Consider the following 72,089-nt stretch of genomic DNA (forward strand, 5'->3'; position numbering starts at 1 on the left):
ACCGCGCGGATTAGAATAGCACAAGTGACACGGAGGCGTGGACGACGCGCCCGCGTGGAAAAGCAAAACGCCGAATGACGCGTTCGCATGAATGACGCGATCGCGTGACGTGCACGATCTGCATAATATGTAGAATTCGCTAAGGGCGATTTTGGGCCCTACTTTGACCCAGTTTTCGGCCCGAAAAAACAGACTAGAGCTAGAGAACATGCAGAAACCAACAACAACATTCATTCTACACAGTTTTTAGTTTTTAGATCTAGTTTTACCCCTCCTCTAGGTTTTTTCTCTCTACACATTCATAGTTCTTAGGATTTTAATTTCTATTGTTCTTTGCATTGGGATATTGAGAAGAGTTATTGCCTCATCAAGACTTCGTCATTCTAGTTCGTTTTCTTTACTTGGCTTTACTCTTCCATGTCCTTTAATTTACTCAATTTTACTATTGGATTATTTTAGAATTTATTAATACAAGAATTACTTTTATTTTTAATTGATTCCTTTGAGTTTTATTTATCATGTCTTTCTTTAATTCCCTTTCTTATGTTATGAGTTCTACATTTACAATGAGCGAGTAGTTCCTTAACTTGATGGGGAGTTGATTGAAAGGAACCCTTGAGTTGGGGTGCTTAAAAGAAAAATTGTAATTGGGTTTATTGTTGGAATGCTCTCTAATCACTGACACTAATCCTTTTCAATTGAGCGGATTGGGACTTGTGAATAGAAACAGCATTCCAACTTGTTTGACCTTCCATTACCTAGTAAAGGATAACTAAACAGAACAACCTTCAATTATCAATTAATCTTGAGAGTACTGCAACAAGAATAGGGCTTCCAACTAATCTACTCCCAGTCAAGGCTTCTATTTAAATTATTTAATTTCTCTAATTTAATTTCCTATTTCTTCAACTCAAACCATTTTGAAAACATCTGATTAATAAAATAGCACACCTTTCTGCAACTCGTTGGGAGACGACCTGGGATTCATACTCCCAGTATTTTAATTTTAATTTTTGTGACAACCCTTCTAAATTGATAAGCAGATTTCTGGTTGATTAAGAACTATACTTGCAACGCATATCTCATAACAATTCTTAATTCGCCAATTTCTGCCATGTCAACAACACCGTGGTAGCCACTCATAACTTCTATGACCGCCCCAACAAAGGGCACAATCAATATGGCAATTACAGCCATGGATGGCAGGACAATTCTAACCAGAATTAGAGGGACAACAACAACAGAGGAGGCAGAGACAATCAGGGAAATCAGAGGTGGAATAATAACAACATGCAGCAGAACCAGAACCAGCCTTACGGAGCACCTCACTTGAGGCAATCCCAAGGACCATAGAATACCCAACAGCAAACCTCTCAAATTACTTGTCCTTCTTCATCTTCTAAGGACGACTTACTACAATCTATTGATCGGAGACAACAGACCATGGAAAATAACCTTTATGCTACACTAAATGGTCTGAACTCTACTTTGCAAGCTCTTGTCTCACAGATTGGATCCATGAATAACTCCAATAACCAGCCTTTGAGCTCCAGTGGAATTCCCTCTCAACCATTACCCAATCTAAAAGGTGGCATTAATGCCATCACTCTACGGTCCGAAACCACACTGCAGGAGAGGAATCAGGAGGATCCAAGCCCACCAGAACACGCCTCAGCTGAAGAGGTAGTGGAAATAGAAGATGTTGAAGAGGAAGAGGACATACAGGACATGGCTGAAAAAGAAGAAGTTCAACCACAGGAGGAAGCACCATAGGGTGCAGACACTGCAGAAGACACCACTCCCATTCCATTTCCACAACTTGCAAGGAAGCCCAGGAAGCAGCTAGAACCTGATCCCAAAATGGTAGAGATATTCAAAAAGGTTGAGGTAACTGTTCCTCTTTTTGATGTTATTAAACAAGTACCCAAATATGCAAAGTTTCTAAAATATTTATGTATACATAAAGACAAAATTAATGAATTAGGAACTATTCCTTTAGGAAGTTCCATATCTACTTTAATGGGAGGTTTACCTGAAAAGTGTAGTGACCCAGGTCCATGTATGGTTAATTGTACTATTGGTGGTGTAGTATTTTCTGACTGCATGTGTGATTTAGGAACATGTTTGAGTATAATGCCTTTGTCTATATATGATATTTTGAGGCTCCCTCCCTTAGAAAGGTCGGCAGCTCGTTTTGTGTTAGCAGATAAAAGCATTATTACAGTGGCTGGAGTTGCTGAAGATGTATTAGTGGGCATTAAGGGGCTCACATTTTCCATTGACTTTTATATCCTAGAGATGCCCCAAAATGACTCAGAGAAGCCATCATCAATCCTACTCGAAAAACCATTCCTGAAGACCTCGAAGTCCAAATTAGATGCTTTTCCAGGAACATACTCTTTTGAAATAGATGGCCGAGTAGCAATCTTCAATCTGAATGGAGTTATGAAGCATCCTCCGGAGGATCATTCTATCCTCCAGTGTGACATCATAGATGAAACCGTGGTTGAAGTTCACCAGGAGGAATTTGAAGAGAAGTACATAGGACAAGGTCCAAGTGTGGGGACATTCTCAGAGGACAATAACAGTGCTTTACCATTGTTACCAGCTCCAGATAACCCAGAGCCTGACCATGATCAGAAGTTAGAATTAAAACCCCTTCCTCCACACCTCAAATATGCTTACCTTGAAGACGAGCATAAGTTTCCAGTTATCATTGCAAGGGAACTCACCTCTCAACAAGAAGAGCAGCTACTTAGTGAGGAAACACAAGAAGGCAATTAGTTGGAGGCAGACATAGTAGGCATCAACCCTCAAGTCTGTGAACATAGGATATTTTTAGAAGAGGGAGCAAGACCTGTCCGTCAACCCCAGAGAAGACTGAACCCCACTATCTTAGAGGTTGTCAAAAAGGAAGTGACCAGACTACTGGAGGCAGATATCATCTACCCCATTTCAGACAGTGAATGGGTAAGCCCAGTACAATTGGTGCCCAAGAAGTCTGGAATCACTACTGTGAAGAATGAGCATGGAGACCTCATGGCAACTAGAGTTCAGAACACATGAAGGGTCTGCATTGACTACAGACGCCTCAACCAGGCCACTCGTAAAGATCACTATCCTCTTCCATTGATTGATCAAATGCTGGATCGCCTGTCAGGTAAATCACATTATTGTTTTTTAGATGGTTACACAGGTTATTTCCAGATTCATATAGCTCCTGAAGATCAGGAAAAGACCACTTTCACATGTCCTTTTGGGACTTATGCTTACAAGAGAATGCCCTTTGGCTTATGCAATGCACCAGCTACCTTCCAAAGGTGCATGATGAGTCTTTTCTCTGATCTTATTGAGGACTGTATGAAAGTTTTTATGGATGATTTTAGTGTATATGGCGATTCCTTTAGCCTTTGCTTAGATGGATTATCTAGAGTATTAGATAGATGTGTCAATACAAACCTTGTATTAAATTTTGAAAAATGTCACTTTATGGTAAAACAAGGTATTATACTAGGACATGTTGTGTCTAATACTGGCATTTCTGTAGATCCAGCAAAGGTGGATGTTATTTCTAGTTTATCTTACCCCTCCTCTGTGAGGGAAGTCCGTTCGTTCCTTGGCCATGCAGGTTTTTATAGGAGATTCATTAAGGACTTCAGTAAGGTAGCACTTCCCTTATCCAGACTACTGCAGAAGGATATTGAGTTCGAGTTCAGTGAGGATTGCAAACATGCATTTGATAAGCTGAAGACCGCCCTGACTCAAGCTCCAATTGTGAGAGGACCAGACTGGAGCCAGCCATTTGAGATAATGTGTGATGCTTCCAACCATGCAGTAGGAGCAGCACTGGCTCAGCGTGAAGGTAAGGACCCCTTTGTTATTGCTTATGCTTCTAAAACTTTAGATGCCGCTCAGTCTAATTAAACTACTACTGAGAAAGAGCTTCTTGCTATTGTTTTTGCTCTGGATAAATTCCGAGCCTATTTACTTGGTACGAAGGTAGTAGTGTACTCAGACCACGCAGCTCTAAAGTATCTATTAGCTAAAAAGGAATCCAAACTAAGGCTTATACGTTGGATACTGCTATTACAAGAATTTAATTTAGAAATTAAGGATAGGAGTGGTAACTAGAATTTAATGGCAGACCACTTGAGTCACCTTGAGCACATTACAGATGACCCCACTCCTATAGCTGATAATTTCCCATTTGATAACCTGCAAGCAGTATCTGAGGTAGTCCCTTGGTATGCACCTGTAGCTAATTATCTAGTTAGCCGCACCTTTCCTCCAAACTTTTCTAAGTATCAAAGAGACAAGCTGAAAAGCGAGTCTAAATATTATATATGGGATGACCCATATTTATGGAAATGTGGCGCTGACCAGGTAATTAGACGGTGTGTGCCTCAATCAGAATTCCAGTCCATCTTAGAGGCCTGTCACTCATTTGATAGTGGAGGATATTTTGGCCCTCAAAGAACAGCTAGAAAAATCTTAGACTGTGGATTCTAGTGGCCTACTCTTTTTAGAGACGCTTCTGAATTTTGTAGATCTTGTTTCCCATGCCAAATATTTGGCAATATATCCAAGAAGGATGAGATGCCTCAACAAATTATGCTTTTCTGTGAAATTTTTTATGTTTAGGGCATTGACTTCATGGGTCCATTTCCAAATTCTAATGGTTATTTTTATATATTGTTAGCTGTGGATTACGTTTCCAAATGGGTGGAAGCAATTCCTACCCGCACTGATAATGCTATCACTGTTGTTTCCTTTGTGAGAAACCACATTATTTGTCGCTTTGGATCACCACGAGCAATCGTGAGCGATCAAGGCACCCATTTTTGTAACAGGAGACTAACAGGATTAATGAAGAAGTATGGGATAATTCATAAGGTTGCAACAGCCTACCATCCTCAGACTAATGGGCAAGCCGAGGTGTCAAACAGAGAGATAAAGCGTATCTTACAGAAGATAGTCAAACCTCATAGAAGAGACTGGAGCATCAAGCTACAAGATGCACTCTGGACATACAGAATAGCATACAAAACACCCATTGGGATGAGTCATTTCCGCTTAGTTTTTAGAAAAGCTTGTCATCTCCCTGTTGAAGTAGAGCACAAAGCCTTTTGGGCAGTAAAGGAGTGCAACATGGGAATTGAGAAAGCCGGAGCTGAAAGAAAATTGCAACTGCAAGAACTGGAAAGCCTTCCCCTAGAAGCTTATGAGAACTCAAGACTACAGAAGGAGAAGATGAAGGTTGTACATGATCAGCACATCAAGAGAATAGAGTTCCAACCTTGGGATTTAGTCCTCCTTTACAAATCTCGACTGAGGCTCATGCCAGGCAAGTTGAGATCAAGATGGGAAGGTCCATACAGAGTAGAAAAGGCCGAACCGTACGGAGTTTTTCACCTAAGTCATCCTTCAAGCTCTGAACTTATCAAAGTTAATGGACAACGTTTAAAGCTGTACCATGGAGAGAGGATGAAGAAAAATAAGGAGCTCGAGATCTTCCTCTTGGAAGATCACCACATAGCCGAAGACTGAGCTAGTGGAGCGTCCAACTTACGGACGTTAAAGCAAAGTGCAAGGTGGGAGACAACCCACCATGGTATGATCGTTCTTTTCTTTATTCTTAGTTTTCCTATTCAATAACTCTTCTCTTTATTAGTACATTTCATGCATCCGCATTTACATACTTTTATTTTTAACAAAAAAAAAATTTCACGCGACGCAACCGCATCATTGACGCGTCCGCGTCGCAGGTGATTGGGGAAAATAATAAAACGAACAGAGAATCACGCGAGAGCGTGGCTGGAGGCGTGCCCGTGGCACAAATCACCCCACGCGACCGCGTCACTGACGCGTCCGCGTCGGGTGGGAACTTTGGCCTCCCATGCGACCGTGTCACTCACGCGGCCGTGTGCCCTGGAATTCGACGTGAAAAGGGTGCACGACAGAAAGTTGTGCTAGAGTGGTGCTGGATTGGCGCTGAATGCACAATTCTTCCCACGCGGATGCATGACTCACGCGTCCGTGTCATATCCTTCTAATGGCCACTCACGCGATCGCATGCCCCATGCGATCGCGTCACCCAACATTTGGCGCAATAAGAGTTTGAACAGAGAGTTGTGCAAGTGCGAGGCTGCCCTCGCGCCATTAGCATAAAACGGGTCACGCGACCACGTGACTGACGCGACCACGTCAATTAGTATAAGTGCAAGTCGCGCGACCGCGTGCCCCACGCGACCGCGTCGCTTGCACCGCACAGCTTCCCTGATTTGCCAATTATCTTATCTTTCTTTTCCCCAAATCCTATTTTCTGTTTTCCCTCCTTATTTCTTCCTTCTTCCTTCTTTCTTCTTTCTCACTTTCTACTCTCTCTCTCTCTCTCTCTCTCACCTCCATTAACAAGGTTTTCTGTTCTTCTTCCCGCTTAATTTTCTATTATTCTTCTTATTTTTATATGTTATCTTCTTTTCTTTTCTTTTTTACTTTCATTATCCATATTTTCTTTTTCTTTCTTTTTCCTTTTTACTTGGTGTTAAAAATTTATTTGAGTCATTATTTCTCATTATATGCTTGTGGATTGTTGTAAAATTGTTTGGCAATTATATATTACTTTTTTAAGGGTTGCTTGCATGTTCACTTTAATACTTTCTATACCTTATTTACCATGCATACTTATGTGTTTGTGAAAAAGCCCATATGGCATCATGCATTTTTCTACATTATTCTATTCTACTATTCAATGCTTGCTTTTCACAAATTCCCTTTACTATTGTATTAATTGAATTTAATTGTCAATACAAATGTGATGGCTAGTTTGTTACGAGTGATAACACATTTGACTAATTAAATGCTTGATCTATGCTACTCATGCCTTTGCCTGCATACCAATAAACCCCTTGCATTTAATTATCCTCCAATGCACTTGCTATATTTCTATTGATGAACTTTTCACATGTAGTCATGACCATGTGTTAACAACATCCTCTTTACCGTGCATTGTTTATCACTTATACAACCCTCTTCCTTGCTCTATATTTTTGAATTTACGTTACTTTCTTTTTTTCCTTTTCAGGATGGCCACCAAGAAAGGAAAAGAGAAAGCTACTCCCAAACCACCAGCAAGAAGAGGAACAAAAAGAACATTAGTGGCAGAGCCCTCTTCAACTGCGGTCAAAACCTCAACAAAAAGAACTAAGAAGATTATAAAGGTTGATGATAAAGAAAGAGCCTTCCCAGCAAAGGACACTGCGCGATTTCCCAATAGCTACTGTGAGCAGATATTCCCCATCCTGGCAGAAAGGAGTTACAACAACGAATACCTTCTTCTCCTCCCAAACCATATTGCTACCTATGTTGAGCCGCGAATTGCACAAAGACAATGGGGTTTCCTACAGAGACAGCCGAGGCAGGTCAATCTTTCTTGGGTAGTTAAGTTCTACTCCAACTTCCACCTGCCAACCCTGCAGTCTGTCTTTGTCCGTCAGAAGCAAGTCCCCATTACAGAAGAGGCCATTCAAAAAGCTCTAGGTCTTCCCCCTATTCCAGAAGGATTGGATGCCTTTCAAGAAGCCACACTCAAGCGCCAGATGTACCAATTTGACTGGGACGCCGTTCTCAGAGTTATCGCACTACCTGGCAGCCGTTGGATCTACGGATACCATCGTACCCGCCCTAAGGGAATATCGGCATCAGCACTTACCTTGGAGGCTCGCGTATGGGCACAGATCATGTCCCATTACGTCTTTTCGAGCACTCACGAGTCCTCCTTCCCCGCGGACATGGCCGTTCTACTATGGTGCATCCTTACAGACTAACCTCTGAACCTACCAAGACACATCCGGAATGCCAAGGGACATGTACAAATTGTGGGCAACTTAACTTTTCCTGCCTTGGTCTCAGATCTTGTCTCAGCAGCCAGAATTTCCTACAGAGCTGGGGACACCAAAGCCATGCTCCCATGGGATGATCAGTATGTCCCTAACGGGAATTACATCAGACCTCCACCAGCCGCCACAAGCCATCCTACTGAACCGGTTGAAGATATTCCTTCTTCAACACCACGAGCACCTACAACAGACCAACTGCTCCATCAGATACTCGAAAGGTTGGATCGGCAGGAACACAAAGCTAAGATGAGAGAGCGTCGTAACAAGCGCCGATTCACATACCTCAAGGAGCTGATTATGGGAAAATTCAAAGACTCAGACACCCTGGACTCCACTTTCTTTACCAGCACAGGAAGCCATGATGGTCCCGACTGTGGAGATACTGCTACCAGCCCACCTTTGTTTCTGACAGATGGTACCGAAGACGGTGCAAAGCCTTAAGTGTGGGGAGGTCAGTCAATACCTGACTTCCGGAGGTAATTTCTCTTCCCTAAACACCAATAAATTAGGATATTTAGTTAGTTTTTCTTTTGTAGAATAGGATAAATTGCATAGTAATAGGTTAGTTGCATGCATGTTCTACTTGATTGAAAAGACAATAAGTTTTCCTCTAAGACCCTATTTTTGGAACAAAATTTCACTAACTTTAATTAAAACTTTTATGTTAAATTTGCTTGAAGTTGTATTTGAAAAATGATTTTTAAGCTAGAGAACACACAACCTATGAGATTTGAGCCTTTATGCATGGTTACATTATTTAACCATAATTATTTTATTCTTGTGTGTTTACTTCTCTATGATTGTAATCTATATTTTGTTTCATCCTATATGTCCAGTGTTTATTATATTTGTATGCTTGCATATGATTGAGGCCATTATTTGTTTAAACTCACTTATCCAAATTAAACCTACCCTTTCAATTACCTTTGTTAGCCACTTTGAGCCTTTAAATCCCATTTGTTCTATATTTTACCACATTACTAGCCTTAAGCGGAAAAACAATTATATATCCCAAATTGAATCTTTGGTTAGCTTAAGATAGAATTATGTGTGCTAATTGAGTATGGGAAATTGTGGGAACAAAAGATAATAAGGGAATGTGTCATGATAATATAATGGGAATTTGGATACCCACTCATGTGAAACTATAAGAATTAAAAATCTATGTGCATTGATAAGCTATGTTTATTTTTATGTTTATGTTAAAAAAAAAACCAAAAAAATATTCAATAAATAACGGGACAAAATTACCCCAATGCTAAGTTAAGAATTCAAAAATCAATGCATGTATGATAAAATTAAAATAAAAAGTTGATACACGAGTATGGAATGTGAAAGGAAAATTCTGGGTAGCTAGGTATGAATTCTAAAGTTATATAGAATATATATAGGTTATGTTAAAGCTTGGGTTAATTAAAGATTCAGTTTATAAGCTTACTTAGCCACATATGTATCCTTACCATTACCTTGGCCCCATTACAACCTTGAAAAGACCTCATGATGTTTGCATTGGTATATTAAATATTGTTGATTGGTTAGGAGAAGAACAAAAATTAGAGAGTATGATTAGAGAAGGATAGAGTGATTGCCCTATACACTAGAGAGATTAGAGTGTACATACATCATCAGTGAGGGTTCAATGCTTAAAATTCTATGTTTCCTGCTTTCATGAGCTACCTTCTTGCATTTTTATCTGTTCTTACTGTATAAGAATTGAATTAGTGGAATTTGATTTGTAATTGTTTTGAAGAGCTTATTTACTATTGATCAAGTGGACAAAAATCATATAGTTGCATTCACATATATAGGTTGCATTGCATTGCATGAGTTTTACATGTTCCCACTCATTTATTTTATCTCCTTCAACTAAGCATGAGGACATGCTAATGTTTAAGTATGGGGAGGTTGATAAACCACTATTTTATGGTTTATAATGTGTTTAATTGTGTGGTTTTATCATGATCTTTACCACTTATTCATATGATTAGCATGCATTTATATTTCCTTCCTAAAATTATTACATGATTAAAAACTTGCTTCCTAGAGACTTTTAATTATGTATTTTAATTCTCCTCTATTCCATTCGATACCGTGATCTGTGTGATAAGTGTTTCAGGCTTTATAGGGCATGAATGAGTTGGAGATTGGAAAGGAAGCTTGCAAAAACGGAAGGAACAAAAGAAATTGAGGAGATGACCAGCGAGAAGTAACGCGGCCGCATGGCTCACGCGACTGCGCGGATTGGAATAGCACAAGTGACGCGGAGGTGTGGACGACGCGCTCGCATGGCAGGGTAAAACGCCGAATGACGCGGCCGCATGGATGATGCGATTGCGTGACGTGCGCGATCTGCATAATCTGCAGAATTCGCTGGGGGCGATTTTGGGCCCTGTTTTGACCCAGTTTTCGGCCCAGAAAAGCAGACTAAAGCCAGAGAACATGCAGAAACCAACAACAACATTCATTCTACACAATTTTTAGTTTTTAGATCTAGTTTACTCCTCCTCTAGGTTTCCTCTCTACACATTCATAGTTCTTAGGATTTTTTTATTTTACTGCTTTTGCATTGGGATATTGAGAAGAGTTATTACCTCAGCAAGACTTCGTCATTTTAGTTCGTTTTCTTTACTTGGCTCTTACTCTTCCATGTCCTTAATTTGCTCAATTTTACTATTGGATTATTTTAGAATTTATTAATACAAGAATTACTTTTACTTTTGATTGATTTCTTTGATTATTATTTATTATGACTTTCCTTAATTCCCTTTCCTATGTTATGAATTCTACATTCACAATGAGCGAGTAGTTCCCTAACTTGATGGGGAGTTGATTGAAAGGAACCCTTGAGTTGGAATGCTCGAAAGAAAAATTAAAATTGGGTTTATTGTTGGATTGCCCTCTAGTCACTGACACCAATCCCTTTTAATTGAGAGGGTTGGAACTCGTGAATAGAAGTAGCATTCCAACTTGTTTGACTTTCCCTTACCTAGTAAGGGATAACTAAACAGAACAACCTTCAATTATCAATTAATCTTGAGAGTACTCCAACAAGAATAGGGCTTCCAGCTAATCTACTCCCAGTCAAGGCTTTTATTTAAATTATTTACTTTCTCTAATTTAATTTCCTGTTTATTCAACTCAAACCCCTTTTGAAAACATCTGATTAATAAAATAGCACACCTTTCTGCAACTCGTTGGGAGACGACCTGGGATTCATACTCCCAGTATTTTAATTTTAATTTTTGTGACACCCTTCTAAATTGATAAGCGGATCTCTGGTTGGTTAAGAACTATACTTGCAACACAAATCTTATAACAATTCTTGACTCGCCAATTTCTGCCACGTCAGCGCCGCAATCAACCATGACCTACGCTCTCTCCAGCGCTCTCCAGCAAACTTGCAGGAGAGCGCCACCCACATTCCCTCACACCATAACCTCACAACACTCATGACCAAGGCCCTTCTCTTCACACTCTTGCAGCGCTCTCCAGCAAGGCCACGCTTGTCACAAGCCTCAACCAAGGCCACGCTCCCCATCTGCAAGCTTGCTGGAGAGCGCCAATCATCAACAAGGCGATGATGGTGTCATGCTCTCAAGGGTTGCTTATGAGCAAACTTAGCGCTCTCCTGAAAGGGCCAAAGCTCGCCTCCAGAGCTCACACTCATGCTCACAAGCAAGCATCTTCAATGAACAAATTAAAGAAGAAAATGAAGACTAGTGCCACGCTCTCAAGTAGCACTCTCCAGCAAGCTTGCTGGAGAGCGCCAATCCTCATGCACATAATGCTCGTTTAGTGACGCTCTTGAAAGAGCATAGCGCTCTCCTGGAAGGTGCCAACGCTCGCAACTAGCACTTGCAACCAAGCTCATAGGCGAGCGTCTTCGATGAGTTATTGATGCGTGAGCATCTTTCCTATCTTTTCCTAGTGAATTTGTATCTAATTTGTTGAGTTTAATAAAGAATTAATTATCTTTTAGCCAATATGGATGCTACTTTGAGTCTTTTGTAATTTTGTTTATTTTAGGTAGCATTCTGCTAGATTTGATGGAGTTTTTGTAGCACAAGAACCAAAGGAGATGGCAGCGAGGAGCGACGCGTACGCATGACTGACGCGTGCGCGTGATTTGGAGCTTTCCATGGCAACGCGTGCACGTGACTGACGCGTACGTGTGATTTGAAGATCTGCTCAGCGATGCGTATGCGTGACTGACGCGTGTGCGTGACACGTGAAGAAGACCATCGACGCGTACACGTGACTATTGCGTACGCATGACATACGCCACATGCAAAAAACGCAGAAAAACGCTGGGGGCGATTTCTGTGCTGTTTTGACTCTCTTTTTAGCCCATAAAACATAGATTAGAAGCTGTAGAATGGACAAAACAAGTGGTCCCCAGACATCAACTGAAGACTTGTTAATTAATTCTAATTTAAATTCAAATATTATTTTTAGAAAAAGATATTATTTTTAGTTTTAGGAATTAGATTTTAAATTATTAGGATTAGATATAAAAGGAAGAAACTTTTATTCCAACAGGGGGGTTCCAACTCAACATTATTCCATTCCAATTTACAATCCTAGTTTTCTACTCTGAACCATGAGCAACTAAACCTCCACTGTTAAGGTTAGGAGCTCTATCTATTTGTATGGATTGATTTTATTGCTTTTCCTATTTTAATTCATATTTGGATTTACAATTTAAGAATTGTTTTCATTCTTTATCTTATGAATTTGGGTGGAACGGAAGTATGACCCTCTTTCTAATTGAGTTCTTGTATAACTTGGAAAAGTTCTTTACTTGAACAACAGCTTGAAAACATATTCTCCTAAATTTTAATTATCTGGATTTAACGCGATACGTGACTTATAATCCTTTTATTTTTGGGTAATTAGAGTTTTTATGGCATACAAACTGGAATTTGATCATCACCCTCTAATTGGAATTAATTGACCAGGGAATTGGCAGTTGATGAAAATTAAAGGAGACTAAAAAGGTCTAAGGAATTAGGGTCTAGTCATATATAGTTTACCATAAATTAAATCTTACATGATTAAAATAGTTAGTAAGAAAAGTTAATCCGGAAAAATAGATAACTCTGAAACCTTAACTACCTTCTCCACACTTTACTCCCAACCCATCTACTTTACTATTTTAATTTCTGTACGATTGTTTAATGTTCTTTGAATACTCAAACACTACTTTCTGTTTGCCTGACTAATCTCATCAATCAACCATTGTTGCTTGATCCATCAATCCTTGTGGGATCGACCCTCACTCACATGAGGTATTACTTGGTACGACCCGGTGTACTTGCCGGTTAGTTTGTTGATTATAAATTCCGCACCAAGTTTTTGGCGCCGTTGCCGGGGATTGACTGTGATTGACAACTACTTGTTGTTTGATTGCTTAGATTAGATAATTTTTCTTTTAATTAAATTTTTTTATTATTATTAATATTTATTTTTTATTTTTTTCGTTTCCTTTATATGTTTTTTCCTCCTTTTCGTTCATTTCCCATCCCCGTACCCCCTGTTTTCTTTTTTTTTCTTACTTCCTTTTAATTTTTCTTATTTAAATCTCATCCGTTCTTTCTTTTATTTTTCTTTTTATTTTTATTTTTTATTTTCGTTTTATTTTGTTTTTTCTTTTAATTATTTTTTTTACTTTCTATATTTTATTAGTTTTATTTTATTTTATTTTTTTCTTTAAAAAAATTTATTTGCATCTCGTATTATTTTTCTTTAATTTCTAAAATTAAGTTTGGTGTTACCCACTTGATTTTATTTTAATATTTCTCGGTTTTATTTTTCCTATTAATTTTTGAAATTTTTTTATTTAATTTCAGTTATTATTTTCAAATTTTTTATTTATTTATTTAGTATTTTTATTTTATTTCTTTACACAGGTTACCTCACAGGGACTTCTCTGCACTCTAACGTAGAGAGTCCCATCTTTTCTTGTCTTCTGTTTGTGTATGCGCAGGAACAGAGACAAAGAACATCTCTTAAACTTTTATCCTGAACCTGAAAGAACTTTCAGGCGGCGTTTACAACAAGCAAGACTTTACAAGGTTGCAGAGTCCACTATGGATAATAATAATGTTGTTAATGCTAATGTGGCAAATCCGAATGGGGATGATCAACAAAGGAGAGTGCTTGGCTCTTATTCTGCCCCTACTGCGGATCTTTGTGGAAAAAGTATTGTGGTGCCTCCTATAGCTATAAACAACTTTGAGTTGAAGCCACAATTGGTCATCCTGATGCAACAAGATTGCCAGTATAATAGACTTTCTCATGAAGATCCAAATCAATTTATATCTAATTTTCTGCAGATTTGTGATACTGTGAAGACAAATGGAGTGAATCCTGAGGTGTACAAACTTATGCTTTTCTCATTTGCTCTGAGGGATAAAGCAAAGTTGTGGCTAGGAAAAAGGTTGTTACTGAATTTCTCACTAATTTTTTCCCACCAAAGAAGCTGACTAAGCTTAGGTTGGAGGTTCAGACCTTCAGGCAGAAGGAGGGTGAAACTCTTTATGAAGCTTGGGAGAGATACAAGCTACTGACTAGGTAATGCCCTCCAGACATGTTCTCCAAATAGACCCAACTAGATATCTTTTATGAAGGCTTGGGTGAGATGTCCAAGATAAGCTTAGATACTTCTGTAGGCGATTCATTGCATAAGAAGAAGACACCAGAGGAGACTATTGAGCTTATCGAATTGGTTGCTAGCAACCAATATTTATACTCATCTAACAGGAATCCTGTGAACTCTGAGATCTCTCAGAAGAGAGGCATATTGGAAGTGGAAGCTGTTAATGCTCTTCTTTCTCAGAACAAGCTTATGTCTCAACAAATAAATCTACTTACTCAGCAAATGGGTGGCATGCAAGTCTCAGCTATCAACACCCAAAATCTACCTCAAGAGGCCTACTATGACATGGCAGGTAATTTTGTGCAAAATAATAATTATGATTATACTCAATCCCCTTTTAAACAGGTCAATTACATGGGGAGTGCTCCTAGAAATCCCAATAATGATCCCTATTCTCAAACCTACAATCAAGGGTGGAGAAATCACCCAAATTTTGGGTGGAGAGACCAACCTCAGAGACCTCAGAACTTCAACAATAATTCTCAAGGTGGCTTCCAACAAAACAATTACAATAATCGCCAATTTCAGTCTCAGCAGGCAAACTCTAAATCTCAAGAAGATGCTAATTGGGAGTTGATGAAGAGTTTTGTGCAGGAAACTAGAGCATCAATTAAGAATTTGGAGATTTAGATGGGTCAAATAGCCACAAGAGTTAATGAAATTGATCAGAGGATCACTAATAGCCTTCCTGGTAACACAATTCCAAATCCAAGAGAGGAATGCAAGGCTAACCTTGATAGATGGACAAGTGGCAAGTATGGAAGCACAAGTTAGTGAGGAGCCCGTTGAAAAAGAAGCTCCAGAGGAGAAGAAGGAAGAAGTAGAGCATGTCCCTCCAAAGCGTGCAGACAACCCATTCCCAGACTCTCTTGACACTTATCCTACATTGCCAAAGGCTCCTGAGTACAAGCCTAAAATGCTATATCCTCAGAGACCTCAAAAGGAGACCAAGGACAAGTAGTTTTCAAAGTTCTTGGAAATCTTCAGAAAGTTGCAAATCAATATTCCTTTTGCTGAGGTTTTGGAGCAAATGCCTATTTATGTCAAGTTCATGAAGGAGTTGTTGTCAAAGAAGAAGCCTTTAAAGGGAGATGAGACAGTGGTCTTGACTAAAGAATGCAGTGCCATCATTCAAAATTAGTTACCAAAGAAGATGCCAGATCCAGGGAGCTTTCAAATTCCATGCACCATTGGGAGCACAACCTTTGAGAAAGCGTTATGTGATTTGGGAGCAAGCATCAATTTAATGCCCCTGTCTGTGGTGAAGAAGTTGCAAATCTAAGAGGCACAACCCACGAAGATAGCATTACAGATGGCAGACAAATTTATGAAGCCTGCATACAGATTAGTGGAGAATATCTTAGTCAAAGTGGATAAGTTCTTCCTCCCAGCAGATTTTGTGATTCTTGACACAGGGGAGGATGAGAACGCCTCTATAATTCTAGGAAGACCATTCCTAGCCACTGGAAGAGCTCTGATTGATATAGAAGTGGGTGAATTAGTGCTTAGAGTGCATAATGAGCAACTGGTCTTTCATGTCTTCAAAGATATACATTCAACAGGTGAAGAAGAGAGGTGCATGCAGACTGAGCTTATTGATCCAAACCTTCAACAACCCCCTGATGATGGACAGCAGAATCTGCAGCTCCAACCTCCTTTGGTGACAAACAATAAAATTCCTCCTGACATCAAACCTAAGTTTGGTGTTGGGAATGCATCATCCACCAAGGAGGAGGTTCCCAAAAAGAGGAAAATATATAGGGGATGGAGAAACAAAAAGATCCCACTGAAGGTTTCTCCCTAGGGATGAAGGTGGTGTTGACTAGCAAACTAGTGCGGACTTATACAGTAAACAGAATTCACTCTCTAGAGCATATTGAGCTACTTTATGGAGACACAGGAAAGAAGTTCAAAGTAAGGGGTGAAGAGCTGAGCCCCTATGATCCTCCTCCCTAGAGGAGCTGACTGTCAAGCTAGTGACGGTAAAGAAGCGCTTGTCGGGAGGCAACCCGATAATTTCGTATCCTTAGTTATTTTTCATAGTAGTGATTTTCTTATTTATTTGATTTTTATTGAGTTTTTACTATTTTTCTTTGTTTTACATGTGATTTTGATCATGCAGCTATTTAGAACAGGAACCGGATATTTCCAAAAAAATGGCACATGATGCGCAGCTGACGCGTACGCGTCAGATGGTGTGCGTGAAAAATAAAAGTGAACAGAGAGTTGCGCGGGAGTGGCGCAGGAATGATGCCTTTCGCAAAAACAAGCCCACGCGTACGCGTACCCCACGCGTGCGCGTCATTCATGATTTTTGGCATTCCACGCGTACGCGTCATCGACGCGTACGCGTGACCTTAATAATCGACGTAAATAATTGTTTGGGCAGAGAGTTGTGCTGGCTTGGGGCTGGAAGTGTGCTAGAAGCACAAAACTTGTTCACGTGTACGCGTTCCTGACGCATGCGTGCCATCTGAACAAATGGCCATCCACGCGTGCGCGTGCATGACGCGCACGCATCGCATGAAATTATTGGTTCCCAAGCCACGCGAACAGAGAGTTGTGCGTGCGCGCGGCTGGCTTCACACGAATCGCACAAATCATGGGCACGCGGACGCGTGCCTGACGCTCACGCGTCATTAAGGAAAATTCGCGACCCACCCGTACACGTGCTGTACGCGTACGCGTCGCCTTCGCCGCGCAACTACACTAGTTCGCTGCCTAGTCCTAATTCTCTCTTGTTCTTTTATCCTTTTCTTTTTCTTTATAATATTTGTCTCTTTCTATTTTCAGTTCTTCTTTGCTTGAGGACAAGCAAACCTTTAAGTTTGGTGTTGACACTTCACTTAAGGGTTTTCTGTTTATTTTTATGGTACCAAAAGGGAGGCGAATCATCTTCACGGAGGAGCACAACTTGAAGAATAAAACAACCGCTAGGATAACTAAGGTGGTTGAGTTCCTTTCATTCTATATTCCTGACCGCTTTTACTATATTATGTTATGGTTTTCGGCTATTTTGCTTTGTTTGTTGCATGATCCTTTGTTAGTTAGAATCCTAGCTCTAGTTTAGTTTTCTCTTAATTTCTTTGATTCCAAAAGGATGTCTCATATATTACTCACTGAGCTTGAATTCAAAATCAAAAATACAGAAGCAATGTATTGCATGAGAAAGTGAATTTATATTGAAGAATAGTCTTATTTACTTAGATGTGGTGGTATTTTCTGTGATTCTGAATGCATGACATGAACAGTGCATATTTAAATTTGAATCAAAGAATGTTGATGTACAAAGGAACAGGAATTTAGAGAATTATTATGACTTCTCTGAAATAAATATATATCTAAGCAAGGTCCAAAGCTCTGAACATCAATGACTAGGGAGGTCAGACATGATTAAAAGCTCAAAGAGTTGTTTCCTTAGTTATATGCTTGTGGTGTTCTTGTGTCAAGTAGTCCTTGAGACAAAACATTTAGAGTCGAGATCAATTGAAATTAGTGGAGTATGCCAAAGGCTTTGAGCACCACTGTCTGGGAGTAGCTGAAAGAAAAATCAGAACTTCAAAAGAATTCCCCAATTAAGTGCTTGTGGTGTTTCTGTGTCGAGTAAAACTTGAGATAAAACATTTAAAGTCACTGATGACATGTCATCATGTCATGCTTTTCTATGCTTTTTCATACAAGAAATTGATAATTAGTGCTTAAATATTGCATTCTTTTGTGCTTAAATGGTATATTTCCTTGATCTTTTGATTTTATAAATTTTATTTCCTCTAATTCTCTTTTAGATTTTACAATTGAGCTAAGTTTCTTTCTGTCTTGTTCTTCAAGCAAATTTTCATTTTTGTTTGAATCTGCTGCACTTTCTTCATCTTTTACTTCTTTGCTTGATTTCACTTTACATTTTCTTATTGAAGTTTTAATTCCCAGCACCCAATCCCTTTTACTTTTCATGCAATTTAATTATTCTGCAATTGTTCTAAGTGCTGCTTATTGCTTTCCTTTAAATTTCCTACACCCAATCCCCTTTACATTTGATGCAATTTACATTTCTTGTCATTTAAGTTTCTGCAATTTACATTTCTTGCTCTTTAAGTTTTAATGCAATTTACTTTCTGCACTTTATAATTCCTGCAAATTTACTCTCTGTTACTTCAATTTCACTTCAATTCACATCATTGTTAGCTTGACTAAACTAATCACCCACTAAAGTTGCTTGATCCATCAATCCCTGTGGAATCGACCTCACTCTAAGTGAGTTTTACTACTTGATGCGACCCGGTACACTTACCGGTGAGTTTTGGGTGTTGGAAATTCGTTTCCAACCCATCATGTTTTTGGTGCCGTTGCCAGGGATTGATTTAGATCAACAATGATTAAGTGGGTGAGAAGTCTAGATTAAGCATTTTTTTTGTTTTTGTTCTTGAAACTAAGGTGTTTGTGTTTTTGCCTCACTAAGAAATTCTCATCTCTGATATGAGTAATTTCAATTTTCATTGATGTTGCATTTTACAAAATACAAATGGAGTTCAACTCATCTTATGGTCAAACAAAATTTTATGGGATATTACCCACCATCATCAATCTCTAATGGTGGCAGGGAATATCACCAAGAAAATACAAATTCTAAGCACTCCAATCCATGGAGATTCGCTTCAGAGACACAAGATGAGAAAGAAAATCATATGGGATATTTCCCTCTACCACAAAATGATGCAAGTCATGATTCTAATGGTGGCTTGGAAGGGAATTCTAATGCTCCATATGATATTCATCCAAAGATATCATCACTTGACCATGCTTCAACAGAAAGCCCCCTTCAAAACTTACCACCCACACAAACTTTCAATAGCCAAAGACTCTCAAAGCTTGAGTTCATGCTCAAAAGATTTACGGAGGAGAAAGAGAAATACCAAAAAGAACTAGAAAACTCCCTCAAAAACATGGAAGTGCAGATAGCTCAATTGTTGAGTGCAACGAAGAAGGAGGAAAAACTAAAGGAAGAGGCTACTGAGTCAAGTGAATTTTTAGTGAAGAAGGAAGAGGTGGTGGAAATATTTGAACCTGAAACTGCACTTAAGGTGACAAAAGAACATGAACATTCACAACCCTCACAAACTCCCCTGGACCAAAAAGTCTCAACAACTAAATATGAGATTAAAAGATATGAAGAGGAGATGAAGAAATGTTGGGAAGATCAACAAACTTCCTCCATGAAAAAGCTATTAAGTCAAATGTTGAGTGCAAGGGAGGAAGTGGAAGAGCAAGAAAGTGAGGAAGACAACCAAAGAATTCCAAACTCAAGTGAAGCAAAGAAGTACATAGAGGAAATCATGGAACCACCAATTCAAAAGGCTCTGGATGAATACAAAACTCCAATAATTACACAGCAACCAAGTCTTGATATCCAAGAAGTGAAGGCAATTAACAAGAGCACCAATCATGCCCTTGATCTAGCAAGCAAGCTCAATCAAGCTATGTACAAAAGGAGGCTTGCTGAGAAGAAACCAAGAAAGGGGACAATAGCTGAAACGTATCCCCCCTTGAGGTCATTCCTCTTAACAAACTGGAAGAAGAGGAAGAAAGTGAACAATGTGTCAACCGTAGGTATAATTTCTCTTCTCTGCTTTGTTTTCTTTCTTTGCTTTGTTTAAATTCAATAAATTGGCATATGGTTACATTCTAAGTTTGGTGTTGCCTTGCAACAATTTGTTTTCAATCCCTTTGAATGATTGCATCAATTCTACATGGAAGTGTCACACTAAGATTCTAAGTTTGGTGTGCCACTTAATTTTCTATGCAAGTCATCCAGCAGCACCACTTGTTTGCATAATCACAATGCCTCTGCAGTTTTATTTTTCTCTTTTGATTTAACACTTTTTCATTCTACTTGCTTTAGTCATTTTTCTGTTTTTAAACACTTTCCTCTAGTTTGCTTATTAACTGTCTTTGTTAGTACATCACCAAGAGATCCTTATTCATGACAAATTCTTGGCTTGGTGATTTTTACTTAACAAATAATAGTTTCATTTGCTTAATTTTAATTCAAATAAATTGACATATGATTGCATTCTAAATTTGGTGTTGCTATGCAACAAAATTTAGTTCCAATTCTTACAAGATACTTGCATTAATTCCAAGTGAAAGTGTCACACTAAGTTTGGTGTGCCACTTATATTTTATGCAATGTATTGTGCACACCTTCTTATTTATGCAATCAAAATGTCTTTGTCTCTTGTGCCTTGATTGTTATCTTTAATTTTGCTTGCTTAAAATACATGTGCTACTAATATTTCATTATGAAAGACATTCATGATCCATCTTAGCCCCATAGCCATTGTTCTAATTGTTGCTTGAGGATGAGCAAGCATTCTGAGTATTGGTATAGGAAGAAGGAAGAATAGAAGGAAAAGGACAACAATAGAGAAGATGAATTGCAAGGTTGTAAAGTTCCTTTTCCTCTCATTTGTTTCCAGCACTATAATTTGCATGATTGTCTTTATCTTCTCTGTATGCATGTGTGTATGAATAAGCATAGTATAATTTCTAAATGATAACATGTTGCTGTGGCATTATGACTATCAACTTGAATTCTGTGAGTTCAAAAGCAATAAATTATCATGATCATAAACAAACAAGGCATTAAAGAAGAACTTAGCATGTGCATACAAGTATTGGAAAGCTAGTATGATTAATTATTGCTCAATTGCATTGGATTTTATTTAATTAAAGTTTTCATCTAGGATATTTTGTGAAATCTTTTTAAATCATGGAAACCTTGAAGGAAGTAAATGCAAATATACAAGAAAGAAAAAGGGAAAGAATGAGAAAGCTGAAGGCTCTGAGTACCAATGACAATTTCATTGTTAAGTACTTGTGGTGTTTATGTATCAAGTAAAATGCTTGAAAACAAAACACTTAGAAGTCAAGGCTAGGCTCATGTGCAAAAGCACTCCCTCAAAGCTCAAGGCTCTGAGCATCAATGATTATAGAGCTAAAAAAAAACAAATGAGCTTAATGAAGTCCTCTAATTAAATGCTTGTGGTGCTTATGTATCAAGTGGTAATACTTGAAAACAAAGCATTTAGATTCGTAGCTTTGTTATCAACTCATGGGGCAAAGCACCCAAAAGGAGAAGCTAATAAGAAAATCAAAAGCTTGTTTTAAGGAAGAAATATAAGGAAAAGATTTCATAAAATGAGCTAGATAGAAGCATCAATCATTTACATTTCTTTTGTGATTATAGCATGCATAGAAAACTAGCCTACCATGAACATTGAGTTGCTATTCTTCTTACCTTGGATTGTCAATCTTTATTGCATGATTCTTTTCTTGCTTGGGGACAAGCAAGGTTTAAGTTTGGTGTTGTGATGACATGTCATTATGTCATGTTTTTCTATGCTTTTTCATACAAGAAATTGATAATTAGTGCTTAAATATTGCATTCTTTTGTGCTTAAATGGTATATTTCCTTGATATTTTGATTTTATAAATTTTGTAGGAAATAAGGAGAAAAAAAAGCAAAAAAGCATAAAAAGAGCTAAAAAGAAGAAAAGAGGAATTTTGGGCACGCTTTGAAGATTGAACACGCTTTGGAACCTTAGGCCACGCTTTTAAAAGCGTGGCCCATGACCATGAAGCCATACATTTCTAATTGAGCTCAAGCAAGGATTAGCATTCATGGGCACTAAGTTGGAATTAGCAAGGAAGCTGAGTTGGGTGAGTAAACTGAGCGCTACAAAGAAGCACAAAGACATGCACAGCTCAGTTCACTAAGTGAACTTTATCGTGCCTTCTTTAAAATTAATTCAAGGCACAACTCCAAGAAATGAAGCCACAAGGTTTCGAACCCATGACCCAAAGGACAAAGGTGGAGCGCTACACAAGGAATATAAAGGGAGCTCAGTTAACTTTTCCAACTGAGCTCTACCTTTGTTTTCTTCACAAGGAAAATTGGAGCTGAATTGCTCCCACCAAGGATCGAAGAGAGGACCCTTCTATGCGCACAAGGGCGCTCAGTTCACTTTTTCAACTGAGTGCTGCACTCTTCGAATTGTTGCTAGCAAGGCACGCTAGGAGGCTGCACCAAAGCTTGTCACGCGCACAACTTGGCACACCAAGTGCAAGATGGAGAGCTCAGTTCACTTAATCAACTGAGCTGTTCCCTGGGAGTAGCACCCATGGTCCAAAATTCAATTAAAATCAAATTGGATTCAATTCTTCACCAATTGAACCAAGGCCAATTGGACCCATCTCTTTTCAAATCCAAAGCAAGCAAAGCCCACATCATCACTCAAAGGCACAAGAACAAGTTAGAATAGGAATTTCATTTAAATTGTAATTTGTTTTTAATTTCAATTTCATTTTGATTTTCACTTTGTAAAGCCTATATAAGGCATCATTTTCATCTTTGTAGAGGAGGCTAGCTCTAATAGAGAGCATTAGGAAAGGCTGGCTCCAATAGAGAGTAGTAGTAGAGAGCTCACTTTTACATCTTAACTTGAATTGGAGAATTGAAGGAATTCTGTTTCAATTCTCACCTTGAATTCTCTCTTGTTCTTTTACTGCATAATTCAAATTTCATTTGCTGTTTTAAATCTTCTTCTTCTGCAACTTTAGCTTTTTTGTTTTGGATCTTGAATTGAGGTTGAAGAGCTCCATTGATTCAAATTCTGAGAATCATCTTCCACTCTTCCTCTCAATATATCTAAGGATTGGGTTTTAATCTTCTCTGCTATTTTTAAAACCTCATTTTCTTCTACAATATATTTTCTAACTGAGCAAAGGAGAATTGAGATCCAGATTTGCTTCCTGAGTTCATTGCTCTTCTTAGATCCTCTAACTCTCTTTTAGATTTTACAATTGAGCTAAGTTTCTTTCTGTCTTGTTCTTCAAGCAATTTTTCATTTCTGTTTGAATCTGCTATACTTACTTCATCTTTTTCTTCTTTTCTTGATTGCACTTTACATTTTCTTATTGAAGTTTTAATTCCCAGCACCCAATCCCTTTTACTTTTCATGCAATTTAATTATTCTACAATTGTTCTAAGTGCTGCTTATTGCTTTCCTTTAAATTTCCTGCACCCAATCCCCTTTACATTTGATGCAATTTGTATTTCTTGTCATTTAAGTTTCTGCAATTTACATTTCTTGCTCTTTAAGTTTTAATGCAATTTACTTTCTGCACTTTATAATTCCTGCAAATTTACTCTCTGTTGTTTCAATTTCACTTCAATTCACATCAATGTTAGCTTGACTAAACTAATCACCCACTAAAGTTGCTTGATCCATCAATCCCTGTGGGATCGACCTCACTCTAAGTGAGTTTTACTACTTTATGCGACCCGGTACACTTGCCGGTGAGTTTTGGGTGTTGGAAATTTGTTTCCAACCCATCAGTCACAGCTAGGCTCAAGGTGCAAAGCACTAAAGAAAAAAAATGGTTTTGTTTAAGGGTTAAATTGAGTTACAAAAGATCAGAGAATTCATAATATTATCCGGATTCTAATTCCAAACGATAGTAACATTCTTCTGATTCAAATGAGAGTGAGATGCCAAAACTATTCAGGATTGCAGTTATAAACCCCACTATAAGAAGAGACATAAGCTTAATCGAACTCTCCTTCTCATGCAAATTCACGTTCTAAGCTTATATTAGTTTGGTTGCTTGAGGAAAAGCAACAATTCAAGTTTGGTGTTGTGATGCGTGAGCATTTTTCCTATCTTTTCTTAGTGAATTTGCATCTAATTTGTTGAGTTTAATAAAGAATTAATTATCTTTTAGCCAATATGGATGCTACTTTGAGTCTTTTGCAATTTTGTTTATTTTAGGTAGCATTCGGATGGATTTGATGGAGTTTCTGCAGCACACGAACCAAAGGAGATGGCAGCAAGGAGCGACGCTTACTCGTGACTGACGCGTGCGCGTGATTTGGAGCTTTCCATGCCGACGCGTGCGCGTGACTGACGCGTGCACGTGACTGACGTGTGCGCGTGATTTGAAGATCTGCTCAGCGACGCGTACGCGTGACTGACGCATGCGCGTGACACGCGAAGAAGACCATCGACGCGTACGCGTGACTGACGCGTATGCGTGACATACGCCACGTGCAGAAAACACAGAAAATGCTTGGGGCGATTTCTGGGCTGTTTTGACTCAGTTTTTAGCCTAGAAAACACATATTAGAAGCTTCAGAATGGACAAAACAAGTGGTCTCCACCCATCAACTGAAGACTTGTTAATTAATTCTAATTTAAATTCAAATATTATTTTTAGAAAAAGATATTATTTTTAGTTTTAGGAATTAGATTTTAAATTATTAGGATTAGATATAAAAGGAAGAAACTTTTCTTCCAACAGAGGGTTCCAACTCAACATTATTCTATTCCAATTTACAATCCTAGTTTTCTACTCTAAATCATGAGCAACTAAACCTCCACTGTTAAGGTTAGGAGCTATGTCTATTTGTATGGATTGATTTTATTGCTTTTCCTTTTTTAATTCATATTTGGATTTACAATTTAAGAATTGTTTTCGTTCTTTATCTTATGAATTTGGGTGGAACGGAAGTATGACCCTCTTTCTAATTGAGTTCTTGTATAACTTGGAAAAACTCTTTACTTGAACAACAGCTTGAAAACATATTCTCCTAAATTTTAATTATCTGGATTTAACGGGATACGTGACATATAATCCTTTTATTTTTAGGTAATTAGAGTTTTTGTGGCATACAAACTGGAATTTGATCATCACCCTCTAATTGGAATTGATTGACCAAGGAATTGGCAGTTGATGAAAATTAAAGGAGACTAGAAAGGTCTAAGAAATTAGGGTCTAGTCATATATAGTTTATCATAAATTAAATCCTACATGATTAAAATAGTTAGTAAGAAAAGTTAATCCAGAAAAATAGATAACTCTAAAACATTGACTACCTTCTCCATACTTTACTCCCAACCCATTTACTTTACTATTTTAATTTCTGTACGATTGTTTAATGCTCTTTGAATACTCAAACACTACTTTCTGTTTGCCTGACTAATCTCATCAATCAACCATTATTGCTTGATCCATCAATCCTTGTGGGATCGACCCTCACTCATCTGAGGTATTACTTGGTACGACCCGGTGCACTTGCTGGTTAGTTTGTGGGTTATAAATTACTTCACGAGTTATCCAAGAAGAAATTTGGACTTGTGCGTACGCACAGCCCCTGGTGTGCACGCACAATGGTGGAAATTGCAATGGTGCGTACGCACAGCCCCTGGATCGTACGCACAATAAGTGACGCTCACTTTTCACGCTCTTCACCAAGCGTCAGATCCAAGCACCAAAATGAAAAGTCCAAAGGCCCAAGTACAGGAAGTGAAGACTTTCGGGGAAGCACTATAAATAGAAGGAGTTTTGAACTCATTGGGGAGCTTTTTACGGAGTAGAATTAGATCACTACACTTTACATTTTTTGTACTTGCTTGTAGTTAGTTAAATTTTACTTTCATGCAATTTCAATTTCTTTCAAGTTTTCTTAGAGCAATGATCAACTAAACCTCCCACTCATTATGGGGAGGAGCTCTGTTGTAATTTCAAAGAATTAATGTAATTCTTCTTCTTCTCAATCCGCTTGTTATAGCTAAGAAAAAGCTTTTGTGCTTCATAGATCCAATCACTACCGAGAGGGGATTTAGATCTACTTGAATCTCTATGTGAGCCTTAAGAAAGGGATCATAGGATTCAGTTTGAAGCTTTTCCCTCATAACTCTTTTGATCAAAATATTCTTAGTTGGTACGTGACATATAACCTCTATGAATTGAAATCCTAAGGGTTGTGTGGCTCTTGGATTAGAAATTGAGCTTCACCTCTTCTCATGAACAATTAGATCAAGAGATTGACAATTGATTGTGTTAAGAGAAATTGAGTTGCCAAGAGATTAGAATTCAATTATTTACAATCTGCCATAGATCTACTTCATATGATTGAGAAAGAAGTTGAGACCCATTGATTCATGAAGGATCATAACATCTCTGATCCCTAAAGAATCTCACCCATTAGTTTTATTCACTTCATTGCTTTTAGATTTCTAATTTCCTTTGATTCCCAATACCCAAAATCCCTTTACATTTATGCAATTTACATTTCTTGTCATTTACAATTTTGCTTTTACTTTCTTGTCATTTAAGTTTATGCTCTTTGCTCTTTTGCCATTTACTTTCAGCCTTTTATCATTCAGTTATTTAGATTCAGCACTTTTATTTTCTATGTCATTTACTTTTCTGTTCAGTTTATCACCCAAAATCATCAAATATTTGTTTGACTAGAGAAACCATTTAACTAAAGTTGCTTAATCCATCAATCCCTGTGGGATCGACCTCACTCAACAGTGAGTTATTACTTGGCGATCCGGTATACTTGCCGGAGGAATTTATGTTGAGTAAATTCCAGTCATCAGCAGTATAACCGACATGTGAGCTCACAGTCAGTAGGATAGGCATGCATCATTTGCATTTATTTGTAATTGTTTGTGTGTGCATCATTATTTTAGTTTGCCTATTTGATAATCCTGCTTAATTGCCAATTGTATTATTTGTCTTAAATGTTCTTTTTTGTGATCGTTTGGTATGATTACTTGTGTGTGTTTGCATTCCATTGAAAGAATAGAGATTGAAATTAATGATGATGAGGACTGTTGGGAATGGATGAGGTATTAAAATTAATGATGAAGACTATTGGGAATGGATGAGATTGGTAGTAGTTTAAATACTCTTGTCTTAGCAACTTTACCCTGTTTGGATTAGTGAAAACTCTAGGCTTGAATTTCTACAAAGTTGGAGATCAAGATGCCTAGAGAGTTTATATTTCCTTATGTAGTCTTTATTCGGAACTGTTACCCTACTGAAAACCTTCAAATTCTCACCTATTATTGTTATCATATTTTTTAGATACAGGACGCCACTCACCTCGGTAAGAATGTGAGGTGATGAAGCGAAGATGATTTTTTTGGAAGTTTTATTTTGATGTCTAGAAATTTTCTCTCCCATTTAAAAGTATATTGTATATGACTTAAATTTTTTCTTAGAGACTTTTTAAAAGAGAGATAGGTGTATCTTTTGTACTTACTCTAGTGATGTATAAGTATAATTCTAGCCGGCCTTTTCTTTGCAGGTCGAGACTAGTGACTATTATGTATATACGTTAATATGTTTCTTCATTTTAAACACATGATACATTCAACTTTTGTATATATGTCGCTTTAACACATTTGTGTGTGATTAACGGTTGGCAATATTTAATTTTTTTTCACAGACTTCTAGTTATAATATTATTCTTCTATAATTATATATGTATTTTCTTTTCTAAGTATCGTATACCTCGCTACCGTTAATTTATAATTTAAGCATAAAATTTGGTGTGATAGAATATTATATATGTTCAAAAATTATTAAAATCTTTTGTTAAAAAGACGAATAAATAGTTCTTTCTATAAAAAAAGTCAAGTACAGAAATTTCATTAAAATTTATTTTTTTTTCTAAAAGGAGCTCTCAATGCATATAAATTATTACTAAATAAATCTCTCATTAAAACAATCAAATTATTTTTCTAAAATAACATTAAATGTATAACCGATGTTACCACTAATGTGCGAATAAAAAATCATAATAATTAATAATATCATTACATACCAATGCATGAAGAGAGACTTATTGCTGTATGATTATGAACGTTTCATTGAGTCCTTTAAAATTAAATAAATTAGTATTAATGTTAAGAGAAATGTTAGAAGTCATCGTAATTTATTATTTTTTATAAATACTTATTAGTTATTAATTTAATTTTTTAGTCTATTAATTTAATAATATATTTTATTTCATACTCTTAAATATTGATGACTAACTAATGTTTAAAAATAATAAATTTTAATAATTTTTTAATATTTTCATTAACTAAAATACTAGTAATACTACACATCAAATTTATCTTATAAACCAAGTCTAACTAAGTTGCCAACGAGTTATAGCTTAAATGATATAATCTTCCCATACTCATTTAAGAGGTTGCGAGTTTGAATCTCTCTATCTTTGATAAAAAAACTTGATTAAATTTAGTTAACAAAAAAACTTAGATATATAATATTATTCAAAAATATTACTTGATTAGTTTTTATTACAATTAGTATATAAGAAAATCAAATAATTAATGACAATCCAATGCGTGCAGTGGTAGGACGTGTGGATATTGAAATGAAAAAATATGGAAAATGATATAAATGAAGTCAAATAAATGTTTTTTGACCGTTTTGGGTTGAAATTTTTTAGTTTCCAAACATTTTTCCATTTATTTATCCGTCCAAATTAAAGTGTATAAATTAAAGATTGAAGGATTAATTTGGGTTAGAATATTTGTTACGCGGTTGATTGAATGTGATGACACAGGAAAAGAAATAAGTGAAGTAGTTGCAGGGAAATATGGAAGAGAATAAACAAAAAGAATGAAGATATCTTTTGAATTCATAATATATAATAATAATGAATTGAGGCATTGAAGCATGATGTGCAACAAAACCAAAAAACGGTGAGTTTGAGCTTCTGGACAATTAAGGGTGTGTAGTGGGATGGACGAACCAAAGCAAGGAAAAGATACACGAGTCACTGCTGGCCCGCTCCCTCACTCACTACTCACAATTATGCAATATGCATGAATGCATCTAATAGGAGCATTTGACTTGGATTGCAATAGTCTTAAAGGGAAGAGCAGAGCAAGCACGTGGGGCGGCGCCGAAGAGTTCGGGGTCGACGGGAAGCTTGCAGAACTCCTTTCCTAAGCAGGCCTTCTCGACAACGTCCCTGGTGAGGGCGGCATCAAAGGTGCAGTTGCCTAGCTGGAAGGAACCACAGTCGCCGGATGGGTTGCCGAAGCTTGCAAAGTCAACAGAGATGATCTTCTTCTTGTTGGGGCACTTGACAGAAGCGTGGGGCTTCGAGAGAGGCTCGGAGGTCTGCAATTCTCCTTCCTCATCCCCGGGCTTGGCGTTCCATGACTGGACAGCAGGCGCAAAGAAGTCATGGACGTAGCTGCAGACGGTGTCTCTGGAGACGAGCTCGATCTGGACGTTCTCCGGGTTGGATGGCTCTTCCTCAAAGATAACAAGGAGGTTGTCCCTTGGGTTGAGGAAGGATCTTGGGATGTGGAATACATCCTGGCTAGGCTCGTCAGTGCCACGTACCTTGTAGTCCACCCAGTGACGCCCAAGGCCATTGCCGTTCACCCACATCATTCCCTTCTTCATGCCGGTCATCCGTATCGCCACTGGTTCCCTTCCCTCTGGAGTTGTGAATCTTGTCTTGTACCATGATAAAGCAGGCCCTACTCTTCCCTTCTCTCCCACTTTCTCCCATGACACCTTCTTTGACCCTTTCTCCGTGTATATCTCCTTCTTCTCCCCTTCCAGACCAGCCCTGGCACCCCATTTGAATCTTCTTTTTGCCAGTTCAATATGTCCCATTTTCGTCTCCAGCCCGTCGATCCTTACTTCAGCCGGTCCTGCAAACCTGTGTTCCATGTATGCTCCGCTATCCTGTATATGCCTCCACATCAGCAAAAATAACAACATATCTCATCATTAAATATATAAATAAATAAATAGAGCTTACGTGTAATCCAGTTACGTAAGCCATGATGGATATCTCATTCTTCCCGGCCTTCAAATTTATACCCTTTATTAGCATTTTAAACTGTGCTCTTTCGCTCGTGCCGTGTCCAGATCCTTATAATACACAAAAACAAAATTAGTGTCATACATTATATTAAGCAAACTAGGGATGGAGTGGCCATGGATTAATTGCAAGATGCGCATGCATACCAACGTATTCTCCATTCACGAATGCAAGCAATCCATGTCCAAAACTAAAGATATGAAGGTTTGGGAGTGTTCCATTCTTGAGCAAGTCTTCTGGGTCGAAGTCAAAGCTGTAGTACGAATAAACGAATTTATTATGAGGACTGCAGTTTCATACATATAAAGTAATAAAGTGGTGAAAATAAAATGTTTGATTCACAAAACAAACTCACCTAACGGTGTACCATGCATAGTCTGTGGTGTCCTTAAGGAAGGTGAAAAGCTCAGGAGGAGCTGTCATGTTACCTGGCACTACTTCAGCGGTAGTTGGAATTGGCTCACTGAACACCTCCCACTCGTGATTGTTTGCGAGTTTGGATCTCGTGAAGGTCCTATAATTGTGTTGTGCAATGATCTGAAAGTATATATGCAAAACGATGGATCAGAGTTAATTATTATTTCATTAAGAATTTGAGCTATTAATTAGGAAGGAAAGGAAGCACACGTACATTGTCAGTGTTGAGGACCTCATTCTTGCAATCTGGGATAATGCTGATGGAGTGTCCAGGAACAAAGAAATTCTTGCCTCTGAAGTTAATAGTGACAGCTTCCGTGCTGTGGTTATTAAAGAGGAAAGCAGCACAGATGGGAGTTCCGGGTTTCTCATAGACTCGAATCTGTAAACATAAATAAATTTAATAATGAAGGTATATTGAAGTTGATTCATAACGCATATAGATAGCAGGGTTAGCAAGCTAGTTACCTCATGGAATTCATTTAACTTTTGGGTAGTGGATGTACCATAAATTAGAGCCTTCTTACAGAGGTTGATAGCCCTGTGGACATCTCTAAGATGACCCCATTTTGGTTCCTTTGTCATGCCGTATTCATCGAGAGGCGCTGCATCGTAATAACCGGTTACTTTAAAAGCAGCGGCATTTCTTCCAAAGTTGGTTCCACCATGATACATGTAGTAGTTGGCCACACTGCCGTCCTTGGAGAAGAAGCGGGCCATGGACAAGCCAATATCTTCTGCTGATCTCCTGGATACAGGGTCTCCATACACTCTGTATTGGACAGTCCAGTTCTCTGTCCAGACCCGGGGTTTGTATGGCTTGTTGGGTCCAAGGAAGGTATCACCACAGTGCCTTCCATTGCATGAATTGATAACTGGATCAGGGGCTTCCTTCTGCTTGCACATGATCCACGGCACTCCGATGTTGGTTTCCACTGCCATCTGGGCCGCCCAGTTCACATACTCTATGCCGCGTTCGTCGTAAGCAAGTTGTATTTGGTTGTACTCATTCTCGATCTGCGCCAAGATGATGGGTCCTCCCTGGGAAGCAAAAAACTTATTGTCCTTCATCATTTGTACTATCCTCATCACGTATTCCTTCATGTGCAACTTGAAGGGTTCATTGTTAGAGCGGAAATAGATGCCAGGGACATCTCTTAGCCAATATGGAAGCCCACTGTTACATGTATATATGTATGGATTAGATGAGATCAATGAAAGATGAAAGAAAGAAAGAATTGAATGAACGAAATTAAATAAATATTAATACTACGTGTGCCACCCACCCATGATTCCATTCCGCTTGGATGAAAGGGCCCAGCCTTAGGATCAAATACATCCCTCTCTCTTGAATGAGCTTAATGAACTTAATAAGATCGGCGTTCCCTTCAAAGTTGAACTTGCCTTTCTCTGGCTCATGGAGATTCCAGAAGACGTAGGTCTGGATGGTGTTCAGGCCTCCATGTCTTGCCTTGTCAAGAAGATCAGGCCACATGTCAGGAGTGCTACGAGGGTAGTGGATGGAACCAGAGAAGAGGAGCTCCCGTCTGCCGTTGATGAAGAGGGACCTGCCATCGTAAGTCACATTCTGGGGGGAATCATCCCTCTTGCGAAGACCGAAAGCAGTGGTGGATGAAACCATCATGGAAAGTAGCAGCGCAGACATAAGAATGCTACGGCAACCCCACGTCGCCGCCATTCTTATTCTCATTATTTTGTCTGCTCTTCCGATTAGCTGCAATGGTAGATCCCACCAACAAGGGGCGGTTCCTCCTCACTCTCAAATGGAGTTGGAGGAAGTGCCCAGAAGCTACCTTCTCATGTCCCATACCCACTCTCTTTATAGCCACCCCCCCCCCCCCCCGCCCCCCGTTTTTCTCTCCTCCTTCATTCCCGTACATCCATATTTTCCGATCTATCTTTGAATATTTCTTTTCTTCCCTCCTTCCTAATCGCTTCCACATCCTTAACTTGTCAATCACCCCGCCAGCCTCGTTGACAACTAATCTATTTACTGTATTTAGCCTATTAGTTGTTTTTGTCCCTTTTTTTTTCACAAATGTATATTCCCTTCTCACATTCTTTATTCTTCAAAATTTATATATGAAAAATGCGCCCAGCAATTTAGGGTTATAATGAGCAATACTTTTAATTAATAGTCCAATACTTTTAGTCTAACAGTTTAATCATATATTTTCTTAGTTATTTTTTTTTAAATATTATTAATTAATTATAACTGTTAGCATATAATTAAAATTAATTAAAATTAATTAGTATCATTTATATTTATATAGCATATCTCTGTATTTATAGTAGGATTTTGTGTTTTTATTGCTTTAACTCTTTTAGCACCTATATATACATTTGTATATTTTACCTTTGATTTACACTCGATAATACACTCTTCAGTATTACTCTCTTATTTCTAACATGATATCAAGAGCATAGGTTTTTTTATCTATGAAAATTACTCTATAGCCCTTTTGTTTTTCTTCCGACAGTATTTTTTGTCTTTGATTTTTGTTTCTTTCCCGATGCTTCAATTCATCACTGCCGTTACCATCTTCTTCGTCTCGTTGTCACGAGTTCAACGAGTCCAGAACCGTCGCCGAAAACTGCTGGACGTGCCGCCATGCACCGCTACAAGTCCCTACCGCCACCAGTGTTCTTCCCCCTTTCCAAATTCATCTCGTGCCGTCAGATTGGACTTCCTGATCAACGGCTCTGACGCTATCCATGTGTCGTGCCCGCACCGGTCCACGCCCAACACGCCATTGATCCAATCCAACCTGTCAGACTTGCGCTTAGACCCGACCTATCCCATTTGGTTGACCCGCGTGCTGAGTTAGCACTGACATGGTTCCTTCCTGCATTCAAACGCTACCACGTGTCCTTTCTTGGCTGACGTGGCAGGTAGTGGGACCATTTCTAAGGTTTTTTATGAGCTCTTTTCTATTCTGCTATTTATTTTCTCATTTTCTGCCCCAAATTTGCATTTTTCTATCCTCTCTTTTATCTCTGTATTTACTGTTACGGAAAAATCAGATATTTTTGCTGCGACAGACAGAAATGGTAAATTCTGTCGAAACTATAACTGTTTTGGGCACCTCTGCTCACACTGTCCTTTTATTGATGTCACAAATGCCAATAGAAAGGTCACATTAGCTACAATTGTCCACAACTGTTCTACCATTATTGCAAGCTCTCGGGACATATGGTTACTACCTATCCTACTCGCATACCAAGACTTGATCAACTCAAGTATCGTTCTCATCCCAACTTCTCCAAAAATGTGTCTGCTTCTATTATTGTTGCTACTACTGAATCTACCACCTCTGCTCCTCTCAACCCATCTCCTGTCTCTCTATCTGATATTGCGATATGCGTCTCTTCTTCAACGTCTTCTCTTTCTTTCTGGTAATACTCCTACTACTTTCTCAACTCCTCCATCAGGTAATTCTAAATGGTATTTTGATTCCAACTGCTTTCATCACATGTCTCATTTGCATCATCTTTTATCGTCTTTGTTTGCCACTACAAATGCACCTTCTGTCAATACTACTGATGGTTCCATCATGCACGCGACACACAAGGGTTTTATTTTCCAGTCAACTCTTACTCTCTCTGATACTTATTACATTCCAAAATTGAACTTCAATCTTATTTCTATTAGTCAACTTGTTGATCTCGGTTTTGATGTCAATTTTTCTATTTCTGATTTATGTACAGGATTATCGGACGGGACAAATCATCGAGACAGGACGTAACGTCGGAAGGTTTTTTAAACTTGAGAATCTTCATATTCCTCCTGAGGTAAATCTCTGTGATGCTTCTTCTCCATCTACCCTTCACTTGTGGTATCACCGTCTTGCCCACAACTCCTTAGAAAAATTATGTCCTCTTGTGTCTCAAGGTATTTTAGGTCAGGTTAATAATGAGTCTTTTGATTTTATTTCTTGTCAAACTATCAAACAACCTACTTTATCTTTTTCCAATAATTTATCTCTTACTTGATCTACTTTTGATCTTATCCACTTTGATGTTTGGGGCCCCGCTCCCACCACTTCTATGGGAGGGGCTAGGTATTTTGTCATTTTCATTGATTATTATTCCTACTTTACTTGGGTTTATTTGATGAATAATCGCCATGAACTACCTTAGATTTGTATTAATTTTGCCACTATGATTAAAACTCAATTTTTCAAGGTCATGAAAGTTTTCCGACGCGATAATACTATGGAATACCGTGACTCCAAACTTTTAACCTTTCTTGCAGAACAGGGTACTTTGTTTGAGTTTTCATGCCATGGTACATCTCAATAAAATGGACGAGCTAAATGCAAACACCATCACATTCTTGACTCTGTTCGTGCAATGCTTATTTCTTCTTCGTGTCCTGAGCGTACTTGGGGTGAAGCTGTTATGACTGATGTTCATGTTATCAATAGACTTCCTTCTTCTGTCCTTGGTAGCATTACTCCCTTTGAGTGTTGTTCATATCCTGGGTCGAGCTATCCAACCTGGGATGTTCAGCAACAAAGCGACCGACCTCTTCAGGTCAGGCTATCCGACCTCTTCTCAAAGAGGTCGGCCAAATCGACAGGAAAGCCCAAAGAAGGGCCCAAAATCAAGGAACACGACCCAAATCCTAAGGCAGCCGAAGCCTACAGAGAGAAGGGCGGTTACCTTGAAGATAAGCTGACCTCGCCCAAAGATAAGATAAGATAAAGATAACTAACTTATCTCATCTAAAAAGGTCACTCCACACTACTATAAATACACTAGAGCACCCAGGTATAACTCATACTCTGATTCTACAAAAAACCTGCTTAATACCCAAGCTAACTTAAGCATCGGAGTCTCTTGCAGGTACCCCCCACCCTCCGGTGACGAAGGATCAGCAGCGCATCCAGTCCAACAAGTCAGACACGACAGCTCCGGACACGTCATCTCCGACCATCACAGAAGATCTCGTCCGAGATCGACCTACAGTTTCAGGTAACCCTCGGAACATTGGCGCCGTTGCCGGGGAACCTGGAAGTCATCCCATCACCATGGCGGATGACCATGACAACGACCACGATTCAGATCTGGAAGATAGAACGCCGCACAAAAACGCGGACACTACACCAAACGATACTCCTCAACCTAACAAAAACAACGATTCATCAACTGTGGGAGCCATGGAGGCACTTCAAGATCGCTTAAAGCAACTCAAAAAAGAGGCAGAACATCAACGAGAAGCTGAGAAAAACCTACAAAGGGAAATAAGACGACGCCGGGAGTTGGAGGACAAACTCCTAAAAATTGAAGCCGATCTCAAGGCCAAAGCTAATCGATCCTCTAATGAGGATAGCTCTAGCAAGGACCAAGATCCGTTTACTAAGGAGATCATGAAGACCAAAATCCCAAAGGACTTTAAACTTCCAGATATGACATTGTACGATGGCACTACAGACCCCGGCCATCATCTCAGCAATTTCAGAAGTAGAATGTACCTCACCAACACCTCGGATGTAGTTCGTTGCAAAGCCTTTCCAACGACTTTAACAAAAACAGCAATCAAGTAGTTTGACAATCTACCTCCTAGATCCATCTCAAGCTTTGACGACTTAGCCAGGAAATTTCTGGCCAGATTCTCCATCCAAAAAGATAATGCTAAACATGCCCCGAGTCTATTAGGAATCAAGCAAGGAGATCGGGAAAGTCTTCGCAGCTACATGAAAAGATTCAACAAAATATGCCTGGACATACAAAGCCTACCAATAGAGGCCGCCATCATAGGCCTCATCAATGGCCTGCGAGAAGGACCTTTTAGTCAATCTATATCGAAAAACACCCCACATCTCTGAACGAAGTGCAAGAACGAGCAGAGAAGTACATCAACATGTAGGAAAACTCTCGACTAGGGGAGACCTCAAAATCCGGATTCCCCTATCCCTCCCGCGATAAGGATAAAGAGTCCAAAAAGAAGGAAGATCGACATGGGAAAAAAATGAAAAAATATCACAATTACACCCCTCTTCGGGTGTTCCTTGTGGATGTCTACAGAGAAGTCTGCCACACTAAAAAAATACCCCCAACTCGACCACTCAAAGGCAAAAAAGGAGGAGGAAACCGAACTGAATATTGTGAATACCATCGAATCCACGGGAATTCTACCAACGAATGTTTTGACTTAAGGAATGTCATAGAAAAACTAGTAAGAGAAGGGAAATTAGATCGGTATCTGGCCACCCGGGACGATGAGCAAAGAAAAAGAAGAAGGGATGAAGTTGTCGGACGAACCGAGCAATCACCTCGTACACCAGAAAGACACGTCCATATGATACACGGAGGGTTTGCAGGAGGAAGAATCTCCAAATTATCCCGCAAAAGATATCTTAAAGAAGTATATCATGTTGAGGGAAAGGAGGAAGCACCCGACATCCCCGCAATTACTTTCACCAAAGAAGACGCATCCGGTATCATCTCAGGACATGACGATCCCATGGTCCTCACCATTATACTGGCAAACGCAAATTACCACCGCACACTGATAGACCAAGGGAGCTCCGTCGACATCTTATTCAAAACTGCCTTCAACAAGCTCGGCCTAGAAGAAAAAGAACTTAGAGCATATCCGAACAGCCTATTCGGACTGGGAGACACCCTAGTGCAACCACTTGGATGCATCTCACTACATACAACCTTCGAAAAAGGAAGCCAGTCAAGAACACTCAAGATAGACTACATCGTGGTCGACGTGAGTTCTGCCTACAATGCCTTAATAGATCGACAAGAGAATTGAATTTTGACCTTTTAATTAAAAAAATGAGAGGAAAAAAAGAATTTATCTGTAATCTTTTCCGACTCTACTAGAAATCTGATCAAAACCAAACTACCCAACAAGCATTAGCTCTCCCTGAAAAGGAGGTGATCCAGCCGCACCTTCCAATACGGCTACCTTGTTTGGCTTTTTGGCCCCATATTGTAGGGTGGATCTCAAAAGATATGAAAGATCTCCCCCCAAGCCGTACATACGACTTTCATCAAATACGGCTTTCCACAGCTCGGGAAGATCCCATACCTAGAGCTAACATCATATAACCCAATTGAGACATTGTAGAATAAGCCAAATTTCGGTAATGCGTGAGCATCTTTCCTAGTGAATTTGCATCTAAATTGTTGAATTTAATAAAGAATTAATTATATTTTAGCCACTATAGATGCTATTTTGAGTTTTGTGCAATATTGTTTATTTTAGGTAGCATACGGCTGGATTTGATGGAGTTTCTGCAGCACAAGAATCAAAGGAGATGGCAGCGAAGAGCAACGCGCACGCGTGCCTGACGCGTGCGCGTGACTGACGCGTACGCGTAATTTGAAGATTTGCTCAGCGATGCGTGCGCGTGACTGACGCGTACGCGTGACTTGCGGAAAAAGACCATTGACGCGTGCGCGTGACCGACGCGTACGCGTGACATGCGCAACGTGCAAAAAATGCAGAAAGATGCTAGGGGCAATTTTTGGGCTGTTTTAACCTAGTTTCCAGCCCAGAAAACACAGATTAGAAGCTGCAGAATGGACAAATCAAGTGGTCCCCACCCATCAGCTGAAGACTTGTTAATTAATTCGAATTTAAATTCAAATTTGATTTTGAAATAGGAAAAGATATTATTTTAATTTGAATTTTAGAAATTTGATTTTTAAATTATTAGGATTAGTTATAAAAGGGGATTCAGATCCATCAGATTGAAGAGGAGTACATTTTACCTGAATCCTTATTTTCTACTTTGAACCATGAGCAACTAATCTTCCATTGTTAAGGTTAGGAGCTCTGTCTATTTCTATGGATTGATTTTATTGCTTTTTCTATTTTAATTTATATATGGATTTATAATTTAAGAATTGTTTTCGCTCTTTATTTTATGAATTTGGGTGGAACGGAAGTATGACCCTCTTTCTATTTGAGTTCTTGTATAACTTGGAAAAGCTCTTTATTTGAACAAACAGCTTGAAAACATATTTTCCTAAATTTTAATTATCTGGATTTAACGGGATACATGACATATAATCCTTTTATTTTTAGGTAATTAGAGTTTTTGTGGCATATAAACTGGAATTTGATCATCACTCTCTAATTGGAATTAATTGACCAAGGAATTGACTTTTGATGAATTTTAGAGAAGACTAGGAAGGTCTAAGGAATTAGGGTCTAGTCACATATAGTTTGCCATAAATTAAATCCTACATGATTAAAATAGTTAGTAAGAAAAATAATCCCAGAAAAATAGATAACTCTGAAGCCTTAGCTATCTTCTCCATATTTTCTTCCCAAAGTATTTACTTGCCTTTCTTCAATATTCTTTATATTGTTTAATGTCTTTTATATTGCATCTCAACACTATTTTCTGTTTGTTTAACTAATCCTGTGAAACACTATTGTTGCTTAATCCATTAATTCTCATGGGATCGACCCTTACTCACGTAAGGTATTACTTAGTACGACCCAGTGCACTTGCCGGTAAGTTAGTGGGTTACAAATACCACACCAAGTTTTTGACACCGTTATCAGAGATTGACTATAATTAACAACTATTAATTGCTTGATTGCTTAGATTAGGCGTTTTAATTTTAATTAGTTTTATTTTATTATTATAAATTTTTATTATTCATTTTTGATTATTTTCATTCCGTGAAACTTTTTTTTCTTTTTCTTCCGTTCTTTCACTCGTAACCCCCCTCCCGTGCGTTTTCATTCTCGTTTCCCATTCCCGTGTCCCCCTTTGCTTTTATTTTTTTTTTCTTTTCATTTTTCTAAAATCTTACGGTTTTCTTTTTTTTATTTTTTCTTTTTATTTTTTTTATTTTTCGTTTTTGTTTTCTTCAAATTTTTTCTTTTTCTATATTATATTTGTTTTGTTTTATTTTTATCTTTAATTTTCTTTTTTTAAAAGAATAATATTTAATAATAATTTAATACTAATAATTATTTTTTTAATTTCTGAAATTAAGTTTGGTGTCCCCTAGTTAGTCTTATTTTAATTTTTCTTATTTAATTTGCCTAATAATTTGAAAAATTTTTAGTAATAATTTTCCTAGTAATTTTTGAATTTTAGTGTTTGTTTGTTTTATTCAATATTTTTATCTTTTTATTCAGGTTACCTCACTGGAAATTCTCTGCACTCTGACGTAGAGAGTTCCATCTTTTCTTGGCTTCTGTTTGTTTATGCACAGGAACAGAGGCAAGGAACATCTCTTAGACTTTGATCCTGAACCTGAAAGAACTTTCAGGCGACGTTTACAACAAGCAAGACTTTACAAGGCTACATAATCCACTATGGATCCTAACAATAATGCTAATGCCAATGTGGCAAATCCGAATGGGGATGATCAACAGAGGAGAGTGCTTGGCTCTTATTCTGCCCCTACTACAGATTTCTATGGAAAAAGTATTGTGGTACCTCCTATAGCTGCAAACAACTTTGAGTTGAAGCCACAATTAGTCACCTGGTGCAACAAAGCTGCCAGTATCACAGACTTCCTCATGAAGATCCAAATCAGTTTATCTCTGATTTTCTGCAAATATGTGATATTGTGAAGACAAATGGAGTGAATCCTGAGGTATACAAACTCATGCTCTTCCCGTTTGCTCTGAGGGATAAAGCAAAGCTATGGCTAAATTCCCAACCGAAGGAGAGTTTGGATACTTGGGAAAAGGTGGTTACTGAGTTTCTCACTAAATTTTTCCCACCAAAGAAGTTGACTAAGCTTAGGTTGGAGGTTCAGACTTTCAGACAAAAGGAGGGAGAAACTCTTTATGAAGTTTGGGAGAGATACAAGCTACTGACTAGGCAATGCCCTCCAGACATGTTCTCCAAATGGACCCAACTGGATATCTTTTATGAAGGCTTGGGTGAGATATCCAAGATGAGCCTAGACACTTCTGTAGGCAGTTCATTGCACAAGAAAAAGACACCAGAAGAAACTATTGAGCTGATTGAATTAGTTGCAAGCAACCAATATTTATACTCATCTTACAGGAATTCTGTGAACTCTGAGACCCCTCAGAAGAGAGGCGTGTTAGAAGTAGAAGCTGTTAATGCTCTTCTTGCTCAGAACAAGCTGATGTCTCAGCAAATAAATCTACTTACTCAACAGATGGGTGGCATGCAAGTCTCAGCTATCAACACCTAAAATCCACCACAGGAAGTCTCCTATGACATGGCAGGTAACTTTATGCAAAATGATAATTATGATTATGCTCAACCCTCTTCTGAACAGGTGAATTACATGGTGAGTGGTTCTAGAAATCCCAACAATGATCCATATTCTAAGACATACAATCAGGGTGGAGGAATCACCCAAATTTTTGGTGGAGATATCAACCTCAGAGACCTCAGAACTTCAACAAAAGTTCTCAGGGTAGTTTTCAACAGAACAACTATAATAACCGCCAATTTCAGTCTCAGCAACAACAACCACCTCAGCAGGCAAATTCTAAATCCCAAGAAGATTCTAATTGGGAGATGATGATGAGTTTCATGCAAGAAACCAGAGCCTCCATTAGAAACTTGGAGGTGCAAATGGGTCAAATGAGCAAGCAATTACCTGAAAGGTCGTCAAATACATTCCCTGGTGATACAGTGGTGAACCCAGGAGAAGATTGCAAGGCTATTCAATTGAGAAGTGGTAAGCTGGTTCTGAGACCAAGGTCAATGAAGATCTAGTTGAAAAGGAAACTCCAGAGGAGAAGAAGGAAGAAGTAGAGCACGCCCCTCCTAAGCGTGCAGACAACCCGTTTCCTGACTCTCTTGACACTTATCCCACCTTACCAAAGGCCCCTGAATACAAGCCAAAAATGCCATATCCTCAGAGGCTTCAGAGGGCGTCCAAAGAAAAGCAATTCTCTAAATTTTTAGATGTCTTCAAGAAGCTGCAAATCAACATTCCTTTTACAGAGGCTCTAGAGCAAATGCCTCTCTACGCTAAATTTGTGAAAGAGTTGTTGACTCATAAGAGGAATTGGAAGGAGCAAGAAACCGTGTTGTTAAGCAAGGAATGCATTGCTATTATTCAACACACCCTTCTTGAGAAAATGCCAGACCCAGGAAGCTTTGTCATTCCTTGCACCATTGGAGAAGTCGGCATTCAGAGAGCTTTATGTGATCTTGGAGCTAGCATCAACCTCATGCCACTTTCAGTGATGAAAAAGCTTCAAATTGAGGAGGTAAAACCTACTCGTATTTCTCTTCAACTTGCTGATCTTTCTATTAAATTACCTGTGGGTGTGGTTGAAGATTTACTTGTTAAAGTAGGACCATTTATTTTCCCTGTTGATTTTGTTATATTAGACATGGAAGAAGAGGTAAAACCCTCTATTATACTTGGTAGACCATTTTAAGCTACAGGTAGAGCTCTAATTGATGTGCAAAAGGGTGAATTAACCCTGAGGGTTAATGAAGAACAAGTGGTTCTAAATATTTTTGAAGCCCTCAAGCACCCCAATGATTCTGAGGGGTGTATGAAAATAGATGTTATTGAACCAGTTGTTCAAGAAGTACTGGAAACTGAGGTACTTGATGATGTTATGGATCCTATTTCTGAGTGTGAATTAGTTGAAGTTGACGATTCACCACCCCAAAAGGAGCTGATGAACACACCAATCAAGGAGGAGGAAGCCCCCAAGCTTGAGCTCAAACCATTACCCCCTTCTCTGAAATATGTGTTCTTGGGTGGAAATAATTCATATCCAGTAATTATTAGCTCTTTCCTGAAGCCTGAAGAGGAAGAGGCGCTTGTTTCAGTGCTCAAGAGCCATAAAACAGCTCTTGGGTGGACCATTAGTGATTTAAAAGGGATTAGTCCAACCAAGTGTATGCACAAGATCCTCCTTGAAAATGATGCCAAACCAGTTGTACAACCCCAAAGGAGACTCAATCTAACTATGAAAGAGGTGGTCCAAAAAGAGGTAATGAAATTATGGGAAGCAGGTATTATTTACCCTATTTCTGACAGTCTTTGGGTAAGTCCTGTGCAGGTAGTTCCCAAGAAAGGAGGGATGACAGTGATCAAGAATGAAAAGAATGAGCTTATTCCTACAAGAACAGTCACATGATGGAGAATGTGCATAGACTACAGGAGGCTCAACACTTCTACAAGAAATGATCATTTTCCCCTGCCTTTCATTGATCAGATGCTTGAGAGGTTAGCTGGTCATGCTTTTTATTATTTTCTAGATGGATATTCTGGATATAATCAAATTGCAGTGGACCCTCAAGATCAAGAGAAGACATCATTCACATGCCCCATTAGAGTATTTGCCTACAGGAGAATGCCATTTGGACTTTGCAATGCTCCAGCAACTTTTCAGAGGTGTATGCTTTCAATTTTTTCTGATATGGTTGAAAAGTTTATTGAGATATTTATGGATGACTTTTCTATTTTTGGTAATTCTTTTGAATCCTGTCTTAAACATTTATCTCTTGTCTAGAAACGGTGTCAAAAATCAAACCTTGCTTTAAATTGGAAAAAATGCCATTTTATGGTTACAGAAGGCATTGTTCTTGGACACCGGATTTCAAGTAAGGGGATTGAGGTTGAGTTGTTTGATGTGTGGGGTATTGAATTCATGGGACCTTTTTCACCCTCACATTCAAACAATTATATTCTAGTGGCAGTTGATTATGTGTCCAAGTGGGTGGAAGCTGTGGCTCTACCCACTAATGATGCCAATGTGGTAATGAGCTTTCTTCAGAGGTATATCTTTAGCCGGTTTGGCATCCCAAGGACACTCATTAGTGATGGAGGAAGTCACTTTTGTAACAGACAGCTAGATTCTCTTCTGCACAGATATGGAGTCCGTCATAAGGTGGCAACCCCCTATCACTCTCAGACGAGTGGACAGGTTGAAGTTTCCAATAGGGAACTTAAGAGAATTCTAGAGAAGACCGTCAGCGTTTCAAGAAAGGACTGGTCTAGGAAGCTTGATGATGCTCTCTGGGCATACCGGACATCGTACAAGACTCCAATTGGCATGTCCCCTTATCAGTTAGTCTATGACAAAGCCTGTCACTTGCCAGTTGAGTTAGAGCACAAGGCTTACTGGGCAATCAGATATCTGAATCTTGATTCAGAAGCTACAGGAATTAAGCGGATGCTTCAGTTGAATGAGCTTGATGAATTCAGATACTCAGCCTATGAGAATGCTAAGCTTTATAAGGAGAGAACCAAGCTACTGCATGACAAAAAGATTGCCATCAGAGTCATTGAGCCAGAACAGAGAGTGCTTCTGTATAATTTAAGACTCAAATTCTTTCCCGGGAAGCTGAAATTCCGGTGGTCAGGACTGTTTGTGGTTTCCAGAGCTTCTCCATATGGTCATGTGGAAGTACAGGAAGAGAATTCTGACAGGAAGTTTATAGTGAATGGTCAGAGGTTGAAGCACTATCTTGGAGGCGAGATTGATCGCTAGAGGTCCACTCATCTGCTGAACTAGCAGAACTGACCGTCAAGCTAGTGACGTTAAAGAAGCGCTTGTCGGGAGGCAACCCGATAATTTCGTATCTTTAGCTATTTTTTGTAGTAGTAGTTTTCTTCCTTATATGATTTTTTTACTAAGTTTTTACTATTTTTTAAGATCATGCAGCTATCTTAGAATAGGAGCCGGACAGTATCTAAAAAAAAAAAAAGAAAGAGAGAGCACACGACGCGCAAGCGTCGCTGACACGTACGCGTCAGTCAGGTGTGCGCGAAAAATAACTTTGAACAGAGAGTTGCGCGGGAATGATGCAAAAATGATGCCTCTAGCACAAACAAACCCACCCGTACGCGTACGCGTCAATCATGATTTTGGCACTGCACGCGTCCGCGTCATCGACGCGTACGTGTGACTTCGCAAATCGGTGTAAAAGGTGTTTGGGCAGAGAGTTGTGCTGGCTTGGGGCTGGAAGTGTGCTAAAAGCACAAAATTGCCCATGCGTACGCGTCCCTGACGCGTGCGCGTCATTTGACCAAACGGCCATCCACGCGTGCGCGTGCATGACGCGAACGCGTCGTATGCCAAATTTGGTTTACTAGCCACGCGAACAGAGAGTTACGCGTGTGCACGGCTGGCTTCGCGCAAATCGCGCAAGACCCAGGGCACGCGGACGCGTTGACGTTAGGATTTTTGCCAGTAAAGAATGTCATAAAAACAATCGCGTTGTAGATATAGTCTCTAAACCGACCAAAATCCCTTCGTACAAACGTTTTGGTTGTCACAAGTAACAAACCCCTTTAAAATTGATAACCGAGTATTTAAACCTCGGGTCGTCTTCTCAAGGAATTGCAGGGAAGTATGTTCTTATTATTAGTTATGAGTTTGTAAATTTGGGGTTTAGGAAGTAAGGTGGGAATATGTTATATGACAAGCAAAATAAAATAATAATAATAAAAATAAAATAAAATCTCTTAGCAAGGTATGAGAACCGGAAATCCTGTCCTTGTTATCCTTATCAGATGTGATGAGAATTAGATTTTAATCCCACTTAGTTAACTCAAATGGACTAATCAGCTTGATCCTCAAGTCCTAGTCAACTCCTGTGGAGAGACTAGTGTTAGAGCAATCCTAGCTAAAGCAAAATCAGCCAATTTCAACCACTCCTGAGTTTGACAACTCAAGTGTTACCAATTACCTAACCAAAGCCAAAAGGGAGAAAATATCTAAATTAAATTAAAAGCATTAATATAAATAAAGCAAAGCAATCTTAAATCTAAAATACCTCAAATAATATTAATTAAGAAAATTATAACATGAATGTAGCGTAAGCCAAATAGGCAACATAACTAATACAAGCATTAAAGTATCTGAACATAAGAGATAAATATAAAATAAAAGAACGTTGAACCTGGGATTGAGAGTCACTTCTAAAACTAAGAGAAATCCTAAATCCTAATCCTAAGAGAGAGGAGAGAACCTCTCTCTCTAAAAACTACATCTACTCCTAAAATTGTGAATTATGAGAGCCTCCTTATGCATGGATGCATTCCCCCACTTTATAGCCTCTAATCTGTATTTTCTGGGCCGCAAACTGGGTCAAAAATAGCCCAGAATTCGCTGGTTGCGAATTCATTTGCACTGATTTCCGTCACTTGCGACGCGGCCGCATGGATCACACGGTCGCGTCGCCTAGAGTCAAGGGAATTATAGCATATTATATATCAAATCGAATCCCCGGACGTTAGCTTTCCAACGCAACTGGAACTGCGTCGTTTGGACCTCTGTAGCTAAAGTTATAGCCGTTTGAGTGCAGAGAGGTCAGGCTGGACAGCTTAGCAATTTCTCCAACTTCTTGCATTCTTTCCACTTTTGCATGCTTCCTTTCCATCCTCCAAGCGATTCCTGCCTTATAATATCTGAAAACACTTAACACACATATCAAGGCATCTAATGGTGATAAGAGAGGATTAATAATAAGCAAATATAAGATCAAAGAAGCATGTTTTCAATCAAAGCACATAATTAGGAAGGCAAATGTAAAACCATGCAAATAGTATGAATAAGTGGGTAAAGAGTAGATAAAAACCACTCAATTGAGCACAAGATAAACCATAAAATAGTGGTTTATCACGCGTGCCTGACGCTGACGTGTCATTAAGGAAGTTCCGCGACCCACGCGTACGCGTGCTGTACGCGTACGCGTCGCCGTTGCCGCCTTGTTTTAGTTTTCTTTCTCCCTCTCCCAATCCTAATTCTCTCTTGTTATTTTATCCTTTCCTTTTTCTTTCATAATAATATTTGTCTATTTCTATTTTCAGTTCTTCTTTGCTTGAAGACAAGCAAACCTTTAAGTTTGGTGTTGATGCTTCGCTTAAGGGTTCTCTGTTTATTCCTATGGCACCAAAAGGGAGATGAATCATCTTCACTGAGGAGAACAACCTGAAGAATAAATGACCGCTAGGATAATTAAGATGGTTGAGTTCCTTTCATTTTTTATTCCTCTCCTCTTTTTCTATAGTATGTTCCGATTTTCTGCTATTTTGCTTTGTTTATTGCATGATCCTTTATTAGTTAGAATCCTTGGTCTAGTTTAGTTTTCTCTTAATTGCTTTAAAAGATGTCTCATGTATTACTCACTGAGCTTGAATTCAAATAAAAAAATACATAAGTGATATATTGCATGAGAAATTGAGTTAATTTTAAGAGTAGTCTTATTTACTTAGATGTGGTGGCAATACTTTTGTGTTTTCTGAATGAATGCTTGAACAGTGCATATTTTTGATAGTGAAGTTTATGAATGTTAAAATTGTTGGCTCTTGAAAGAATGATGAAAAAAAGCGAAATGTTATTGATAATCTGAAAAATCATAAAATTGATTCTTGAAGCAAGAAAAAGCAGTGAAAAACACAAAGCTTGCGAAAAAAAAAAAAAGCAGAAAAAGCCAGTAACCCTTTAAACTAAAAGGCAAAGGGTAAAAAGGATCCAAGGCTTTGAGCATAAATGGAGAGGAGGGCCCAAAGGAATAAAATCCTGGCCTAAGCGGCTAAATCAAGCTGTCCCTAACCATGTGCTTGTGGCGTGAAGGTGTCAAGTGAAAAGCTTGAGACTGAGCGGTTAAAGTCGTGATCCAAAGCAAAAAGAGTGTGCTTAAGAACTCTGAGCACCTCTAACTGGGGACTCTAGCAAAGCTGAGTCACAATCTGAAAAGGTTCACCCAGTTATGTGTCTGTGGCATTTATGTATAGATTAGTAATACTGGAAAACAAAATGTTTAGGGTCACGGCCAAGACTCATAAATAGCTGTGTTCAAGAATCAACATGATGAACTAGGAGAATCAATAACACTATCTGAATTCTGAGTTCCTATAGATGCCAATCATTCTGAACTTCAAAGGATAAAGTGAGATGCCAAAACTATTCAGGATTGCAGTTGTAAACCCCACTATAAGAAGAGACATGAGCTTAATCGAACTCTCGTTCTCATGCAAATTCACATCCTAAGCTTATATTAGTTTTGGTTGCTTGAGGACAAGCAACAATTTAAGTTTGGTGTTGTCATGCGTGAGCATCTTTCCTATCTTTTCCTAGTGAATTTGTATTTAAATTGTTGAATTTAATAAAGAATTAATTATATTTTAGCCACTATGGATGCTATTTTGAGTTTTGTGCAATACTGTTTATTTTAGGTAGCATTCGGCTGGATTTGATGGAGTTTCTACAGCACAAGAATCAAAGGAGATGGCAGCGAGGAGCGACGCGCACGCGTGCCTGACGCGTGCGCGTGACTGACGCGTACGCGTAATTTGAAGATTTGCTCAGTGACGCGTGCGCGTGACTGACGCGTACGCGTGACTCGTAGAAAAAGACCATTGACGCATGCGCGTGACCGACGCGTACGCGTGACATGCGCAACGTGAAAAAAACGCAGAAAGATGCTGGGGGCGATTTCTGGGCTGTTTTGACCCAGTTTCCAGCCCAGAAAACACATATTAGAAGCTGCAGAATGGACAAATCAAGTGGTCCCCACCCATCAGCTGAAGACTTGTTAATTAATTTGAATTTAAATTCAAATTTGATTATTAAATAGGAAAAGATATTATTTTAATTTTAATTTTAGAAATTTGATTTTTAAATTATTAGGATTAGTTATAAAAGGGGATTCAGATCCATCAGATTGAAGAGGAGTACATTTTTACCTGAATCCTTATTTTCTACTTTGAACCATGAGCAACTAATCCTCCATTGTTAAGGTTAGGAGCTCTGTCTATTTCTATGGATTGATTTTATTTCTTTTTCTATTTTAATTTATGTATGGATTTATAATTTAAGAATTGTTTTCGCTCTTTATTTTATGAATTTGGGTAGAACGGAAGTATAACCCTCTTTCTATTTGAGTTCTTGTATAACTTGGAAAAGCTCTTTACTTGAACAAACAGCTTGAAAACATATTCTCCTAAATTTTATTTATCTGGATTTAATAGGATACGTGACATATAATCCTTTTATTTTTAGGTAATTAGAGTTTTTGTGGCATATAAACTGGAATTTGATCATCACTCTCTAATTGGAATTAATTGACCAAGGAATTGGCTTTTGATGAATTTTAGAGGAGACTAGGAAGGTCTAAGGAATTAGGGTCTAGTCACATATAGTTTGCCATAAATTAAATCCTACATGATTAAAATAGTTAGTAAGAAAAATAATCCCAGAAAAATAGATAACTCTGAAGCCTTAACTATCTTCTCCATATTTTCTTCCCAAAGTATTTACTTGCCTTTCTTCAATATTCTTTATATAGTTTAATGTCTTTTATATTGCATCTCAACACTATTTTCTGTTTGTCTAACTAATCCTATCAAACACTATTGTTGCTTAATCCATCAATCCTCGTGGGATCGACCCTTACTCACGTAAGGTATTACTTTGTACCACCCGGTGTACTTGCCGGTAAGTTAGTGGGTTACAAATACCACACCAATAGGTCGGACAACATTGAATCAGCTCGGTGCAATAGTCTCGACTCCACATCTATGCATGAAATTCCCAACCGCGGAAGGGGTAGCTACAATAAAAGCAAACCAGAAGATGGCGTGCCGCTGTTACAATGAAAGTCTAAACCTCAGAAGTAGAGGAGAAGAATTCCACACAATCGAGCTCGGTGGAGTTCAGAGGCGGGAAGAACTCCGCCCACAACCCAAAGGTGAAGTAGAGAAAGTCCAGATCGGAGATATCCCGGACAAAACAACCAATATTGATATGATCCTAAAAGGAGACATAAAAGAATCACTCATACAGTTCTTACGAGATAATGTCGACCTCTTTGCATGGAAGGCTGCAGACATGCTAGGCATAGACCCCAAATTAATGTGCCACAGGTTGGCGGTCTACCCAGGATCTCGGCCAGTACAACAGAGGTGAAGAAAGCTCGGGCCAGAACGATCCCAAGCTGTGGAAGAGCAGGTACAAGCTCTACTAGAGGCAGGATTCATAAGAGAAGTCAAGTATCCATTATGGCTAGCTAATGTCGTCTTGGTGAAAAAATCAAATGGGAAGTGGCGAATGTGCACCGACTACACTGATCTCAACAAAGCCTGCCCAAAAGATCCTTATCCACTCCCAAGTATCGACGCTCTGGTAGACGCCCCCTCCGGATATAAATACCTCTCGTTTATGGACGCATATTCGGGATACAACCAAATCCCAATGTATCCACCCGATCAAGAAAAAACTTCATTCTTAACCCCAAAAGCAAACTATTGTTACATCGTCATGCCTTTTGGTCTTAAAAATGCAGGAGTTACTTATAAAAGATTAATGAATAAGATCTTTATGGATCACATCGGAAAAATCATGGAAGTTTATGTGGACGACATGTTAATAAAGACACAAAGTGAAGAGACGCTATTGTCCGACCTGACCCAAGTGTTCGACACTATAAGAAGGCATGGCATGCGACTCAATCCCGCAAAATGCACCTTTGCAGTAGAAGCTGGCAAATTCTTGGGTTTTATGCTCACACAAAGAGGAATCGAGGCAAATCTGGATAAATGCCGGGCCATACTCGACATGAAGAGCCCGACTTGTGTCAAAAAGGTACAACAACTCAACGGGAGGTTGGCAGCCTTGTCCAGATTTCTAACCGGATCGGCAATAAGATCTCTCCTCTTCTACATCACTCTAAGGAAGGGAAAGAAGTTCGAATGGACAACGGAGTGCGAGCAAGCTTTCCAAGATTTCAAAAGATTCATGGGACAACCACCTATCCTATCTCAGCCACGAGAAAGAGAACCACTCATATTATATCTCGCAGTAAGAAGTCAGGCAGTAGCCTCAGCACTAGTTCGAGAAGACGACAGTGGGCAACAACCCGTATACTTTATCAGTAAAGCATTACAAGGATCCGAGCTGAACTACCAAAAAATAAAAAAATTTGCCTATGCTATCATACTAACATCCCGACGACTTCGTCCATACTTCCAAGCCCACACCATTAGGGTTCGGACCAACCAGCCCATAAAAGGGATATTGCAGAAAATAGACTTAGCAGGCAGAATCTTGCAATGGGCAGTCGAGTTGTCCGAATTCGATCTTCAATACGAAACTCGGACAACCATCAAATCATAATACCTTGCCGATTTCATTGCAGAATTTACAGATACCCCAGAAACCCTCACAGAATGGAATCTCTACGTGGATGACTCCTCAAATAAGGCCAGAAGCGGCGCGGGTGTGATAATTGAAAGTAACCAAGGAACCCAAATCGAACTCTCTCTCAAATTCGGATTCCCTGCCTCAAACAACCAAGCTGAATATCAGGCACTACTAGCTGGTTTGAAGCTGGCTAAAGAGGTCGGAGCTCAAAAACTCATCATCTTAAGAGACTCACAGGTGGTCACTTCACAAATTGCAGGGAGTTATCAAGCCAAGGATCCCACCATGAAAAAGTACTTGGATAGAACCAGGGAACAGCTCGGACAACTCGGGGAGTATGAGGTCCGTCACATACCCCGCAAACAAAATACCCGAGCTGATGCACTCTCAAAATTAGCCAGCACCAAACCAGGAGGCAACAATAGAAGCCTCATCCAGGAAATACTACAGAACCCGTCAATCTCGGAAGAAGAAAAAATCCTGGCCATAACAGGTCTGGATTAAGGATGGATGACTCCTATAATTAACTACCTCAAAATAGAAACACTTCCTACAGATGAGAAGGAGGCAAAAAGGTTAAAACGGGAGGCACAATATTACACTATCATAAACAATGCTCTATACAAAAGAGGAATTTCAATACCATTGTTAAAATGTGTACCGACTTCCAACACAAAGGAAATTCTAGAAGAAGTACACAGTGGCATCTGTGGCAATCATCTCGGAGCACAAGCACTCACCAAAAAAGTACTCCGGGCAGGATTTTATTTGCCGACTCTACAAAAAGAAGCCACAGAGTTCATCAGGACATGTCCACCATGTCAGAAACATGCCAACTTTCACATCGCCCCGCCAGAGGAACTCATCAGCGTCACCTCACCTTGGCCATTCGCAAAATGGGGACTCAACCTTCTCGGACCCTTTCCTCAGGGATCGGGACAAGTTAAATTCCTCATAGTAGGGGTAGACTATTTTACAAAGTGGATCGAGGCAGAACCTCTAGCTAACGCCACTACTCAAAGAAGTCAAAACTTCCTATATAGGAACATTATCACAAGGTTCGGGGTTCCATACTCCATCACCACAGACAATGGCACCCAATTCACAGATGCAGGCTTCAGAAAACTAGTAGCCAACTTGAACATAAAACACCAGTTCACATCCGTAGAACATTCCCATGCCAATGGACAAGCCGAAGCTACCAACAAAGTCATATTGGCAGGGCTAAAACGGAGATTACAGGACGCAAAGGGAGCCTGGGCAGAAGAGCTCCCACAAGTCCTATGGGCATATCGAACAACGCCACATTCCACCACAAAGGAATCACCCTTCCGATTAGCATATGGAATGGAAGCAATGATTCCAGTAGAGATTAAAGAAGGGTCGCCTAGAGTGATCCACTATAATGAAGAAGCTAACTCCCAACTTCAAAGGGAAGAACTCGACCTACTTCCGGAAGTCCAAGAAAGAGCTCGGATCAGAGAAGAAGCATTAAAACAACTAATGGCTTCGATATACAATCAAAAGGTAGTGCAGCGAGGTTTTGCTGAGAATGACCTCATCCTAATCCGAAGTGATATAGGAACGACTCGACCTGGAGAAGGAAAGCTGGCAGCCAACTGGAAAGGACCCTACCGAGTTATAGAAGTACTTGGAAAGGGCTACTACAGACTGTCCGAACTCGAAGGGCGAGAGCTTCCTAGGTCATGGAACGACTGCAACCTAAGAAGGTACTATAGTTAGGGATGATGAAGGATCTTAGGATAAGGTGCACTCATTTTCCTGAAAATGTTTTTTAATGAGGCGCCAAGCCAAGTCCTATAAATTGCCCAACTTAGAGGAATAAAGCTTCCACATGTATATATGTGCATTTCATTTTGAATAAAATATGTTTAAGATCTTCTACAAATTCACAAGCCACATTAATCTGAAACATTCATCGTCCGATTATAAAGCTACAGATCGGCAGAAAGTAAAAATCAAATTCACTGCACGATCACGATAAAGAGCAACAGAGATGAAAACCAAATTCATTAAAAGATTGACCAAACATGGATTAAACACAATTTCTACAAATCGGCAAAGATGAAAACAGAATAATGCAAGAAGTTATCGAAAGTGATCCATAGAAAGGACCTGACGAGGTCTTACTAAAATGGATCGCTAAAAAAATAACTTAAAAACAGGCCGACGTAAAGAAGTCGAACCAGTCACAATAACCAAAGTTATAAGTAAATCCCTGTAAAGAGGTCTGGCCAACCCTATAAAAGTGGATTACTATAACTTAGAAGGGCCCGACATAACGAACTCAGCCCAAAACATAAAAGTTATAGAAGTAATCCCTGAAAGAGACCTGAACGAGGTCCAAGAAAGAGGATTACAAAAATAACTTAGAAGAGCCCGACATGACAAAGTCGGCCCAAAACATAAAAGTTATAGAAGTAATCCCTAAAAGAGACCTGAACGAGGTCCAAGAAAGAGGATTACAAAAATAACTTAGAAGGGCCCGACATAACGAAGTCGGCCCAAAACATAAAAGTTATAGAAGTAATCCCTGAAAGAGACCTGAACAAGGTCCAAGAAAGAGGGTTACAAAAATAACTTAGAAGGGCCCGACATAACGAAGTCGGCCTAAAACATAAAAGTTATAGAAGTAATCTCTGAAAGAGACCTGAACGAGGTCCAAGAAAGAGGATTACAAAAATAACTTAGAAGAGCCCGACATGACAAAGTCGGCCCAAAACATAAAAAGTTATAGAAGTAGTCCCTGAAAGAGACCTGAACGAGGTCCAAGAAAGAGGATTACAAAAATAACTTAGAAGAACCCGACATGACAAAGTCGGCCCTAAAAACCTAACGTTATAAAAAGTAATTCCTAGCAGAGACCTCACAAAAGGTCCAAACAAAACAGGATTACTAAAAATAACTTCAGAAGCCGACATAACATCCATAACCTCAAAGGAATCAAAGCCACAAGTATGAAGCGCAAAGGCAATCCAAAGAGGTCGAGCAACAAGGCTCTAACACTACCAAAAAACCTAAAAAAGATACCAAGGTAGATAAAAATCGACATGATATTAAAATCATGAAGTTATAATAAGAACAAGCTCAAGAGGCTACCCAAATCAGCCCCAAGAACTTGGAAGCTATTTTGTTTTTCAAAATGAAGTTGCTAAACAAGCAACTAAAAGAGTGTCAACAGTCAGCAACATTACAAAAAGAAAGTTTAAAAGCCCATGGGCCGAGCTATCTACACAAAACATTCACATAATCAGGGAAGATCCGAAGGCTTCTCGGCAGCACGAGATGAAGGAGGGCGAGTCTGAATGGGCACAGCATCCACAGTCCCATCATCCCGATTCAAGATTTGACAGCCAGGATCTGACACAGGATGACCGGCCTCAGCTGAAGGAGCTGAAGAAGTCGGCACCACGGAGGCTTTGGCAGCAAAAACAGAGGGAGGTTCAACATCATCATCGTCAGGGTCGTCAGGGACAATCTTGCCATCCTTTATAACATTGTCCAGGCTGAAGAGAGTAAGGTCGACCTCGGGAGCAAGAACTCGAACTTGCTCCTTTAGGTTCTCATAAGCAGCATTTACGCTGCCTACAAGGTGACCCTGGAGCTCGGCATAATCAACCCGGGCAGACTCCAACTCCTCCCTGAGACGCATCACTTCCCTGTAGGCCGTAACATAGCTATCATTGTGCCTCAATGCGGTATCTTCAGCCAACCTCACAGAAGCCGCCAAGGCAACAGAAATAGCCTTTTCGGTCTCCAACTCCTTCTCCAGCTTGGTCACTTTCACTTGGAGCCCTCCTTCAAACCCTTCATACGGTCAAACTCTTGCTTAGCCTCCTCCATAAAAGCTTTGGTAGCATGAAGAGGGAGATCTTGGGTAGTTTGGTACAGGGCAGCTCCCATATGTGCCATCTTGACGCTACTCCGAGTAATAAAATCCAAGTGGCGAAGGAGAGAGACATCGTCAGTAGGAATGGTATCATAAGGACCAATCTGCTGATCGATAAACTCAACCGCGTTAAAGTCAGGGGCATCAAGGTTGAAAGGCTCAGTTGTTTTTTGTTTTTTGTTTGGAGGAGCACCAGAAGTAGCAACAGAAACTTGAGGAGGATCAGCCAAGCAAACCCGGGGAGTAGGGATCACCTTCCTCACCCCCGGCGAGCTCGGTACGGCCGGCTTCGACTGAACCTGAGATGATCCCCCACCGGCCGCCTTAGCCGAGACGTTTTGAGCTGCAGTAGCCTTTCTTGCCCTCTTAAAGGCCTTCATGGATTCATTATTCTTAATCATCTCTGCAAACAAAACACAACAGCGGGAAACCAAGTTATGAATCAGAAAAGAGCTTACAAGAGATACAATCGACAAAACAATCAAAACTAAAAATTGACCACTACCCAGCTCAGCTCGAAGGAGAGAGGGGTTGGCTAAAAATTTCTTGGTGTCGAGATGGGGAGGCTGCTGACAAACCCCAATTTGACGGTTTGTTTTGCCTTGGATTTAGAACATTTTGATAACCTTTTGTCACATTTAGCCTAAGAATTAGCATGGTTTTGTTATCTCTTCCATGATTGTGCTTAAGTGTAGAAACATGCTTTTTAAGCCTTATTTTGGTGAATTCTAATTTCTGTTTGATTCCATACGATGCCTTGATGTGTTTGCTAGTAATTTCAGGGTTGAAATAGGCTAGGCATGGATCAAAGGAAGCAAGGAAGGAAGCATACAAGTGGAGAGAAGCATAAAAAGTCAAAGAAGCAAAGTCAGCCATGCACGCGCACGCGCACAAGGCGCTCGCGCGCACATTGCAGAATCGACCAGGGACGCGCACGCGTACCATGCACGCACGCGCCGATGCTGGCACATGACCTCATTAATGCAACACGTGCCTGGCGATTTGAGAGGGTTTCTGAACCCATTTTTGGCGCCAAATTGCTAAGGGAAAGGAATAAAAGGATGAAGGATTAAGGATGAATCATGAATCATTTTGGGATCACTTTAGATGTTAGTTACCAATTAGTTTAGTTTTTAGTTTAGTAGTTAGTTTCTAGAGAGAGAAGCTCTCCCTTCTCTCTAGGATTAGGATTAGGTTTAGGTTAATCTCTCTTCTTAGATCTAGGTTTAACTCATGCTTTGATTCACTTTTCATTTACCAATTCTTAATCTTCTCCTCCTCCTCTTTCTAGTTGTGTGCTTTAATAATTGTAATTCTTCATTTTGTTTTGGATATATTGTTGTTCCTTGGTTTCCTTTCAATAATGCAATTTGAGGTAATTCATGATAATTGTGATTTCCTTGATTGTTGTTGTTAATTCTTTACATTCAATTGTTGTTAGATTTCATTCTTGTTGTTGATTTACTATGCTTTTCTTTTGTGCCTTCCAAGTGTTTGATGAAATGCTTGGTTGGATTTTAGTATAGATTTTGTTCCTCTTGGCCTAGGTAGAGTAATTAGTGACACTTGAGTTATCTAATTCCTTTGATTGATTGATAATTGGAGAGATTGCTAATTGATTTGAAAGCCTCTAAAGCTAGTCATTCCTTTAGGAGTTGATTAGGACTTGAGAAATCGAATTGATTCATCCACTTGACTTTCCTTTAATTAGTAAAGGGTTAACTAAGTGGTAGCAATGAACAATTCTCATCACAATTGAGAAGGATAACTAGGATAGGACTTCTAGTTCTCACACCTTGCCAAGAGCTTTTTATAGTTGTTAGTTTATTTTCATTGCCATTTACTTTTCATGCTCCTCATCCAAAACCCCAAAATAACTCATAACCAATAACAAGACACTTCATTGTAAGTCCTAGGGAGAACGACCCGAGGTTTAAATACTTCGGTTTATAAATTTTAGGGGTTTGTACTTGTGACAAACAACTTTTTGTATGAAAGGATTAGTGATTGGTTTAGAAACTATACTTTACAACGAGATTTCATTGGTGAAATTCTAAACCGTCAAAAATCCATTCGTCAAAATGGCGCCGTTGCCGGGGATTTGCAATGGTGTTGTGTTATTGGTTATTGTACATATGTGAATATTGTGAATAGGTTTATCTTTTGTTGTTTCTTAATTTTTGTTAGTTTTATTTTGTTCTCTCATTATGAATTCTCACCACTTTGGCTTTGAGTTTGGTTCTAAGTGTGTTGTAGGGAATGTGGACTTTAATGGCAACATGTACCATGGATGGAACCAACAAAGATGGGAAGAGCCTCAAGGAATTGATCACTCCTATTGGCAACAACCTCCGGATACTTATAGGTATAATTTCCATCCTAATGCATGCCAACTTAGCGGCTATGATGATTCTTTTTGTGACACTCAACAACCACCATCATATGCCTATGAATCTCATCCTCAACATGAACCTCAACTATTCTCACAAGCCTTTCATCACCAAGCACCACCCTATGATCCATATCCATCATATAACCAATCATCCATACCATATTTTTATGGCCATTATGAGCAAGAACCTCTAGAATCACCACAACCATATCAAGATTACTCCCAAGAACCACCTCAATACTCATCATCTCCATACCTTTACCAAGAAGAACCACCTTCTGACCATAAACCCCCCCTCCAAAATAATGAACCTTCCTATTCACCCCAAGCCCCAATAGACGATCCTCTCACTTTGTTACTCCAAGGACAAGAAGCCATGAAGCGGGATACACTTGAGTTTGTCACCAATTTGACCAAGGTGGTGCACACTTTAGCCCACCAATGCTTGAATACTCAAGGTACTTCCGTGACCACATGTGAAAAGTCAAAAGAAGAGCAAAGCATGAAGGAGAAATTGGAAAATTCGGTGGAGAAGGAGGAGTCAAATTTTGTGTTGGAACGATTGGAGGAGCCTAAGATCATTGAAGAAAGGGGAGAAGTGGTTGAAGATCTCGGAGATGTTGAAAGTCCATGGGAATGTAGCATCAAGGAGAACTCTTCCAAGAAGCTTGATATTGATGTTGAAGAAGGTGCGCAACCTCCAAGGCATATCATCGTTGGAGACTTGGAAGAGGCTTATCAAGAGATGGATTCAATCATGGATGAATTTCTCTCTACAATGGAATCCTCTCCCATTGGACATGGAGTTGAAAGTATAAAAGAGTGTGCACAACCTCCCATACCCTTGGTGAGCAATGAGAAAGAGAGCTACCAAGAGGAAAACGTTGGCATGGTGTATATTGAAATTGAAGAATATGAAGAGGTTGATCAAGAGATGACCTCGTTCATCAATGAATTTCTATCCAAAATTGAATCGCCTCTCATTAAACAAGATGAAGTTCTTGAAGATAACACCAAGCCACGTAACAAAGAGGATGAGGTTGAAAGTGAAGAAATTCGTCAAGAGGTGGAAATACACAAGGAAGAGCACAAGGAAGTAGACCTTGCATTGTCTAAGTGTGGGGACGCCTCTCTCCCCAAATTACCATCCAACACAACCTTCGAGTGGGTAAAATTCTTATCCATACGCTTCACTTTCTCGCTTGAATATGGCTTGATTGAAACGGATGGACAACTTAGAGCTCTTTGTGGAATTAAAAGCAAGAATGAGTTGTGTAGTGGTTGCAAGTTAGGAATTAGGCTCATTGAGGTCAAAGCTTCAAGGTATAGGGATGATGTTGGGACAAGAATCACTTTATATGGATCTAGGAGGAAGCATTGGTGGAGTAAAGAGAATTCTATGCGTCAATCACCTCTATGTCAACCGCTCATCCGACAAAACCATGAAACTCAACTAACGGATGGGTGTGAAGACAAGATATGGGATCCCGGTTCGCTATACGAAGATCAACTATGGGGACTCATATCTTGGGTAGAACTTTGCCCAAGCTTGATGAATATGGTTGGAAATTCTGTCAACCAATTGAGAAGCAAGGATCCTTGGAGATTCAAGGATGAGTATAAACATAAGCCACCATGACAATAAGCATCTCAAGAATGTCCAACTTAAGGACTTAAACTAAAAGTGCTAGGTGGGAGACACCCCACCATGGTAAACTCTTTCCATTCCTTTTTAAATTTGCCTAATAAGTGATTTGAGTTACCATTGTAGGTAGATGTTTCATACAAATTTGTTTGTACAATTTAATTGTTAGCTTAGTCACATGCATGTTGTGTTTAGTAGTAGATGACTAATATCAAAAATTGCATTTTTGTGAATTCTATGATGGTTAAGTGAATAAGAGTTGTGAATGATGCCAAGGCATCATAGGCTAGTTTCACTAGCATTTTTCTGTTAGTTTTAGTTGTTTTATGCATTTTCTTGAGCTTAAAGTAACCAAAAATGGTTAAATGAAGAACAAAGTAATGAACCATCCAAACAATATGATTTTGATGCAAATTCCATGAGTTTTAGTTATATTACTTAAATGCTATGAATAAAAGATTTCTCATGAAATTTTGCAAGACTTTGATGCAATTGTTTGGATGATTTCAGGGAAGAAGAGGCTAAGCAAGGAAGCAACAAAATCAATAAAGGAAGCTTGAATATCACATGTGGAGTTTAAGTTCCAGTTTAAGCCTAAACTGGAGCTTAAACGCCAAAATCATGAAGGATAAGAAATGCTGGGATTGAAGTTTAACCTCCAGTTTGACCTCAAACTGGAGGTTAAACGCCAGAATGAAAAGCCTCACTTAAGGAGTATTCCACGTTTAACCTCCAGTTTGACCTCAAACTGGAGGTTAAACGCCAGAATGAGTATGCCACCCAGGGAGGAGTTCCACGTTTAACCTCCAGTTTGACCTCAAACTGGAGGTTAAACGCCAGAACCAGGAAGAGTACCAGGGACCATTCCACGTTTAAGCTCCAGTTTGACTCAAACTGGAGCTTAAACGTGTTCGATAGTTTTTTCACTCCAAGGTTGCTCTCTCCATCTCCACGTTTAACCTCCAGTTTGACCCCAAACTGGAGGTTAAACGTGTTCGACACCTCCAGGGCCACCATTCCAAGCTTCCACGTTTAACCTCCAGTTTGACCTCAAACTGGAGGTTAAACGTGTTCGACCTCCAGTATGCCTCCACCCTTTTCCACGTTTAACCTCCAGTTTGACCTCAAACTGGAGGTTAAACGTGTTCGACCTCCAGGGCTGCCCTTCCTATCTCCACGTTTAAGCTTCAGTTTAACCTTAAACTGAAGCTTAAACGTGTTCGACTACATGACTCTCCAGGGCTACCTTCTTCCATTTCCACGTTTAAGCTTCAGTTTAACCTTAACTGAAGCTTAAACGTGCTTCTACAAATGGCCTCACTGGAAGTGTCTGGCGTTTAAGTTGCAGTTTAAGCTTAAACTACAACTTAAACGCCACTCTTGAAAAAGGTTTCTGGGCCAAAAATATTGTGATTTAAGTTAGTCTTTGAGCACAATTATTAACTTAAACTTACTTTGGTATGAAACCCAATTGAATATCATGGTTTATGGGATTGGGCCTGAGGGATTGATGAGTTTGAAATCTCATTTATTGAGTCATGTGCCATTATTTGATTATCACTAAGTTGGCTAAATAAATGTTACAGGATTTGGATCAACAACCTCATCAAGATTATGGATCATAAACCCAAGACAAAAGGAAAGCAAGGAGAGGCCTCAAAGCCCAAGAAGCACAACTGAAGCTCAATATAGAAAGTGTATAAATAGGATAGAAGTTAAGTTAGAAGGGATTTTTTTCACTTTTAGCGAGTTTCTTTTTCTTTGTAATTGAATTCAGAGCTATGATTCACTAAACCCCCTTTCATTGGGTTAGGGAGCTCTATTGTAATTCAATGAATCAATAATAGTTTATCTTCTTCTTCAATCTTTTCTCTTGAATTTTGTTAGAAAGCTTCTCGATCTAATTCCATTGAGTAGTTGTCTTGGGAAAGAGACTACTCATACTTGGAATCCTTCGGAGCCTTGGGAAAGGAATGGAGGATTCATGCTAGAGAAGCTTTCTCACAGTGGATTGGATTGGGGTTTGGATGGATATTGTGACATGTAATCCTACCAAATTGTGGTTCATGAAATTGTGTGGTATAATCAGTGATCAAGCATCATCTCTTCTTATGAACATTTAAACCAAGGGATTGGGAATTTGTTTGTTTTTAGAGAGCATTGGTGAGCCAAGGAATTGGGATCCAATCATATAAGATTGCCAAGCAAAATTCAATGAATGCATTGGTTGAGGAAGAGATTTACATGTTTTGATTCGGAGATTTCAATATCTCCTAAACCCAATGAATTCCCCATTTCTGATTTCCACTTTCTCTTTACATTCTGCAATTCAATTCTTGCAATCATCCCCATTCCCTTTTAATTTCAGCAATTTACATTCTGCTCTTTAATTCATGCAATTTAAGATTCAGCCATTTAATTTTCTTGTCATTTACTTTTCCCGCCAATTTTACATTCCGCAATTCTCATCTCAAATCTTGATTCCGCTCAACTAGAACACACTTCTAATCCGAATTGCTCACTCAACCAATCCTTGTGGGATTCGACCTCACTCTATTGTGAGTTTTTACTTGACGACGATAACCGGTGCACTTGCCGGAAGGAATTTTGCCGATCGTGCAATTTCCTAAATCGTAGCATAACACGTTTATGCGCATCAAGTTTATGGCGCCGTTGCCGGGGATTGGTTTTCGATTGACAATTCTCAAATTGGAAGCTAACTAGATTGAGCAATTTTCTCTTGCTTTGTTAATTCTGTTCTAGATACTTGTTGAATTTTAATTTCTGCACTTGGTTACATGCTTTCTTTCTTTATGCCTTTAAATTCATGCAACTAACTCACTGACTCACTAACTGTTTGATTTAATTCCTCAATTGATCTAACCATACTCTTCCATTAACCAAGAGTATTTTACGTGTTTGTGTTTGAGCTGTGTTCTTGTATGACAGGTAGGAGAGGAGAGACATCAACTCCTCCATATACCGAACCGGAAAGGACCCTTCATAGACTTAGAAGGGAAGCAAGAGGGAAGAGAGTAGTGGGAGAAGAGGAATCTGAAGGAGAATCTGAGGACAATTTTGAAGAAGCTCTAGATCTCAACATGGATAGAGAAGTTCACAACCATGAGAGAGCTGATGGAAACAATGCCATTCCTGAGAGGAGGGTTCTTAGTTCATACATAAACCCAACCTCTGGGAATTGTGGTAGTAGCATCCAGAAACCACCCATTCAGGCCAACAATTTTGAGCTCAAGCCACAGCTAATATCATTGGTGGAAAATCATTGTTCCTTTGGAGGAAGTGCTAATGAAGACCCAAACCAACATCTCACAAAATTCCTGAGAATTTGTGACACTGTGAAGTCCAATGGAGTCCAGGAAGATGCCTATAAACTGCTTTTGTTCCCATTTTCACTTAAGGACAAAGCAGCTAAGTGGCTGGAATCATTCCCAAGGGGGAGTCTAACCACATGGGATGAGGTAGAAGGCAAGTTTTTGGCACGTTTCTACCCTCCACAAAAAGTCAATAGGCTTCGATCTGAGGTCCAGACTTTTAGACAACAAGATGGTGAAACTCTCTACGAGGCATGGGAGAGATTCAAGGACTTGACAAGGAAATGCCCACCAAACATGTTCCATGATTGGGTGCAATTGCACATCTTCTATGATGGGCTCTCTTATGAATCAAGGAAGGCTGTAGACCATTCATCAGGAGGTTCATTGAACAAGAAAAAGACTGTGGAAGAAGCCATTGAAGTGATCGAGACAGTGGCTGAGAATGAGTACTACTATGCATCAGAAAGGCACAACACTAAGGGAGTCATGGAGCTGAACCATGTTGATACAATTCTAGCCCAAAACAAGGTGTTCGCCAAGCAACTAGCAGAGCTTACCAGGCAATTAGAAACAAAGCAAGTGGCTGCAATACACACACAAGATCAAGAAGAAGTAGGCATTGAAGGAGGTGATTGGGATGAGGTTAACTATGTGGGAAACCAACAAAGGCAATCATATGATCCACACTCCAACACTTACAACCCAGGCTGGAGAAACCACCCAAACTTTGGGTGGGGAAACCAACAAACCCAACCACAAAACCACAAACCTTACAACCACAACCAACAAAACAATTCCACATACCAAAACTCCAACCAAAGATCATACCAAGCCACACAAAACACTTACCCCCAATCATCATATCATGGCCAAAATAATCAACATACCCAACCTAATCCGAACCAACAATTTCAAGATCAATTAAATCGGATGGAAGGAATGATGGCAACCATGAGCCAAGACATAATTGAATTGAAGAGCTTCAGGGATGATGTGAGAATTACCTTAAGAAACCATGGTGAAAAACTCAAAAGGTTGGAATCTCAAGTAGGAGAGCTATCTCAACAGGCACCCAAATCAACTGCAGTGTTCCCCAGTGACACAGAAAAGAATCCTAAGGGGGAACAAAAGAGAGTAAGATGGGAAGAGTGCAAGGCCATCACCATATTGAAGGAAGTCTCAGAAGAAGAAGGAATCAGGTCCTCACAGCAGGAACCAGAAATCTTGAAAGAAGATGTGGAAGAAGTTAAGCAGGAAGATGGAACTGAGCAAGCCAAGGATCTGCAAAAAGGCATGATGGAAGTATACCAACCAAAAGCACCATTCCCTGAGAGGTTAGGAGGAGGAGAAAAAAAGAAAACCTATTCAAGGTTTCTAGAGACATTTAACTCTCTGCATGTCAATATTCCCTTTCTTGAGATTCTTCATCAAATGCCCACACACATCAAGTATTTAAAGGAATTGTTAAGCAAGAAAAGAGTTTTGAAGGGAGGACAAACGGTAACAATGAGCAAAGAATGCAGTGCTCTCATCAAGAAGGACACACTCTCTAAGAAAACGGACCCAGGAAGTTTTCATATCCCTTGCATCATAGGGGAAACAAAAATTGACAGAGGATTCTGTGATCTAGGAGCTAGCATAAATGTGATGCCTCTAACTCTTATGAAGAGGCTACAACTGAACGAGGTGAGATCCACTGATGTAATCATACAACTGGCTGACAAAACTCAGAAGCAAGCTGAAGGGGTAGTTGAAAATGTGCTGGTGAAAGTGGGAGATTATTATTTCCCCACAGACTTTGTCATTGTGGACATGGAGGAAAGCTATTTACACCCTATCATTCTGGGCAGACCATTTCTAGCCACTACTAGAGCGCTCATAGATGTAGAACAAGGAGAGCTAATTCTGAGAATACATGATGAACAGCTCATTTTCAAAATCTTCAAACCTGCATCTGAGCCTGAACCAGAATCTGAACAGCCTAAAGATGATAGTAGCCATCTGTGTTTGGAGGAAAGTAATCCAGCAGCTGAGACTCTTAAACAGTCATTGGAAGGCAAACAAGAGTTGCAAGAGTTAGAGCCACAAGAATCAGTGGAAACAGATCAGAAGGATCCTCCTGACATAAAAGTCAATGAAGAAATCCTCAAGAGAAAGGGAAGAGTGATAGGGAGATTGCCAAGAGGATGGAGAAACAAGAAAATTCCCACTGAAGGTTTTTCTCCGGGAGATAAAGTGATCTCAAGTCATTACCTGCCAATCCCACCTGGCCTCAAGACCATTCCTTCCCAGCTCCCTCAAGTGTTCACAATCAAGAAAGTTCTTTCTATGGAACATTTAGAGGTCATGAATGAATCAAGAGGGGACGTTTTCATAGTGAGAGGAGAGGACGTCAAGCACTACAATCCACCCTAACAAGGGACAACCGTCAAGCTAGTGACGTTAAAGAAGCGCTTCATGGGAGGCAACCCATGTTTTTAGTATCCTTAATCTTTAGTGCTTTGCTTTACATCTAATAAAGTATGGTTTCTTATGCATGAACTTGAATCCTCAGGACAACTATTGATTAAGTGCACTAAACTGTGCATGTAAATTACAATTGGTCTCTAAGTTTGGTGTGCCTGATGGCACTCCCAAATCTTACTCAAATTGAACTCCATCTTTCATTCAAGGTGCACAACCAAACATTAAGTTTGGTGTTCTTTTTGAACACAGTTTATGAAAAGCAAGAAGTTCCTCTGGATTTCAAAATTCATGACAAGTATACCATTCACATGTTTTAATGCTTTAGTTTCAATTACTTAGGGTAGTCACTGTGTTTAGAATCAAAGAGCCAAGGTGACTATGATTTATTAGAAATATGCACACTCATTAAGGACAACCAATATGGATTTCATGTCATCAGGAGACTTAGCCAAAAACTAAGTTTGGTGTCCAAATAATAAGTGTGCATACATGTAGAAGTCACGGCTATAAGCTCATAAAGACAAGCATTGATTTACATGTGCAAATACTATTCATAATTCACATGGACCGAAAAATGATAGCAAATTTGTTTGTTTGTGCAGGTACAAAAGAAAAGACAAAAATGGAGGAAAAAGACAAAGGGAGGTACGTGCTTGGTCAAAAGGAAAATTCATAAATCTTTGAAACTAACACATGGGAAAAGGAAGTTCTGCAAGAAAAGAAAGCTACATGTACAACCTAATGCATCCAGAATACTTCCAAGAAAATGAAAAGCCAATCGTCCTTATCTACAATTCATATATTTACCATCAAGCCACCCTTCACAAACCACCCTAGCCGTTCATTTTTCACTCATGGGCACTATAAAGAACCACTTGGGGAACGAGTCCCACACCATCAATCCTCCTTCATACACTTTTTCCTTCACCATAGCATAACCATCTCTTGCCGAAAACAATCTCACCACACCTCCAACAACACTTCTTGCTTCACCTTGTCAACTTTAGTTGTCACTTACCAAAATGGCAGCTTCATCTAGCCACAAAAGAAGGAAAGACAAGCAGCCAATGGAGGAAAACAGGGGATTCGATGCATGGAGATACAGATCAGTGTTCCATGAGATTCAAGCCGAATGGATGAGACCTAAAACGGTACTAGCTGAGGTCCCCTTTGAACTTGAAAAGGATGAGTTCCCAGGTGTTTGGGAAAAGATCAAAAAGAGGAAGTGGGAGCTCCTAACTAAGCCAATCACTAGAATCAACATCAACTTGGTGAAGGAGTTTTATGCAAATGCAGTAAGGGAGGATCAAACCAAGAACCCCACATACAAAAGCTATGTGAGAGGGGTGGAAGTTGACTTCAGTCCCAAAGCAATCATGAAAACTCTTGGCCTGAAAAACATACATTTCAGCCAAGCAAGTTATGAAGAAAGGATGAGAGGAGAACCTGACTATACAACTATTGCTGAAGACCTTTGTGCCATCAGAGCTGAATGGGTGAGAAAAACAAGAGGGGCTCCAAGAGTCTTGAGAAGGGGAGACCTAACACCTGAAGCTAAAGGGTGGTATGCAATAGTTAGGAGATCCATCCTACCCACTGCAAACTCTTCAGAAATAGTCCCTAAAAGAGCCATCTTGCTACATTGCATTATGGTTGGAGGAGAGATCAAAGTTCATAAACTCATTGCTGAACAGATACAAGAGTTTAGTGAGAAAAGTGACCCTGAATCCTGGCTTCATTTCCCTAGCACCATCATTAGACTATGCATCGATGCCCAAGTACCACTTGAGGATGAAAGACCTAATTGGCTATATCCTGGGCTGGCCATAACTGCACACAGAATGACTCTTGGCCCAACTCCTCCAAGACATACAAGAAGAAGAAATGAAGAAGGGCAACAAGTGGAAGCCGAGCAAGAAGCAGAACAAGAAAGACAGGAAGGAGAAGACAGAGAAGAAGAGCAAGAAGAGCAAGCAACTCCTGAAAGAAGACAACGAATTCCCAGAGACCCCATGGATATGAGCAGAATGCAGGAAATCATGGAAGGAATGTCTCAACAATACATGAGGTCTCAGGAAAGACAAGAAGACTTTCATCTAAAAATGATGGATATGCAAAGGAACTTTGAATCAAGATTCTTTGATCTGCAAAGGGAACAAAATCTACACTTACAGGAATCCTTCAGCCATATATGCCAACACCAAGATGCCAATGTCTTGGCAATCAAGGAAGCCACCACTTTACAGAATGCAAGATACTCAGTCCAAGCTGACTACAACATCAGTTCGCAAATCAAGCTTAACTACATAGGGGAACATCTACACAAGATGGACCCAGCATTCCCAGCTTATGATGAGTATTTCAAAGGGAGGAAAGAAGGAGAAATAAACAAGGCAATGATCCTTGAAAAAGGAGTGGAAGAAACGATGAAAAAGGCTGGATTCTGGAAAAAGCTCATAAGAAAAGACAAAGGAAGCACAAGTGGTCAAAAAGAGGCAGGAAGCAAGAAGAAGCAGGATCCCAAGAATTAAGAAGAACCAAGCAATAAATAAGAGGTGGTCTCGTTCCTTAATAATCAATTGATAATTGGTGAATTGTCTTTATGAACGTGTTTTCATCATAAGTCATTTAAGTGTTAGGTGGAGTCTTTTTTTTTTTTTTTTTATGAGTCGTTTTTTTTTTTAGTATGTGTGTTTGTTAAGTGCTTTGAATAAAGTGAATGCCTAGATGTTTGGATATAACTTCACCTTCTTAAACAAGTGCATGCCATGCTTGTTCTGTTTCAAAATTTAAAGAAAAGTTTGAACAAAAGTAACTTGGCTAAATTAGTGACAAATCAAGTAGAATTAAGTGGTGGTATGCATGCTTGATTGTTTAGTCAGATCACTAAAATTAGAGTGTAGAATTATCATTTTTATGTAGAAAGTAAAAATTGTCTATGGATCTTGATGAAAAAATGTCTTTGGCCATGAAAAAGAAAGAAAAAGGAAAAGAAAAAGCCACGGAAAAAGGCAACCAAAAAGCAAAAAAATTGAGAAAATAAGCTAGGCACCAATGGTTTGAACTTCTGAGACAAATGCCTGTGGTGTTTATGTATTAAGGATATGCTTGGATGAATAGGTTCTGAGGAGTGTTTCAACACTTGGTAACTTGGGTTAACTAACCCGGGATTATCAACCAAAAGTCCATTATCAAGAGCAACCTCAATACAAAACATTTAGTCACACAAAGAGGTGCTGGGCACCAATGTCTCAAGAAGGAATGTGAACTAAAATGCCTAAAGTGGATATGTGTAGTGCACTGATAAGAAAAAGAAAATGCCAAAGGCTTGTGCAACACATGACACTAAGCAAACAAGGAGCAAAAGAAGCTCCAAGAAAAAGAAAAGAAAAACAAAGAAGAGAAAAGTGCCAAAGACATAAGAATAACAGGAGGTCATAGCAATTTTTGATGGATGCAATGAAAAAGTGATAATCCTACCTGATAAGTATGAAAAAGTGATGCTGCAACTTTCTGCATAAAACCCTTCTGATGAACTTCAAATGCTTGCTAATATAGCCAATGTAATTACTTTCTGTTCATACTTTCCTCTCAAATAACTCAGGACTTGCTTAGGGACAAGCAAGTATTAAGTTTGGTGTTGTGATGCCAAGGCATCATAGGCTAGTTTCACTAGCATTTTTCTGTTAGTTTTAGTTGTTTTATGCATTTTCTTGAGCTTAAAGTAACCAAAAATGGTTAAATGAAGAACAAAGTAATGAACCATCCAAACAATATGATTTTGATGCAAATTCCATGAGTTTTAGTTATATTACTTAAATGCTATGAATAAAAGATTTCTCATGAAATTTTGCAAGACTTTGATGCAATTGTTTGGATGATTTCAGGGAAGAAGAGGCTAAGCAAGGAAGCAACAAAATCAATAAAGGAAGCTTGAATATCACATGTGGAGTTTAAGTTCCAGTTTAAGCCTAAACTGGAGCTTAAACGCCAAAATCATGAAGGATAAGAAATGCTGGGATTGAAGTTTAACCTCCAGTTTGACCTCAAACTGGAGGTTAAACGCCAGAATGAAAAGCCTCACTTAAGGAGTATTCCACGTTTAACCTCCAGTTTGACCTCAAACTGGAGGTTAAACGCCAGAATGAGTATGCCACCCAGGGAGGAGTTCCACGTTTAACCTCCAGTTTGACCTCAAACTGGAGGTTAAACGCCAGAACCAGGAAGAGTACCAGGGACCATTCCACGTTTAAGCTCCAGTTTGACTCAAACTGGAGCTTAAACGTGTTCGATAGTTTTTTCACTCCAGGGTTGCTCTCTCCATCTCCACGTTTAACCTCCAGTTTGACCCCAAACTGGAGGTTAAACGTGTTCGACACCTCCAGGGCCACCATTCCAAGCTTCCACGTTTAACCTCCAGTTTGACCTCAAACTGGAGGTTAAACGTGTTCGACCTCCAGTATGCCTCCACCCTTTTCCACGTTTAACCTCCAGTTTGACCTCAAACTGGAGGTTAAACGTGTTCGACCTCCAGGGCTGCCCTTCCTATCTCCACGTTTAAGCTTCAGTTTAACCTTAAACTGAAGCTTAAACGTGTTCGACTACATGACTCTCCAGGGCTACCTTCTTCCATTTCCACGTTTAAGCTTCAGTTTAACCTTAACTGAAGCTTAAACGTGCTTCTACAAATGGCCTCACTGGAAGTGTCTGGCGTTTAAGTTGCAGTTTAAGCTTAAACTACAACTTAAACGCCACTCTTGAAAAAGGTTTCTGGGCCAAAAATATTGTGATTTAAGTTAGTCTTTGAGCACAATTATTAACTTAAACTTACTTTGGTATGAAACCCAATTGAATATCATGGTTTATGGGATTGGGCCTGAGGAATTGATGAGTTTGAAATCTCATTTATTGAGTCATGTGCCATTATTTGATTATCACTAAGTTGGCTAAATAAATGTTACAGGATTTGGATCAACAACCTCATCAAGATTATGGATCATAAACCCAAGACAAAAGGAAAGCAAGGAGAGGCCTCAAAGCCCAAGAAGCACAACTGAAGCTCAATATAGAAAGTGTATAAATAGGATAGAAGTTAAGTTAGAAGGGATTTTTTTCACTTTTAGCGAGTTTCTTTTTCTTTGTAATTGAATTCAGAGCTATGATTCACTAAACCCCCTTTCATTGGGTTAGGGAGCTCTATTGTAATTCAATGAATCAATAATAGTTTATCTTCTTCTTCAATCTTTTCTCTTGAATTTTGTTAGAAAGCTTCTCGATCTAATTCCATTGAGTAGTTGTCTTGGGAAAGAGACTACTCATACTTGGAATCCTTCGGAGCCTTGGGAAAGGAATGGAGGATTCATGCTAGAGAAGCTTTCTCACAGTGGATTGGATTGGGGTTTGGATGGATATTGTGACATGTAATCCTACCAAATTGTGGTTCATGAAATTGTGTGGTATAATCAGTGATCAAGCATCATCTCTTCTTATGAACATTTAAACCAAGGGATTGGGAATTTGTTTGTTTTTAGAGAGCATTGGTGAGCCAAGGAATTGGGATCCAATCATATAAGATTGCCAAGCAAAATTCAATGAATGCATTGGTTGAGGAAGAGATTTACATGTTTTGATTCGGAGATTTCAATATCTCCTAAACCCAATGAATTCCCCATTTCTGATTTCCACTTTCTCTTTACATTCTGCAATTCAATTCTTGCAATCATCCCCATTCCCTTTTAATTTCAGCAATTTACATTCTGCTCTTTAATTCATGCAATTTAAGATTCAGCCATTTAATTTTCTTGTCATTTACTTTTCCCGCCAATTTTACATTCCGCAATTCTCATCTCAAATCTTGATTCCGCTCAACTAGAACACACTTCTAATCCGAATTGCTCACTCAACCAATCCTTGTGGGATTCGACCTCACTCTATTGTGAGTTTTTACTTGACGACGATAACCGGTGCACTTGCCGGAAGGAATTTTGCCGATCGTGCAATTTCCTAAATCGTAGCATAACACGTTTATGCGCATCAGTGAACACTAAGGGGAACACCCAAAAAAAAAAAAAAAAAGGAGGAGGCGCAGACGCGCACTACATGCGGGCGCGCCAAATATTAGTTCCTGGAAGTTCGCGCGGACGCGCATCTGCCGCGTCCGCGCCGATCTGCTGTTGCAACTGCTTGGGCCAAATTCCAGAGAGTTAAGCCATTTCTGGGCTGGCTCTAGGCCCCAGGCCCAACCCCATCTGCGCGAGCGCGCGCATCGCGCTAGCGCGCCATTTCACGAATTCGTCAATGCACGCGGACGCGCACTTGCCGCGCGCGCGTCCTTGCGCGGTGCCACCAAACTAGGCCATGGACCAGAGAGTTGGGCGTACCTCAAGCCCATTCTAAGCCTAAGGCCCAATCTCATGTACGCGTGCGCGCACTGTATGCTCACGCGTAGATCTCCATTCCCCTCAATGCACGCGGACGCGTATTTGCCGCGTGCGCGCAGGTCGAGTAGCGCGACCTTCAGGCCATTCTCCAGAGAGTTAGGCCTGGGTTGGGCCAACTCTAAGCCCCTAGCCCAACTCCATGCACGCGTGAACGCACGGTACGCGCACGCGCCCTTCCCTATTTCGCTCACCCTCGCCTAAGCGCGTTGTACGCGCCCGCGTAGGACCCCATTTTTTTTTAATGGACGCGGACGCGCGATGTGCGCGCGCGCGCCAATTCAAAATTCGGGATAACCCTAGCTCGCGAGGCACACCGCGCAGTCGTGCACCCCAGCCTCCACCCCCATCTTCTTCTTCTCCTCGCCCCATCTATCATCGCAGCAGCAACACCGGTCGCCACCGCGCCACCCTCACCGCCGGCGACTCGCCCTCCCTCCTCATCACCTTCTCATCCCCCTCTCACCGCCACCCATTCTCTCTCTCACTCTTCTCTCCCTCTCCCTCCTCTCAACCGCGCCGTGGCTAACCCCTCCGCCGCCACCCCGTCCTCACTGCCAGCGGCTCGCTCCTCCCTCTCTGTTCTCCCTACACACCCTCATATCCTCCTTCCCTCTCACCATCACCCCCCCTCCTCCCTTTCGGTTCTTCTCCCTCCGGCCAAGCCACCGCGCCACCGTTCACGGCGGTGCCAGTCTGTCTCCGTTGCCCCGGCTCTATCATGGTCCCCATTTCCATTTTCAGTTTTCCCGGCTCCCAGGTTCCTGCCCCATTTCTGTTAATTCTTTTCTATTTTTTCTTTTCATTTGTTCACTCATGTTCGTTCCTAGAATTGCATGTTAGTTAGCTAAATTCAAATGTTGTATGTTAGGATTAGTTAGAAATACTTGCGGTTAGGTAGCTAGGGCTGGATAGTAGATTCTAGGCCTGATACGTGCTCCGTATGTGCTTACTTGCTGTTTGTCTGTTTGTATGCTGTATGCTGGGTTTGGCTTGCTTTTTTATGCACCTCTTGTTGCCTGATTGCTATACCACTGTTGCTGTGCTTAATTGATGCTGCTTTCTTACTGTTTGTGCTATTCTGTTATCCGGGAACGTCCAATTTTAAGCCG

The 72,089-nt window shown here is 39.6% G+C and overlaps 1 protein-coding gene and 1 non-coding gene across 2 annotated transcripts; both read right to left on the minus strand.

Moving 5' to 3' along the window:
* Window positions 1-29,025: 29,025 nt before the first annotated feature.
* Window positions 29,026-32,493, minus strand: LOC107608309 (beta-galactosidase 13-like). Its single transcript, XM_016310136.3, has 7 exons — window positions 31,966-32,493; window positions 31,148-31,856; window positions 30,894-31,061; window positions 30,618-30,799; window positions 30,409-30,515; window positions 30,200-30,312; window positions 29,026-30,123 (listed from the first exon to the last, which is right to left on the minus strand). Exons 1-7 carry the CDS (start codon window positions 32,388-32,390, stop codon window positions 29,254-29,256), a joined length of 2,574 nt encoding a protein of 857 aa, XP_016165622.2. The 5' UTR covers window positions 32,391-32,493; the 3' UTR covers window positions 29,026-29,253.
* A 29,773-nt stretch (window positions 32,494-62,266) lies between these two features.
* LOC148552770 (small nucleolar RNA R71) lies at window positions 62,267-62,370 on the minus strand. Its single transcript, XR_015892640.1, has one exon. It is a non-coding gene; the product is annotated as a small nucleolar RNA R71 (small nucleolar RNA).
* Window positions 62,371-72,089: the final 9,719 nt, after the last annotated feature.

This window comes from Arachis ipaensis, chromosome B7 (assembly GCF_059453495.1).
Source record: "Arachis ipaensis isolate K30076 ecotype BB chromosome B7, ASM5945349v1, whole genome shotgun sequence".
Classification (NCBI taxonomy): domain Eukaryota; kingdom Viridiplantae; phylum Streptophyta; class Magnoliopsida; order Fabales; family Fabaceae; genus Arachis; species Arachis ipaensis.

What these genes read in the sequence shown, in the direction of transcription:
- LOC107608309 (XM_016310136.3), bottom strand. Translation starts at nt 32,390, where the DNA reads ATGAGAATAAGAATGGCGGCGACGTGGGGTTGCCGTAGCATTCTTATG. An exon ending in CAAGCGGAATGGAATCATGG is followed by an intron (nt 31,857 to 31,965) that starts GTGGGTGGCACA and finishes TACATGTAACAG; the next exon opens with TGGGCTTCCATATTGGCTAA. An exon ending in CGTGAATGGAGAATACGTTG is followed by an intron (nt 30,313 to 30,408) that starts GTATGCATGCGC and finishes GTGTATTATAAG; the next exon opens with GATCTGGACACGGCACGAGC.